The sequence below is a fragment of the Gossypium arboreum genome, chromosome 5, assembly GCF_025698485.1.
Source record: "Gossypium arboreum isolate Shixiya-1 chromosome 5, ASM2569848v2, whole genome shotgun sequence".
NCBI lineage: Eukaryota > Viridiplantae > Streptophyta > Magnoliopsida > Malvales > Malvaceae > Gossypium > Gossypium arboreum.
In genome coordinates this window covers 32,891,569-32,963,019 of record NC_069074.1, presented here as the reverse complement: position 1 = coordinate 32,963,019, position 71,451 = coordinate 32,891,569, and the positions used below count along the sequence as shown (strand labels likewise).

Genomic DNA, 71,451 nt, shown 5'->3' with positions numbered 1-71,451 from the left:
ATGTTCAAATCATTTTGTGAGACATGTTCAGTTAATAAAATGAAATAGATGGTTTATAGTATAGTCTACCATGCAATTTCAATTAACTTTTAACATGTTTTCACTAAGTGAATGTTTATGCAATCGATTTTCAAGATTATCAAAATTTAGAATATTTTAAAAATGAGGGGAGATTGTTGGAACATTTTCAAAATATTTATAATGTTCCAATAGTAATAATTGAAAAATTAGAAGTGATCCAAAAATTATGTCACTTGGTTATTAACCAAGAGTTGTCATTATTCATAGTGATGAGTTTTGTCTCATGTTATCCAAAGTTGTAACGTCCCAAATTTCTATAATTTCGGCTTTTGTGATAGTTGAGTATGGAGATATCAGAACTCTTGTTTTGTTTCTTTTTGGCATAAAATAAATGTTGGTTTAAGTGTTTATGTACTCTGGGGTGTGTTTGGGAAGTCCCAAGTCCAAGCTTTAACTTGGGCTAAATTTTGGTTTCATTTGAGTAGAATTTGACTTTAGGTCAGTGGGCTTTTAAGGAATTGTTGGTAAAAACTTAACAGAATGGGTTTGTTGGTCTAATGGTTAAGAAGAGTGTCAGGCTATTCAAGGTCCTGAGTTTGAATCCTTGTAGTGGCTTTGGAATTATTTTGCTGCAAGTTTTCGCTAAGAGTTGGGTTTTATCAGAATTCTGAGTTGGGGGTTTTTAGGGGAAATTAGGGCTTATTTCCTTCTTTTAACAAAAGCTTTTCTCGGCCGTCTTTTTTTTCCCTAAATCCCCCTTAATGCCAAAAATTCTCTTATCTTTTTCCCCCTCTCATTTGTTTTTCTTCTTTTTCGATAAGCTTAGGCGTATCGCTAGCGGTTCTATCGATTCGGTAAGTATCACTTTATTAAGTTGCGTGATTTTCTTTGGAGATCGTTTAAGAGGGTTTTTGTTTGCTGTTTAGGGGATATTCAATGTTCTGTGGGTTATTAATCGAGGTTCTAAACAGTGATGAATCACCAAATTCATTGAAGGTAAGTAGATCTCTCTTTCAGGATTTGGCAGTTCTTAAGGAAGGCGATTTAAGTGATTGATATTGGGCTCGGTATTGTCGATTTTAGGCTTTAAAGTGCTCGTGGTTGGATTAGCAGCGAAAATGAACTAGGTGTGTACTCTGATTACGCAGAAAATGAGTTTCGACGAAAGCCGAAAAGTGGCCTGTCGACGCCACACGGACGTGTAGTCTGCCCTTGTGGTAGCCTGCGTTGCGAGACACAGGCGTGTCACTGACGAGCCAGGCCATGCGCGCACCACACGGGCACGACGGACACGAGCGTGTGAGGCTAGTGAGACCATGTGCGAGGCATGGGCTCGACCTTTTGGGCCGTGTGGGTTACACGGGTGAACCACACTAGCGTGTGAAAGTTTGGGCCAGGCTTTGTGATCTACACGGTCAAGGCCAACCTGGACCGTGTGAGCCCAATTTGTTTGAAATGTTCTGTAAGGTTGCACAGGTCACCTAAGTCGACTGTGACTTGACAGTAAGGGCGGTAAGCGTTACTTAGACCCTATACTCTGTTTGATTACTACATTGTATGCGAAAGTATGATAATACCAGCATGTATATCTGCCTGATTTTGTATATCTGTTCTGACATGATGTATGACCTGATATCTGCATATAAGCATGCCATAATAATTGTGTTGCATTGCATTGGGCTGAGATTGTTGTGAAGAGAAGAAAGTCTGAGAGGCGATTAGCCTGTTATCTGGTAGCCATGCTGCGTATATTTGTTATGTATTGTTTTTATGGTACCAGTTGGTGTGTAGGGTTGGATGGGTCGATTATATCCCCATACTTGATGTGTAGGGCTGGTGTAACACCCCCTAACCCTAAATCGTCGCCGGAACGGGGTTACGAGGCATTACCTGATATATCAGATAACTTATGAATAATTCACAAATAAAATAATATTCAAGTATAATTTTAATTGTTAAGTCCCAATATTAGACGCTTGAAGCCAAAACGTAACTTAAAAGTGAAATAGAACTTGTTCGAAATCTCCAGAATTTTTTTTTAAAATTTCGACGACATTTCTGCTTATTTTTACATAAAACCCCTTGCAAACTTCAAACCCAAAACAATCCAATATCAATACTCCAACCAATAATTAAGTATACTCAAATACTTCCAATTTATATCGAAATAATAATTTAATACCTTAATTTAAATAATATAACATGTTAATATATATGTATAATTAATAACTTTTATTTCATTTTAATTATTTAATACCAAATTTACCATTTCATAACTTTATATCATATTCATAATCCAAAACATTATAATCATTTATATATAACCAATATCATTTAATTTAAATGTATATACATAATTCATATTCAACTACCTAGTACATGCCACTTAACAAAAGGAAGAAATACATCACCAAAATCTTCTTATTGGAGTCGGGTTTGTTTTGGATGCTAGACCGGATCCGAAACTCTAATGATCTGCGCACGAAAACAACCGTACGCTGAGTATTCCATACTCAGTGGTATTACTATAAATCAAAACTATTTGACATTAATAAATTACAAACATCAACCATAAACTTTATAATCATTTAAACTAATTATATATAATTATATTAGTTCTTAAATCTTAAATCTTAAATTCATATTTTATTTTTCACATACTAACTCAATTCATAATTTAACTCAGACATACTTCTTGTACTTTTCAATAATGCCGAAACAATTAATCTCATTTTCAAATTTTCGTTTCAATTATATACCCTATTAACAAGGCTCGGACTCTGACAGATACGCGGATTCCACCCAAACACACCAGAATGTCCAACCCAAACACACCAGAATATCCAACCCAAACACACCCGAAATATTATAAATCCTCCATAACACACCAGTATAATATAGACTTCCAAACACACTAATAAGGCATTAAATGCCTCTTCGGATAAACCGAAGTATATAATAACAGAAACATCTTCTCGGCCGAACCACAAATCTCCTCATTACATCACAAATCCAATGGCATGCCATTTGTATCAAATCTAGTTCGACAAATTAATAGGGTATTATTTTACTTTTCCAATTTCAATTTCATTTCCACAAAAATTTTCAATACTCAATCAATTCAAACATCTATTATCTTAATTCATATACAAATTAATTTTCACACATACTCATATTTAATTTTAAATATAATACTTACCTTATCTTAATTATTCCGTACCTATAAATTCAATATACATTTAATAAATAGTTTGAGTTATAGTGATACAAACCCGGAATACGAGTTTACTCCTCAACGATCTTTTCTTTTCCTTTGGATGCTGATGCCTCGTTTTCCTTGTTAGCTAAAAAATAATAATAACAATTTACATTATTAATTACAACATTAATTTAAATAATTAATTAAATTTCTACTCATTTTATGCCTAATGTTCGTTTGGTTGCAACTCCCAAACTTACTTCATACTTCATCCGGACTTACTACTTTATTGTTCTGGCTTCAACAAGAACTTCATATTTCATCCGGATATATTACTTTATTGCTCTAGTTTCAACAAGAACTTCATATTTCATCCGGATAACTTAGTTCTTTTCTTTTTTTTTCTTCCTGTGTGAAAAACCCAATAAACTCTTGCTAATTGAAAATTCATATATTTATTTCATACTTCAATTCTATTCATTTTTCTTCCATATTCATCCTAACTATCAAGTATTCATAATATAACCCTAATTTAAAATTTCTTTTAATCTAATCCTCTATTACAAAACTTATAACTTACCTTACAATTTAATCTTTTACTAATTCTAACTTAAAATTTATTCAATTCAATCCCTAATTCATCTTTTTCTTCAATATGAACTTTGTTTAAAAGCTTATAAACTTTCAAACTATCAAATTAATTTCATCAAAACCTTGTTTTAAGACTTCTAAACATCAAAATTAAGAGAAAGTGACTTAATTTAACTTACCAATTAAACTTCAAGCTTCAAATCTTTAGTTTTCCTTTTTTTTTCTTTCCTATTCTTTCTTCCCCTGTTCGAACGGCCTCTGTTCTTTCTCTTCTTTATTTCCTTTCTTTATTTCATATCTAGTTACTTTATTTTAATTTGTTTTCTATTTAATTAATTAATAATTATAAAATATCTATTTAATAGCAAATGTATATATTATAATTGTATCCTATATCCACCCTACATTTGTCTTGATCTAATCTATTTCATAATATAATATAATTAATTATTTTAATAATAATAAACATCTAATTGTAGCGACGTAAAAATTTTAGCTTTCAGTTGGTCGCTAATTGTGGCGATTTATTAAACATTTGAAAACCAACTTTCGATTTTATTAAAAAGGAGTCGCCACGATCCTTTTTATAGGTGTGATCGGACACCTAATAAAATTATTTTAAAATAAAAAGAAGGCGAATTTAGGTCTACGTAAAAGTCCGAGAAAAAATTGGGGTTCGGAGTCGATTCGCTGAGGAAGGTATTAGCACCTCGCGACGCCCAAAATTGGTATCTCGTAAAATGTGTTGTCTAGATTTTCAAAATACGAGTTCAATGTAACATTTAGTCGTGATCTGGTTAAAAGGACGAAATTTTTGTTTATTCCGATTTTTAGAAGGGTATACCGGTTTAACACGAGTCAATTGACGCCACCCAACATAGCGATGAACTCAATGACTTAATGTTAAATCGGGACATTGCCTTGATTACTGAAACTAATAAAACATAAAAAAATATTATTTGTAACAGAAATTTGTGTATAACGCTCACGATAATACAATTAACGATAAATATTAAAATACAATAAAAATAACAATAGTATTACCATATGTATGAACAATAATGAACTAATAATAATAATAATGACACAATAAGTCAAAATAAAATGATGACATGTTAATAAAGACAATAATAAGTAATAATAAATAATGTTAAATATTAATAATAAGACAATAAATAAATAAACACAAAAGGAGAACATATAATATAATAATAATAATATGAAAATAATGAAAATAATATTGTAAATAAATATTCATGTGTATATACGCTTATAATGAAAACATACACTAATATTAATGATAATAATAATACTAACAAGAAACAAAAAGTAAATATGATATAATAATAAAAATAAAACAAAATAATTAAAAATAATACTATGTATAAATATATATACAAACACATATATGTGTCATAAAATACATATACTAATATCAATAATAATAATGATAATAGTGACAATACAAAAAAGCAAACGTCATAAAATATTAAAATACAGTAAAAAACATCGTATGGAAATATATACATATTTATATATAGAACAAAAATACTCACTACTATATAATATAAATAACAATAGTAATAATACATAAATACACAAAGCAAACATAATAAAATACTAAAACAAAGTAATAAAACAATAGAATTGTATAAATATATATACATACTAAAAATATGCGTGATAATAATGGATACATACAAAGTACACTAATATTTAAACATGATAATAATACGCATAATATTAACATTAAATGAAATTAACATTATAAATTTAATTTAAGAACTAAAATGACAAAAGGACTAAATCAATTAAAAATAAAGTTTTGAGCAAATTTTAAAATAAAAGATAAATCAGAGGATCCCTTTGAATACGCTTGCAAACCATGAGGGTCAAAAGCAATTTTCCCAAGTTTTAAAGCGCCAAGGCTTAACTAAGGACTAAACCGAGAAGCGCGACAAAGTTCAGGCCAATTCGTGAATACCTGTAAACCTGATTCGAAATATCAAAAATGCGGAAGGGCCTATCGCGCAAATAGCCCATTGAGAAAAAAACACGCGGATCCCCTGGTGGATCGGGTCGGGTCTTCGAGTTTGGGCGTGAAACGACGCCGTTTAAGCGCCCAGGGACAACGGCCAAAACGGTGCCGTTTTAATTCACTATATAAACCAAATCTCTTTGAAAAATTTTCAATCGGCAGAAGAAAGGAAGAGAGAAAAAGAGGAGGAGAGAGAGAGAGGGAGAAGGAGAGGGAGCTCCGGTGGGACTCCGGCCAGGGGTCCGATCGCTGGACGGTCACCGGAGACCCGTCGGCGTAGGCGTCGTCGGCCGCATTACAATGGCCGGAGAGGTATTTTTCGATTTTTTCCTTTTTTTTTGCTTTTTATTTTGTTTATATTTTATGTACCTTAAATATTGTTTTATTTATTTAGATGTTTAGATATAATAGAAATAGGTTAGAAAATAAGACCTAAAATAAAAACCTAAAAAGGTTACTTAAGGCTTTGATTTTGGGATTTTGGCCACCGAATTTGTATTATTCTCGTATCTTTCTATGTATTTCAATCTGCCTAGGTATGTGTTAAAATCTAGTTCTTGTATTGATGTCTTTTGAACACTTGAATGAATCTTAAAATGAAAAAGAAAAAAAAAAAAACCAAAAACCCCCCATGTTACATTATTTTCTTCGGGTTTTTATAACCCTTCTACAAACATTAATTTAATATTTTTGTCCATCTTCTTTCTGGTCTTGCAGGGAATGGGCAAACGGCGGTGGCAGAGGCATGGGGTTGGTGCGCAAGTGGGAGTTCGGTGCAAGTGGACAAGTGGGGGGTAGGTGGCTAGGGTTAGTGGGATTAGGGTTTCTGAATGTTGAGTTTAGGTTATTGGGCTGGGGTAGTTGGGCTTCAGGTTTAGTTGTTTAGGCTTAGTTATTGGGTTTTGGGGGTGGCCCAAAATTGTAACTGGGGCAAATTTTGGGCTATAACAGCTGCCCCTCTTTACTTATTATCGTGAAACGAGAACAGAATTGTTGTCGTGTAACGAGAATAGAGTAAAGACTTTTAGGAAAGACCAATTTTGCCCAGCCTTGTCGAGCTTTGACCTCTTTAGCGCTTCTCTTCTTCAGGTAGTCTCTTTCCAATCCCTCGCATCTTGTAGCTTTAGTTCATTCCACTGTGACTTCAAAGAGATAGAAACTTGTATTTTCAATCTACTCGTATCTTCAGGGCTGTAAGATCCGTCGTGTTCTGCTCTTCTGCGAATTCAGAGAGATGAGATCTGATATCTTCAATATGTTCCACTACAACTTCAGGGGAGTGAGGTTTGTGGTCCTTTCTTCTGTAACTTTAGAAAGGTAAGATTTGATATCCTTGATCAACTTCATTGCAACTTCAGGGAGACAAGACTTGCAACTTTGACCTGTTCCACTGTAGCTTCAGGAGACAGAACCTGACGTCTTCAATCAGCTTCAGTCTTTGTTCTCTACCCGGCTTGTGATCCTCGATATGTGACCCGAGGTTCAACTCACCTCTCGCAATATGAGTTAATTTTTAAAACACAGAAATTAAAAGGCTCAACTCACCTCTCGCAATATGAGTTGGTTTTTGAAAAATAATTTAAAAATAGAAATTGAAAAGCAGAAATTGAAAATACCTCAGGGTGTGACCTGGGGCTCAACTCACCTTTTGCAATATGAGTTGATTTTTGAAAAATAGAAATTAAAAGCTCAACTCACCTCTCGCAATACGAGTTGACTTTTGAAAAACAGAAATTAAAGGCTCAACTCACCTCTCGCGATATGAGCTGATTTTGAAAATGTAGAAATTAAAAGGTTCAACCCACCTCTCGCAATATGAGTTGGTTCTTGAACAACATAAATTGAAAACAGAAATTGAAAATACCTCAGCGTGACCTGAGGCTCAACTCACATCTCGCGATATGAGCTGATTTTTTTTTTTTTTTACAAACATAAATTGAAATTACCTCAGCGTTTCCTGAGGCTCAACTCACCTCTCGCATTATGAGTTGATGTTTTTGAAAAGCAGAAATTGAAAATACCTCAGCGTGCCCTGAGGCTCAACTCACCTCTCGCAATATGAACTGATTTTTGAAAAACATAAATTGAAGAAATCAGAAATTGAAATTACCTCAGCATGTCCTGAGGCTCAACTCACCTCTCGCCATATGAGCTGATTTTTTTGACAAACATAAATTGAAATTACCTCAGTGTGTCGTGAGGCTCAACTCACCTCTCGCAATATGAGTTGATTTTTTTGAAAAGCAGAAATTGAAAAGCAGAAATTGAAAATACCTCAGCGTGCCCTGAGGCTCAACTCACCTCTCGCAATATGAGTTGATTTTTTTGAAAAACAGAAATTAAAAGGCTCAACTCACCTCTCGCAATATGAGTTGATTTTTTGAAAAATATAAATTGAAAGGCTCAACTCACCTCTCGCAATATGAGTTGATTCTTTCAAAAACATAATAATGAAAACAGAAATTGAAAATACCTCGGCATGACCTGAGGCTCAACTCACCTCTCGCAATATGAGTTGATTTTTGAAAAACATAAATTGAAAACAGGAATTGAAAAGCAGAAATCGACAATACCTCAGCGTGCCCTGAGGCTCAACTCACCTCTCGCAATATGAGTTGATTTTAGATTTAACAGGAATTGAAATTACCTCAACGTGTCTTGAGGCTCAACTCACCTCTCGCAATATGAGTTGATTTTCTAAAAACAAAAATGAAAATACCTCGGCATACGAGCCAAGGCTCAACTCACTTCTCGCAATATGAGTTGATTTCTGAAAGCAGAAGTAAAAACATCAAAATACCAAAACCTGTCATTTGGTAGAACTCAGGTGTCTTTTCCTTTGATTCAGTACAGCTATCATCACATCCTCTTGCTTTACTGGATTACCTACATATGTCATGCATGATGTTATCATGATATGCGCATGTTTGTCTTAAATGCCTTTATGCCTACATGATTATGCAGTACTCCTTAAGCATGTTTGTCGTATGTCTTTTTCGCCACGATTGTTGAAGATCTGCGTTCATTGCTTTGATTCTCGACTTTCTCTTCAGGTCTCGTACCCGTCTTCAAGCTTCACGAGTAATCGACGTTTCTTAGATATCACTCTTTTGCCCCTGGTTGAACTTTGTCCTTGCGTTGAACTTTGTCCTTGCCTTGAGGCTCTTGTATTTATCAAATTCTCATGCGGGTAATGCTCAACATTTCTTTTGTTTGGAGCATGTCATTTCAAAATACTCTAGATCTTCAACGCATGAACTCTTCCACGTTTCTTAATCAAGAATCTTTTTGAGTATGTCTTCTTGCGTATCAATTTTCGAGCTGCTGAAAATGCTTCAAATACTATAGTCTTGCTGCTTGACTCACTTCTTGAATCTTTTTACTTCTTGGGCCCAAACCTGCTTCATTAAGACGCCCTTTCGGGTTTTCATCCTAATTTTTGTTTATCAAGATGCCCTTTTCAGGTTTTCATCTCGATCTTCTTCTTCTTTTTGTTTTGAAAAACTTAAGGCGTCATTACTCATTGTCTCTCAGGGCCCTATCACTGACATAGTACCCTATCCTATTGCTCGGCTGGTATCTCGACTTACAATCCGAGGAAATAATCGCATTTTGCTTAACCAGCTTGCTCCACTGTAATTTAGGGGACACAAGGTTGGCACTATCTTTAAACCACTCCCCTGCAATTCCTGGCTATAGGATCTGTATCCTACTGTAACTCAAGAATGTATGATCTGTAACTTGTTCCCTCGACTGATATTTCTTGATAAAAATCTAAGGAAATAAACTCAATTTGAGCTCAAATATTTCCAACCTTACATTTGGTGAGCTTTTAAACAATCGACTGATTTCAGGATCCTGTACTATTTAGAAGCTTTCAGAGTAATACGCGAAACTCCTTTTATGAAAGTATGATTAGTCCATTAATAATTATTTCGATGCGAATGCTTGAAAAGGATCGAACTGATGGACAAGAAGAAAATCAGTTAAGAGCATAGCTCGAAACAAACAGGTTGAACAATGAGAGTAAATGCAAGTTTATTGAAGCTTATTTTGAAAAGAATAAGATAATCAAAGATAAATTCAGAAATGGGTAAAATGGAAAGCTAAGTGCCCCAAATATCGCCGCTTGAGCTTCTCTGTACAAACTCCTTTTGAGACAATTTTGAGTTCAACATGTGTTTAGGGGATTCAGAGTACTTTGTCAATGCCCCAAGACGTAGCATACTTCTTCACTGTCAATTCAAGTATAGCAAGACTACTATATGCCCCACCTTTGAACAACATTTGAGCTGCCTTTTTCAGGTTTTCAACTCAAAACCCCTTTGGTCTCAAGGTGCCCTTTGCGGGTTTTCACCTTGACCTCTCCATTTTCTTTTTCTTTTTTTTGTTTTTTGCTTTTGAATGAATAAAGGTCACAAGGTGCCCTTTGCGGGTTTTCACCTTGGCCACTCCTTTTCAAGTATTTCTGGACTGAATCCGAATTTAGGATTGGATCAGTGTTCTTTCGGGGAAAGCCTCCTTTACCTCATAAAGTTCTTAAGCATCCATTTCCCTTTGAAATCCTTTCGTATAGAAAGGATCTTCTGCAATACCAAGTTCCTACTATGAAATTCCTTTGGGTGAACCATTTTTGTCATAACTCAGCATCATACGCGTTTGACCTTCAAACCCTTTTCTGCAGTCAAGTTTAATGAAGACATTTTACTTCATCCAATTCTTGATTCAATCAAAGCTTGGAGAAAAAGAATCTTAATTTCCATGGACAGAACCACCTCTAATGCCCCAGTGAAGGTCCTGGTCGACTTTAATAAGCACAAAGAGTAAAAGGTAGCTTCTTATGCCAATATTTACAAGTCTAGGTCACCTTGTATAACTTTTCTTGATTTTTGTATTTTTCTTTTGGCAGCCTTTGTTGCATTGTGATATGACATTGTACAGTTACGCATTAAAACATGATTCTTTCTGGCATTTGATTTTTTTTTTTGTTTTTTTCTTGTCTTTTTTCTTTTTGTTTTTTTGTTTTTTTTTTCATGACTGTCGAATTTATAATATTGGCATATGAAGCTACATTCATCTTCTTAGTGAAGCAATTGACGGCCACGACGATGATGTCGACTGGAAGCTTTTGACGAGATCATCCCCAGAACATCTATGCCCCACGTATTGAAAAGTTTGTGAAGAGATGAAAGAAGCACGTGAGTCTTGACGTCATAACTGATGCTATTCCCTTCCCATGGTGGACCAACAACATCCGATCCTACTTGATTAGCTTGGCTATTGCAGAACCATTGTCATGTGTTCTCTAGACACCCTTATGGACCTCTTTTCAGATGTTCCTAAGTGTGTCTTAATATGATCGTGCAAAAACATCCTTAAATTCTTAGAAATAACTCAATAATCTTGCCTTATTTTTGCGGTGAGCTAGGTTTCGATCTTCATCACTTTCCCAAGCTCACAATGTCAGCTGACCCTTTGTAAGTTAGGGTCTGTTTTTCATCTCATTCTGTTATCCTTCACGAATCAGAAGATGGACACAGTCTCTGTCATCTTTGAAGTCCTGAGATTCCTCTAGACACACATCTTGCTCCAAAGGGAGTTAGTAACAGCGTCGCTCGTGACATTGATATCTGGGGACCTACTGTGGGTATGAAGGAAAATTCTAGAGAATAAATGATTCTAAGGATGATTATTTGTATAAAATGATCATGAATGTAAAATAAAAGAATGAAAGTCCAAATAAATAAAGAATCTATAAATAGAAGAAAATTTACTCAGAAAGATGCATTTCATTGAAATAAAAATCTTGGACCGAATCCTATTTCCCAAAAGAAGACTTATCACCTCTAGGTCTTAAGGCGATAAGTATGTTTTGAATATTACTCTAGATTAGCTTTAAAAGTACACGGATCTCTTCCACTGTCCTATTGTTCAAAACACTCCCAAGTATGTGAAATTCGGAGGTGGGTGACATCGAGGTCATGGTTGAGTTGGGTACGGATTAGAAGCATAGTGACTTCCTATTCCCACCACATGGGTTTCTGGCTCTTTTTTCTTCATGGGTGCTGCCCTTTTGAGCTCTCAGGGCATTCCATCCTTCCATTTTTTTATGGCATTCTCTATAAGTTCCCCGGATATCACAATGTTCGTAAAGTCTTTTGTAGCACTTCCTACCAACTTGTCATAGAATGGTGCTCTCAGAGTATTGATGAAAAGGACTGTTATCTCAGCCTTAGTCAATGGTGGTTCCACTTGAGCCGAGATATCTCTCCACCTTTGAGCATATTGCCTAAAGGTTTCTGCTGATTTCTTTTCCATCCTTTGTAGAGTTATTCGATGAGGCACCATGTCAGACACATGCTTGTACTGTTCACAAAATGCTGATGCTAAGTCTTTCCATGATCGGATCCTTTCTCTACTGAGTTGATTATACCATCGAAGAGCCGATCCGACCAAGCTGTCTTGGAAACAGTGTATTAGCAACTTATCTTTATTCACGTGACTCGTCATTTTTCGGCAAAACATGACAAGATGCATTCTTGGACACCTCGTTCCGTCGTATTTTTCAAAATCTGGTGCTTTAAACTTCGGAGGCAGAACCAGATCAGGCACTAGACTGAGCTCCTTGGCACTTAATGCAGAGAAGACTTCAGCGCCTTCGATTGCCTTGAGCCTTTCTTCAAAACTCCTATACTTGCCCCAAACATCATGATCGTCTAATTTCAACTTGGCTATCTCTACTGGGTCATCCCAATCTGGAATATTGGGATCAATAGGATTACCTCCGGGGTTTGATACAGATATACCTTGCCCTAAATGATTAGGTGGTACAGGTCGTTGCTCCAAGCCTACAGGCTCCTTTTGAGGACATCCTCTTTGCGTTACATGACCGTGAGACGGGGTGAATCTTGGGGGATAAAACGGATCCTGATCATGATTAACTCTTGACTGAGGTTCTATAACGTCAGGACTCTGCATAAGTCCATTCCCTTTAACAAAAGTTGACATCATCTCCATCATTTTGGCCATTTGATCCCTTTGCTTGAGTGATTTCTCTCGAGACCTTACCATCAGATCTCTCATTTCCTGCTGTGATTTAGCCAACTGTTCTTGCAATTCTCTTTGGGCCTTTTCCATTCTTTCAATTCTCTCATTGAATTCGGCCTCCATAGTTCTAGCTCTTAACCACGTCTTATATGAATGGCGTGATTCCAGACTCGTAGCATCACAACTGTAGATCATACGGTTTTAGCCTCAGTGAATGATTAAGGGACATGTACATGCAATGAATGGATGAATGAATAAATGAATGTCAGTCATGAATATGCAAAAATTTGGTGTTAATTTCAAGATAGCCCCTATTTAGGCATTTCCTTAATCAAAAGAGTCTATTACACAACATTTCGGTCATTCGTATAATTGACTCCTCCATCAGAAACCCGTTTTTGGCAACCAATCTCTAATCAACACCTTCCTAACAAGATGCCTTTGATGCGTGATGAAAAATAGAAATACAGACAAACAACCTTGGTTAGCATAACACATATGAACAGAGAAAAACTGTGGAAAATCTAACAAATTAAGCTCCGTGGTCCAATGGACTCGATTCCCTTGCATAGAAAGCGTAAATGTAAAAGAAACAGAAGGTAGGAGGTGTTTTTCCCGTGTACTTATTCCGGTGACTAGTAAACGGACAAAGGTTAGGCATGGCTCTAGTTAGGTGGCTCGTACAGTTTACTATATACGGTTTTAGCTCTAGATAGGTACTCGAATTGTTCATACTGTCATCTACTAAGATTAGTATAGAGCCTCAGTCATTGCCCATCATAGGCTCACGAGTTCAATTCGAGGGATTACATTTACTTATGCCTATGCGGAGGGACAAGTTAACTCACGAAAGCATAAGTCATATGTAACCCGAAAGTATTCACTAGCCTGTGCGGAGGGACGAGTTAACTCACGAAGGCGTAGCGTTTACTTTCACTTAAACGGACGGGGCCCGGGTAAAGAGCTCATGTTATGCGAAAATGCAAGTGCACGGTGTGTGGGGAAAAACTCATAAACCTTTACGTTTTACTTAAAGAAACCAAACCAAAATTAAAACCATAAAAATCGAAAACTAAAAAACAACCAAATAAGCAAGTTAGAAGAAACATTTACGACATGATACAAATGCATGAATTTTGAAAACGAGATTTTCGGATCACGACCAAATATTTACTTTGAACAAGGAAATTTTAAAATTTTGACAAAACGTGTTTAATTCCAGACACGACTCTCAAAAAGGTGTCCCCAGTGGAGTCGCCAACTGTAGCGACGTAAAAATTTTAGCTTTCGGTTGGTCGCTAATTGTGGCGATTTATTAAACATTTGAAAACCAACTTTCGATTTTATTAAAAAGGGAGTCGCCACCGATCCTTTTTTATAGGTGTGATCGGACACCTAATAAAATTATTTTAAAATAAAAAGAAGGCGAATTTAGGTCTACGTAAAAGTCCGAGAAAAATTGGGGTTCGAGTCGATTACGCGAGGAAGGTATTAGCACCCTCGCGACGCCCAAAATTGGTATCTCGTAAACATGTGTTGTCTAGATTTTCAAAAATACGAGTTCAATGTAACATTTAGTCGTGATCTGGTTAAAAGGACGAGAAATTTTTGTTTATTCCGATTTTTTAGAAGGGTATACCAGTTTAACACGAGTCAATTGACGCTCACCCAACATAGCGATGAACTCAATGACTTAATGTTAAATCGGGACATTGCCTTGATTACTGAAACTAATAAAACATAAAAAAAATATTATTTGTAACAGAAATTTGTGTATAACGCTCACGATAATACAATTAACGATAAATATTAAAATACAATAAAAAATAACAATAGTATTACCATATGTATGAACAATAATGAACTAATAATAATAATAATGACACAATAAGTCAAAATAAAATGATGACATGTTAATAAAGACAATAATAAGTAATAATAAATAATGTTAAATATTAATAATAAGACAATAAATAAATAAACACAAAAGGAGAACATATAATATAATAATAATAATATGAAAATAATGAAAATAATATTGTAAATAAATATTCATGTGTATATACGCTTATAATGAAAACATACACTAATATTAATGATAATAATAATACTAACAAGAAACAAAAAGTAAATATGATATAATAATAAAAATAAAACAAAATAATTAAAAATAATACTATGTATAAATATATATACAAACACATATATGTGTCATAAAATACATATACTAATATCAATAATAATAATGATAATAGTGACAATACAAAAAAGCAAACGTCATAAAATATTAAAATACAGTAAAAAACATCGTATGGAAATATATACATATTTATATATAGAACAAAAATACTCACTACTATATAATATAAATAACAATAGTAATAATACATAAATACACAAAGCAAACATAATAAAATACTAAAACAAAGTAATAAAACAATAGAATTGTATAAATATATATAAAAATATGCGTGATAATAATGGATACATACAAAGTACACTAATATTTAAACATGATAATAATACGCATAATATTAACATTAAATGAAATTAACATTATAAATTTAATTTAAGAACTAAAATGACAAAAAGGACTAAATCTGAATTAAAAATAAAGTTTTGAGCAAATTTTAAAATAAAAGATAAATCAGAGGATCCTTTTGAATACGCTTGCAAACCATGAGGGGTCAAAAAGCAATTTTCCCAAGCCTTTAAAGCGCTGCGCTTAACCAAGGACTAAACTGAGAAGCGCGACAAAGTTCAGGGCCAATTCGTGAATACCTGTAAACTTGATTCGAAATATCAAAAATGCGGAAGGGCCTATCGCGCAAATAGCCCATTGAGAAAAAAACACGCGAATCCCCTGGTGGATCGGGTCGGGTCTTCGAGTTTGGGCGTGAAACGACGCCGTTTAAGCGCCCAGGGACAACGGCCAAAACGGTGCCGTTTTAATTCACTATATAAACCAAATCTCTTTGAAAAATTTTCAATCGGCAGCAGAAGAAAGGAAGAGAGAAAAAGAGGAGGGGAGAGAAGAGAGAGGGGAGAAGGAGAGGGAGCTCCGGTGGGACTCCAGCCAAGGGTCCGGTCGCCGGACGGTCACCGGAGACCCGTCGGCGCCAGCGCCGGCCGCCGTGGAGAGGTATTTTTTCGATTTTTTTCCTTTTTTTTTTTGCTTTTTTATTTTGTTTATATTTTATGTACCTTAAATATTGTTTTTATTTATTTAGATGTTTAGATATAATAGAAATAGGTTAGAAAATAAGACCTAAAATAAAAACTGAAAAAGGTTACCTTAAGGCTTTGATTTTGGGATTTTGGCCACCGAATTTGTATTATTCTCGTATCTTTTCTATGTATTTCAATCTGCCTAGGTATGTGTTAAAATCTAGTTCTTGTATTGATGTCTTTTGAACACTTGAATGAATCTTAAAAATGAAAACAGAAAGAAAAAAAAAAACCAAAAACCCCCCATGTTACATTATTTTCTTCGGGTTTTTATAACCCTTCTACAAACATTAATTTAATATTTTTGTCCATCTTCTTTCTGGTCTTGCAGGGAATGGGCAAACGGCGGTGGCAGAGGCATGGGGTTGGTGCGCAAGTGGGAGTTCGGTGCAAGTGGGCAAGTGGGGGGTAGGTGGCTAGGGTTAGTGGGATTAGGGTTTCTGAATGTTGAGTTTAGGTTATTGGGCTGGGGTAGTTGGGCTTCAGGTTTAGTTGTTTAGGCTTAGTTATTGGGTTTTGGGGGTGGCCCAAAATTGTAACTGGGGCAAAATTTGGGCTATAACACTAATAAATATCGTTTACTAATTAATAATAAATATAAAATATCTTTTTACTTAAATATTAAGTAAATAACTAAATATATTACAAGTGTACCTATTTAATTATTATTTCAATACACTTGTATACTACATCACCTATACTTGTCACACAACTAGATTTATTTATTTATTTATTTATCTATAATTCATAGTATAATTTAAATAAAATAATAATTATATAATATAATAATTTAATAAAGTAAGAAAAATCTTACACTTATGCCGCTTCATTCTATAGTAAATGGCATATTTGTCATTTTGGCCCTTTTATTTTATTTTAATCTACAATTAAACTTTTACTCTTTATTAAATTTAGTCCTTTTATTATTTACACTAAATTGAGCTAAGTTCACTTAATTAAAGCCTAATTAATTCACTTAATTAAAGCCTAATTAAACACGTTATTAGGCTCACAATTATTCCTAATAATTATTTTCGAACTTATTTCACTAAGACGGAGGCCCTATAACTCACTTATCCGGTGCCCGTGAATTTTGGGTCATTACAACTGGGTAGGTCGATTTTATCCCCACTTGGTGTGATAGGTTGGACGTAGATGGTGTGCAGGGTTGGTGGGTATGATATTTCTGATATCTGATCTGTTATGCATGCGATATCTGTATGGCTAAGGCCGAATAACTGTATTCTGTTATCTATTTGTATGCATGCTGTTTGTGGGGATGTACATACTGAGTTTGCGAAAACTCACCCCTTGTTTATTTTGTTGTCAGGTAATCCTCAGCAGTAGATGGATCGGTGTGACGGAGGGCTCGATGGTGACCCCTGGTAGACATTTACGGATTTTTAAGTAACACTTTATTTTGTCTGCTTTATTTAAATATTTATTTTGGGATTAATATGTATTTGGACTCGAACTATTCTTGGGTTTATTTTGGGGATATTCAATTGTTAAATTATTGATTTATGAATTAATGATGTTTTAGCATCCGCGTTAATGAAATGTTTTCACTTAATATTTGGAATAGAGATTTCACGACTTAAGTAAAGATAAAAAATTGGACGGCTTTTAACTTGCTAAGGTTTTTATAAAAAGCATTCACATGTGACGCCGCCAGATTCGGCCATAGCGTCTAGGTCGGGGTTGGGGGTATTACAAAAGTTATGTCACTTAATTAATAACAAATTGTCATAATTATTCAAGTAGATATCTATTGAATAATTATACTTATTGCTAAAAGATGTGACTAACCATTTAGATAGTTATGTCTCTATGAAGAAATATGAGAACTCATATAAATAGGAGTTTTATTTGTTGGACACACCAAAAATATAAAAGCTTTTATTTCTTTTGATTCTTCTCCATATTCTATTATTTTTATATTGTTCTATAGAGAATTATTTTAGAATTTCTTTACAAAAATTAATATTCTTTCTGTGCTTCGCTCAATGCTTAGTAGACTATTTTCGTGAGTGTATAATGTAGACAGTCATTAGATTTAATTGTATCATCGATGTTCATTTGCTAGTAACTCTTTTGCACACCAAAATATAGGTAAAGACGAATAAGACATTAAAGAAAGTGACATTGATACACATCTTGAAACTTTCATTAATTTCTTTATAAGTTCTTTTTTTCTTTACAAACCAACATTTTTTAAATTTTACAAGCAAGACTAAAAATGTATATAATTTATTTATTTATTAAAATATATTAAAGACATGATAATTTTTTAACCCTGTTTATGAAATAATAAAAATCGCAATGTATAAATAATTATCCAAAAAAATACAATAATATTAACGACGTTATTCAAGTACCTAAAAAAGGTATCCACTTGATTAATAGAATTCAAATTTTGGCACCAGTTATGTCCAAATGCTTAGGTGCCAAGTATTCAGGGACTAAAGTGTGCATTCATCATCATTTGGGCAAAACAACAAACACCTCTAATGTAATATGTTTTCAGTGATAATTTTGAGTCACAAAAGGATCAGAAATAAGGTGCAGGTAAACCAATTGGAAATTCGCCTTGCTTACATTGGCGAGTCTTTTAGAAGTAGAAAAACACTTTGAAACAAGTAAAACCAAAGAGAATCTTCGATCATAATCCTACACGTCCACTGAAGCCCTCAAAGAGTCAGAAGATTGAGACAAACCTCTCTCTCTCTCTCTATAAATCATGGGCTGTTTAAAAGTATATATTATTTTTATTTAAAAAGCAAAAACATGTTATTACTAATTGGCTTTTTAAATTGCTTTTGGTTAAATTCGTTTTACTCGCTCTCGTCTCATTTAAAATCTAAAAATTCTAATAATTTAAAAATATATTTTTTTTCAAAATTTCTAGAAAAATCACAATATAAATTGGTTTTTTAATTATTTTTGCATAAAATTCTTTATTTGGTACATTGAAATTGAAATTTTAGACCCCACAAGTAGGGTTGAGGTTGATTAATGTTTGATAGAGATACTCTTTTAGGATGAGTATTTGATACATTGACAATATAAATTTTTTATTCTATTAGCAGCCTTTAAAAATAGACATGTGTCTATTTTTTTAAAATATTTTACTAACCTTATAAGACATTTGTCAACAGGGGCAAAGCTAGAAAATTTTTTTCGGGGGGCGGGATGAAATTTTAATTTTTTATAGTTTATATTTTTATAATTTGTAAAAGATTAAATTAAATTTTTATAATTTTAGGGGGGCCAAAGTGCAATTTTACCTTTAATAATTTAAAATTTTTAAAAAATTTCAAGGGCCTAAAATGAAAATTTTCATTTTAGGGGGGGCCGGGGCCCATGCCAGCCCCCCTAGCTACACCCCTGCTTGTCAACCCTTAATCCTACTTATAGAATCTAAAAACTCTACTCATAGTGTACCAAATAATTTCTCAAATTTTTATACCTTATTCAAAACCTAAATATAAAAATCAAAATTTTAAGTTAATAATTCATCCCACCACTACACTCATCTATCTAGTATTGGTGCGTACCGGTGCGTCCCGGTCATTAGCACATCGCTCCAACACTGTAACATCTCTTATCCTATTGAACATCCGATGCAGATAAATGATATCACAATAATGTTTATTTTATTATTATAATTTTTTTAATAAAATTTTTTATTGTGTTATCATTTTTCATAATACTTATGATTATTTAATATATTATAATTGAGTTTTTAAAGTTCATAAACCATATATCAAATAATTATCCAAGCAACACAATATTATTAGTAGTGTTGAATTTTGATAAGCATGGGAGGAAGCCAGGCAGCTTAAACAAGAGAAGGGTCAGCTGGCTTGAGGGTTGCCTTCATTGTTGGTTTAATATCAGTGTGTGAGTTGATTATAGCCTCTGCTGAGTATCCCAATTTGTTAGCACAGCTTTGGTTCCCAGAAAAGTCGAGTTGGAACTTAATTTTCACCAAATCAATGCCTTCTTTCATCTCAAGGATCTGAGTGTATACCTGCAATTCATACACTATATAATTAAACTATTATTTATTTCAAAGAGGGTTTTTCATAAATGATAAGATTTAGTTTTATTTTATTTTCAAATTTCAGACTATTTTTATCATTAATATGTATTTTTTTAGCAAAACAAAGATGTTTTCAATCTTTTTATGGTTTGAGTCTAATCTTGTTCTTGTTGAGGTGATATCTGAGTAAAATCCTCCAAACAATAATGATTTATATATTTGAACTCAATCCAAAATTCTAGAGAAGAAGTCCAAATTTGATTTTCATTTATTAAAAAATCATTTACTTAAAACTCTTTACTTAGTTAGTGCCACTCATTAATTGAGTTTCAACTCAGTTAGGAAATTATCAAAAATATTTTATTTGCAAAGTAAATCGTATAATTATTTGGATATTTTAAGTTTTTTTATATATTTTTATAAATTAATAAAATTTATCCATAATAAAATTTAAACAAAAACATCATGCATATAACTTTTTTTAACCATTTAAACTAAAGTAATTTTTAGTTTTATATGAAACTTTAATAAGTATATATGTCATATAAATTTGTTATATATTTGTATATCTATACTTATTTAAATTTATGACTGAGTCAGTGTCACCGATTAACTAAGTACCACTTTGATTAGGAAAATTACTGAAACGTCCTTTCATATTTAAAATAAGTTATATTATTTGAAGACACTTTAGTCTTATTATTAAAAACAATAAAAATGCAAATACACTACTATTTAAACTCCCGAGTGAGTTGGTATCATAAGTCAACAGGGTACCAACTTAGTTAAGGAAATTACTAAAATATTCTCGAGAGCACTTTAGTCTTTTTATTAAAAAACAATAAAAAATTTACAAATGGTAAAATTTGAACTCATGTCAATTTCATTAATTCGCTTTTGATTTGGTTAAAATTTAAATACAATTTGAATGTGTCATTTGCATTAATAAAATTATAAATATGATTTGAATATGTATTATCTATATTTATTCTCCTCTCGATTTGGTTAAGGAAATTATTAAAATCTCCTTTTGTATTTAAAATTAATATTTTATTTTGATTAAATTTTGCTATTTGTCACTGTACTTAAAAAAGTTGTGGATTTAATTTTGTACTTTTATTTGGTCATTTTAGTCCCTGTACTTTTCAAAATTTAAAATTTTAGTCTTCACCAAACAATATTTGTTAAATTCATTAAGTAAAGTTATGCTAATATATTTTTACTAACCAAAAAAAATAAAACTAACAAAATATATTAATTTAATTTTAATTATTTATATAATAGCTAATTTTATATTCCATATACAAAATTTTATAAGTAATACATTTATATAATCCCATATTATATAACATATTTATATTAATTATATATTATCCATGAACTATTATTATCAATTTATTGAATATATCAAAAATGAAAAAAAAAGAAGAAGAAAGAAAATTGAATAGTGTAGGGTATTAATTTAAAATATATCATTTTTTAGTATCGATAATTTAATAATGATTAATTTTTTTATTTTTATGATATTTGATTTATTAAAATAATTTGTATATTTTAATTATTTTAATTAATTATCATTTTAAATATTATTATTTTGCATGAATTACATGAAATACAACTATATTATTTAATAAATTAGAAAGCTTTAATATATAAAATCATGGGCAATTCATATTATATAAGCAGAAGTTTAATTAAGGAATCTTTTAAACTTACAATATTATATTATAATTATTAATTATTAGATTGAATAAATTTATTATTAAAATTTCAACATTAAAGACTATTTTATTAAAGTTGGATAGTTTATCTAGCAGTTCAAATTTTAGTTAAACTTTTACTTGTATTTCAATAATAAAAACTTATCAATACGTATTTTCATTCAATTAGTAGCTAAAAATCATTAAAAATGTTAGAATTTCGTATTTTCATTTATACTTTCATTTTGGAACATGAATTTAAGATTTAAGATTTTGATTTAGTTTATTATGTAAATATTATGTAAATATTAAGAGATAGGTGAATAACTACCACTATTAGTTAATTTCAAAAACCGTTATACCTAATTCTGTTTTGTTATTTCTTTTACACGTGTTTTCCTTCTTTAATGCATGTGGCTGTACCAAAAATAAAAACGACAAGCTATTGTTTTAATGAAACCATTAGTTTATCTAAAAATTAATCTAAACCTTTTCTATAAATCTCACCCATTTCTATTCAAATAACAAGATAATATTTTCGATTAAGCTTAGCTGCTACTATTATTATAACAATTAAATGTATAAAAATTAGGATTTTCTTTTATATTTAAAAATAAGCATGGTATAAAAATAAGACAACAATAAAAATAATTTTTTAAAAAATTATAATTTCATCTATACAATTATTTAAGTTCTGATTGAGTTAGTGTTACAAGTCAACGGACACTAATTCGATTAAGGAAATTACAAAATATTATTTCATATTAAAATAAATTATATGACTTGAATGTACCTTATTTTTATTTAAAAAATGTCAATAAAAATTTGCATATGATGATATTTGAATTTGTGTTATTTACATTAATAAAATATCATTTTACCCTTAAACCAAAAACTTTAGTTTAATTGTATCATGCATGCTTTATTACCTCCATCAAATATATATATATTGACAATGTTGTTGATTGAGTAGATGTGACAAGTCAACTCGACAGTAACCCCAGATTGATGACAATACCATGACAAAAAATTGTTGTGCATTTAATATTCTTGATATGATATACTTATAGGTTTAAATTTCATTTTACTGATAATTTAATCTAGTTTTTCATTTTAATATTGTACATTTTAATGTATTATTATTAATTAGTTTCAAATCATACGTTTCATTATTGATTAATTGTATGCTATTTTTGAACTAACCTTTATGTTTTAAATATATTATTTCCACATGTATATGCGTGTGATAGAATTTCTAGTTATATATAAAATAGCTAACTAAGTTGGTGTCACAAGTCAACTTAACACCAACTCAGTTGTGCAATTACTAAATGCTTACTTTAAAAGATAATTAGTATTAGGATAAGTGTATTTTTATCTTATCAAACTCTTAAATAATCTTCAAATAAAAAATTTAAAAAGTATTTGAGAATCAAACACAATACCAAAAATTCCTATAAAATCTCTTACCACTCCATCAATATTTTATAAATATATTTTCAATGTAAATTATTTTTCGTTCACCTGCATCATAGATGTGATAAAATCTAGTATATATAATAGATTAATATTTGGTACACTGATATTGTACTTTTTAACTCTATAATAGAGTTAAAAATTATCATGTCTCATTTCTTTTATATATTTATTTCTTTTATTTTTACCATATCCTATGTCTACTTATTATCACCTCAACTCTATTTGCGAAGTTTTTAAACTCCACCAATAATGTGCCAAAAAATTCTCATATATAAATTTATACACCTACACCATATTAAACACTTTATTTAGAAAATGACAAATAACTTTAACAATAAGTATAATAATTATATCTTTTACCGAGTGATATCATTTAATTTATTTGTTTAAACTTATTTATTTTTAAATTGAGTCTCAGTCTAATTGAGTTCAATTTATTAATATAAGAGGATGTGAGCTTGAACGCGTTGAAATGCATATATTTTCTATGAAGAGGAAAAGTTAATTTAATTCTAAAATACCAATTTAAAGTAAAATTATTAAACTATAAGAAATAACTAAGATATTGATTGAGAGTTAGTTCAAAGTGGTATTATTGTTGTTGCTTCAACAAGTGGGTAATATCTTCCAATTTGCAGGTGAGAGGGAGTTATAGGTAGTTTAACCATTTTATTCAAAAAATTAAAAAGAAAAGAAAAGAAGAAGAAGAAGAAATAACTAAGATGAATGTATAAAAGTAGATTAGCAGCACCTTGTCTGGTTTTCCAGGAATATTGCTCCAAGCAACGACCCACTTTAGCTTATGTTCCAGAATATATTCAACAACTCCGACCAAACCTTCGGAATCGGGGAAGTGCTTAAACTCACCGGTTTCTTTATCTTGAATAGTTTTCTGGGGATCTCCATGGCCATGAATATTGAAGGCCTTGTACAGTGTTAAACACTGTCCAGCTTGATTCTGAAACAGGCACTCTGTATACACAATTGGAATATCAGCATCAGTATGTGAGCAGTTCTGCTCACAACAGGCCATTTCTGGTTTATCTAAAACCTTAAATATGATATTAGGGTTTGCTTTTGCTTGGCATAATAACATATGCTTATATACTAGTTTTGGAACATAACACGCCAAAAAGTTGTTTGCTAAAATTAAAAATTTTATTTTCTCTATTTATGTTTCGTTTCCATTTTTATGTAATGGAACTTGGTCAAAGTTTTTTTAGCTTTCTTTTTCGTTTATATTCAGTTTCAATTAAATAAAAATAAAAAAAACTAACATGGTTTTGTAAGTCAAATACACGTAATATGCTTCTAACCATCAAGCTTTTGTCCTTTTCTATATATTTTATATTTTTATTGGATTTCAAAAAAAATATAAATGTAAATTGAGTCTTAGCTCAATTGGTATGAATATTATTGTCAATGCAGAATGACGTGAGTTTAAGTCTGTTGAAGTACATTACCATTTTATCTTCCATTATATAAAAAATATAAATTAAATAGTAAATTATTTAAAATGTAACATTTATAATAATTTCTCAAATTCATGATACTCCTTTTGTAATAAATTTGGAATTCTTAAAATATTTTGAGATTTAACAAATCTATATTTTTATCCTTTTCTTAACATATATTGTTTTGAGTCTCAACTAATTTGCTCATACAATATGCATTTTATTTTTTCCATTTTCTCTAATATATTGGATCCTCCCTTCTTGTACAAAAAGCGGTAGTGACAACCAATTTTGATTTAACTAACAATACTCTTTGAGTTTTCTCCTATGCAATAATTATTTTCTTGTTCTTTTTAGAAGAGTTTTCAACTCAATCTTCTCCGAGATTGTTGGTGGTAGTTCTTCACTATTTAATTTTTCAAGTTATCTAACTTAGAGGATCGATTAAAGCCATTAGTACAATTTATTGAAGCTTGTTTGTAACGCCTTAAAATCGACCTAGAAGTTTTGACCGAATTTCAGAGTTCATATTGATCACCAAAGTGATCATAGAAAAATTTTAGTTTAACAAACTGAAAAAACATTACAATATTTAAGTTACGTAAAATTCTCAGTTATAAAATCCCGATATTTCAAAAGAAAATACAGCCCGAATGACACTTACGTGCGTAAAACACAAAATTCCGTACTACAGTTTTCAAAACAATACTTACAATTCAAGGTGTTTAATTATAAACTCAAAAATTATTAAAATAATATTAAAGCCTATTTTTAACTGTGACTGTCCGAGACCTTCGCATACCGAGTCCAGCATTAGAACTCGAAAGTGTACCTGCAAGGGGAAACACTAAGGGGTGAACTACACGAGCTCAGTGTGAGTTCAAAACGTATCTAACAACGGAATTACAGATCAGAAACCAAACAGTAGTTCGATAACGAAAAGTACTTTCAGAGATACGCAGAAGTAGAAAGCAACCTCCGAACCAACGTCCCAAAAATATGTAACAGTCAGAGCACACCGAATCATACACAGAATATTCAACAAATAAACCCGTCAATGGGTCGACACAATAATACTTATCATCACAATCCAAAATGTCACTACGCTAACACCTCAATGCACAAAATCAGTCATAAATGTTATGACGAACAAACAATTACAAACAAGTAGCTCAGATCTAGATGCATATGAATGTAGTCAAGTATTAGAAACCTACCCATCTAGCCAAAACACCTTTCCGTCCCCCGATCACACCCCAAAAGAGCTATTTAAGCTTATCCAACCAAACACACCACATAGGACCTTGAAAGGCCCATCCAACCTTATGCAAGGCTAGCGTATATGTCGTACAGCACATTGCGGTAAACCGCTATACAGACATGTCATAGTTTAAACAGCTAGATCAGATAATAGTACGTAGCAAAGCTGACATACATGCGGTACAGTGCGGTAAACCGCTATACCGATAAGTTGTAGTTAAACTGCCATATCAGATTAGAATTAGTATTCATTTTCTTCACAACCAACCAAAAATTACTTTATGCAAGTGCATGTATGCTTACAACCTCACAGAAACAATAACACATCGACAGACAGTCAGACAGAAACAGACATGCACACACCAAGTTAACCGAATTCAGAATCAGATATCTCGCACAACAGTCACAAATAACACATAAGCCGAAGCCCAGATCAGAGTCTTAACTACCCTCACAAAAGCCTAGTCAAGGGTTGGAACACACAGACACATTTTCAGATAGAAAACATACAAATAACTAAAATTGGTGGCTTAAGGCCATACGGCCGTGTGCTTTGGCTGTGTGGAAAAGCCTTGGCCGTGTGGGGGTCAATACGCCTGTGTGGCTGAGGCACACACTCGTGTGAGCCAGGGACATAGCCGCATGAACAGGCCGTGTAACTCTATGTCCATTTGTGCTAAAATAGAGTATAGGGCAGACACGGCCGTGTGAGGGTCTCACATGCTCGTGTGCCCACTAGACACGACCATGTGTCCAAAACACACGCCCATGTGGTATTCCTAAATCCCCAAATTAGCCACATGGTCGTGTAGCACCAAATCACTAAATACTTAATTCCCAAACACACACGCCCGTGTGCTCAGGGGACACGGTCGTGTGAAAATCGACTAATTTCCCCAAGTCAGCCATATGGCTATGTGGAACCCAAATTAGCTCGAAAACCCTAAATTCCAATTGCACACCACCATGTGAACCGCCCGTGTGGGCATACGTCTGTGTGGTCACGAAATCGCATCGAAATAGGCTACCGACTTTGCCTTTGTTGTTGAAACATTCCCCAATCCTTAATAACTCATAAATAAATCAAAATCACACCCAGTTTCAAGCCATCCCATGATATTCAACCTTTCGAATAGTCAATTTCACAAGCACACAAACAATGTTGAATTTCACCGAAACAAATCAAAAATTTGATAACGAAGGGGAAGGGTTTTCGATCACACACGTAAATACAGATTGCCATCAAATTGAATCATCAATTCACAAACAAACTAAAAGAGTTTCGAAACCCACACCTTAATTCGCGATAAAACGCCCCAACAATCGGTGAACCACAATGCCTTCACTTGCTGCTTAATTGTGTCTCCCTCTACAACCTAAAACCAAATCAAGACGATGAAACCAAAATGACCAAAAAGAAAGAAATTTCATGATAAGAGAGGGAGAGGGGAAAAAGAGGAACGTGCAGATAAAAACGTGAAAACTTCTGTTACTTTTTCCCTTTTTTTTCTCAAAACCAAAAAAATAAAAGTAAAATAAGTAACACAAATAAAAATAACTATCTAACCTTTTAAAACCAAAACAAAGCTAAATCAAAATAGTTTCCTCAAAACATACTTGAGGACTTAAACCTAGGACCCCAGGCAAAACTAACACACAACCAACCACAAAACCAGTAGGCCCATTCTGACATAAAAATGCGAAACTAAACACAATAGCTCAACCTATTTACTAACCCTAACCATAAAAGCTCAAACTTCTAACCCCAAAAATCAAGGTGTTACACTATTCTTCAAAGGGTTCCATTAGATATCTTTCTTCTTTATCTCACCATCATCATTTTTTATCATCTTTCTATCCTTAATCTTTTTTTATTTATTATTATAATTCTTGAATTGTTCTTAACTTATTTATATTTTAATTTCAAATTCAATCCTATCTTTTTAGTGAACAATATTCTAATTTTCTTTTTAAAAAATTCATCACGCATTGGCTAAATCTATCTGATACGAGTAGCTTGGTCTGATTCAAAGGCCATAATAGAGATGAGATTAGTTTCCCTCAAGGCCTAATCACAAAATCCAAATCTAATAAACTAAATTCAAACCTCAACTTACTCGTTCAAGACTTTATCACAAAAATATTCAAGAAGAAGAGTTGAAGCTTCAAGACAATGAATTTTGGAGCGAGGATGAATTAAAAGGGATTAATTTTGTTTGTGGGCCTAAACTTTCAATCTATGATGACAATCCTATGTGGAGAATGTTAACAAGCTTAGGCGTTTCATTTCAATGACCCTAATCAATCCCATAAGCTTAGGCGTTTCATATTAGGTTCGGGTCCTAGGCTTAATTTTTATTATACATGAGCCCAATATTTTATTTATTATTCTGATTTTTTTAATAATTATTAGGTATTTTAAGTTATTTAGGAGTTTATGATAATAAGAAAGTTTTGTTTAAAACTACTTCTTATTTAATTAATTAGAGTTTTAGTATATTTTAGAGTTTTATTTGGATGTACTTAGCTAGCCTAAACAAAAGCTTCTTCATTGTTCATTAAGCAGACAATTGTTTTCATTAATAAAATTTTCAACTTTAGGAGTTTATTTTTTTGTGCAAGATTTCTTTCTTGTGGTTTTAGAAGTAGTTTTCTTCTCGATTTTCTTCAAGGAGTTGTAGGAATCCATTCTTCACCCTTTAATTTGCCAAGGATTATTTTTGGAAGGTTGATTAGAGCCATTAATTGAGTTTGTTTGTATTTATATCTCAAAGGTTCAATTGGATATTTATCCTTCTACCCATCACAACCATCGGTTTATTCAATCCATCTTCCACTTTTAAATTTCATCTATTTATTTATTTATTTATTTTTATATTATTATTATTATTATTATTATTATTATTATTATTTATTTGTTCTCAAATTTCTTTTTTATTGTTTTTGATTTCTTTATTACTAAATTTGTATGTTTCTTTTTTTTTTTTCAGATTATATTTAAATCTTTCCTTTTTCAAGTCGAACAACATGAATTTAATCATTTTTCCGCTTCCTCCACTTCATTACGTATCACTATCTCCTCTTGTTTCAATCTCTTTATTTTTAGTTAGCTCGATCAATCAACCAAAATAGCTAAGAGGGGGGTGAATTAGCCTTTTAAAAAATTGTGGAAGGAAGAATGAAAAAATGAGACAATGAGCACAAGAATTTAGAGTGGTTCAACCCCAATTGCCTACTCTACTACTTTAGCTTTCTACAACTAAGGATTTTTCCAAATTCACTAATTTGATCAACCTTTGAGGACAATGTTTAACTTTACAATTCCTTTAAGATTTCTCTCCATATCTTAAGACTTAAACCCTCTCAAAAGAGTAAACAAATGAGAAAATAAAGAAACAATCCTTACAAGATTAGGATGTTTGCCAACTAAGCACTCACACAATAAAAACACTTGAGTTGATAAAAATACAAAGAATTGCTCACAAGTGTTTGTAAGAAAAATATGAAGAATTGGAGCACAAATGGTTGATAAAAGAATTGTTGATCTTTCTTGATAGCTTTTGATCTTTTGTAATCTCTTTTGTTATTGTAGAAGCTTTGGAAACTGGTATTTATAGCTCCTAATTGATTTCCAACTATTTGGGTTGATGGGAAATTGAATTGAACCGTTGGAGGTCTAAAAATCAGAGTATTAACAACTCCTACAACAAAAGGTATTGATACATTTTAAGGGATATTGATACTTTAGATATTTAATGTCTCAATGTAGTGACCACTAAAGCCTATATTATTGATACAATAGAGGAAATATCGATACTTGCTAAAGTATCAATACTTGAGCAATTTTTCTTAAAATTTTCAAAACATCAAACCTTAAAACGGTATTGATACTAGGCAGGTATCAATAAATTTTGAAAGGTTTCGATACTTTGTTAAGGGTTTTGATATTTTTTATTTTTGCTCGATTTTTCTGAACTTCGAAGCTCAAATTGATATCGATTCTTGGTATAAGCATTGACACTTTGAGTTAGTATAAGCATTGATACTTTGAGTTAGGGAGCAATTTTCACTTGTTAAAAAAAGTTAGAAAACTTTGTTACTCAATTTAAACTTGTTCAAAATATTTTCTAAGGGTTTGATGAATAAATTTAAAATTTATTTCTTAAAAATATTTTGAAATAAATTGTAACTTGAAATTTATCAAATTTTATTCAAAAACATTTTCTTTATTATATCAAAATATTTATCAAATAAATTTTAATTTAACATTTTCAAATCTATTTTATTTTCCTTCTTTTTAATAGTTTGTTAAATTCAGATTCTAAACATTTTAGCGACTTGAAATCGCTGTTATCTATTCACAAACGAAGCAGAAATTTATATTTATGACTAAAGATATTATCATAAAACTTCTTTATAGGAACAAATACTTAAAAAACCCATAACCATCAAATATAAAAAGAATTCCAAATTGTATAAAAGCCTTTATATGCTAACTACTTATGAAAATTCATAGTCACCATATTTAAAAAATCCCAAATATTTTAATTTTAGTCGGGTTCCATAAAGACTAAAACTTATATAAAATAATTATAGCATAAACCAAAATAATCATTCCTATGTATGAATTGAATTTAATGGTGAATATAATTCATCATGAATAAAGACAAAAGACGATCCTTATGGGGTTCAATTTGAAAATTCTCATTATACTTTTTTTAATTTAATTAAACTTGCTTTACAAGTTTTGAAAAATTTCATTAATCTTATAAAATTTAATTAAATTCTTAAAATTTTTATTAAACTCCCCAAAACTTATTTCGAGTTTTTGTAGACCTGTCTATGGGCCTGGCCACCCAGCTTGACCCGAAGGCCCACTCGAAAAATAGAAGGGTTTGGGTAAAAAAATATAGGCTCGGAAAATGAGTTTTGACTAGAAAAAGACCCGTTTAGAAAATGATTCGGGCCTCGGGTAAGACTTTTTTTGGCCCGAGCCCGGCCCGAATATGCAAAAAAAAAACTGTTGTTTTTCCTTGCTATTTTTTATTGTTTCCTTTTTCTATTTTATTTTTATTTTTTCACTATTTTGCTACTATTTCACTATTATGTTGATACTATTTTATAGTTATTGTTTAGATATTATATAACTCTTGTTTTATTATTAATTTTGTTGCTATTTTAGAGATATTTGCTCGTTAAATTGCACCTATCTTAGTTTTATTTAAGTATAAATATATATTTATTTTCAATTTGTTGAGAAATATTTATGTTAATTTTTTAGTATTTTGATGTATTATATTTAAAAAATTATATAATAAATAATATAAAAAATTAATACATGTGAACTGGACCCGGGTTTTAGTATTTTTATCCGAACCGAACTTGAATAAAATCTCAAGTCCATTTTTCAAGTCATATCAGACCCGAGCCTAAAAAACGAGCCTAAAATTTGAATTGGATCTAGCACGAACCCGACTTGATTCCGCCCATAGACACCTCTAGGCTGTTGTTGTTTGCAAGTCAAAATACACGTACTATATTCTTCTAACTATCTAACTTTTGTCTTCTCTTGTATTTTTATATCATGACCAATTATATTTAAATTGTTATATTATATGTTTTAAAACTTTTGTTAGGGTTTTTACTTTTTCAATGTTCAATTATCATTTAAATATTTAATATAATTTATAAAAAATTTTAACATGAAAATCTAATTCAATTTAATTAAATAAAGGTCACCATAATTATATAAAATTCCATAAAATGATTATAAAATATACTAATATCCAACAACATAAAAAGGAGATGCAATTGACACAATCCATGCTTTGTTTTCTTACACATATGTTATCATCACAATACTAATGGAATTAATTATTAGTTCATCACATAATAATTTATTTGATTCTTTAATTTTATAAAAAATTTGATCTTTGATCACTTTTGTTTATATTTTTTAAATCATTTTAGTATTTTTAAAAATATTTTTATAAATTTTTGAATATTTAAAATTTAAAAATTAATTAAATATTGATATATTATTCACGTAACAATTTATGTCAATAAAGTTAAAAAATTAAATTTTGTCCATTTTAAAAGTGATTTGAAAGAAAATATAAATTAAAAGATAAAAAATTAAAAAATGAATGAGAAACTAAAATAGCATTTTATATAAAGTTTAAGGGTGAAATAAATCAATGTGATAACATAAAAAGCTTTAGATAATTAATTTTTTTAAATAAGATATTAAAAGATAGGGAAAGTCCATCGGTTACAATAAAACCATTCAAGGGGTTCTGTATCCGCCGTAAGAAAGGACAGTTTGCAAAATAAGGCAACAAAAATCTAGCATCATTCAAATACGCACTTATTTGGGATTTATATCCGCTGTCACCATCGACATCTTTTGAATCACTGTTCTGGAATCAACTTCAATTATTACATAGCGAAAACCCATATCTCTAGCAAACTGTATGGCCATGACATGGCCTCAGCTGAACATGGGTCTGATATATTTCTGTTGAAATGAGTGCAGGAACCCATAACCAGTCCTTGATGATTCCTAATTACAACCCCAGTTGTTGACTCCCGATTCTCTCTGGAAAATCCTGCATCAAAATTGACTTTGGTGAAAGGGGTTTGCGGCACACTCCACCGCTCAGCCAGAGGTTGCTGGTGAGAAATCGATCTTTCCATTAGCACAGCTAGTTCACGCACATAAGACTGTACAAAAGTGGACACCTCTTGCACTGATTGCTCCAACCCTTCATGAATCAACATATTTCTAGTAGCCAATCTACAGTGTATTTCACAACCATTCTTGAACAGTCGACGAAATTACTATCGGCAGGCGTTGCTAGCCACGAAATTCCCAAAGATGACCAAACAACACTCCCGAGCCAGCAATCTCTCCCAACATGAATAGAATCTTCACATCCCTGTCGACGCCGAGGGCACAAAACAGACGCGGCAATCCGTTTAATATGAAGGTTTTGTAAAGTAGGAATAAAATTTAAAGAGAACTTATATTCATTTATTTTGATATTTTCAGTGGCATTCGTTCTCCAAAGCTTGTTGTAGAACTCCTTAGGCTTAGTAGAATTAGCTTGTAACGCCCCATGTAAACCCCCCTCTGTAACAACTTATAACCACTGCGAACAGAGTAGACACCTGTGTTTTCATCATTCCAAACCAGGACATCCTCCGGTCGAGACTGAGAAAGAGGGATACAGAGAATCTGTTCAAGGTACAAACGAGTTCTTCATTCCAGGTTTTAGTAGGCTGATCAATATGTTGTGATACCCGTTGTATGTTAGTATTGAACCTTAGTTCTTGAATACGTCTGCATTCCTTACCAGCTAACAAGAAATCATCCCAAATAGTCATGACCTGACCCGATCCGACCTTCACCTCAAACCTGCTTCCAGAAGGCCTTTTGCACTCCATACCCTTCTCCAGGTGAGCGTAGGCCTAAATTTGACTTCATAAAATCTGTGCGTGGAAAATAACGAGCTTTCAAAACATTTGCCACAAGTAAATCTGGGTTTGAGAGGATTAGCCAACCTTGCTTAGCTAAAAGGGCAGTATTAAACTCTGCTAGATTGCGAAACCCTAAACCACCATTAAATTTTGATATGCATAAGTCAGACCATGCATACCAGTGAATAACTCTTCTTGAATCAGATTTTTGCCACAGAAAACGCTAATAATACTTTCCATCTCTCGACACTGATTGCGGAAGAAAAAAACATGACATCACCTATGTAAGGATACCTTGTAGAATAGACTTCATAAAACCGCCTTGGGCGAACCCAAAAGCAGCTCGAAAAGTGAGAAGATTTGAATAAAAATATAAGTTCGAAAATAAATTTGGATAGAAAAAATAAAGCCCATTTAAAAAATAAGCTGAGCATTGGATAAATCTTTTTGACCTAAGCCTTACTCGGTCCAGCTTGAATTTACAAAAAGAAAAAAAAAATTCATGTCATTTTCTCATTGTTTTGTTATTATTTCACTATTATGTTACTACTATTTTGTTGTTATTGTTTGGATATTGTATAACTCTTATTTTATTATTAATTTTGCTACTATTTTAGAATCATTTATTTGTTAAGTTGCACCTATGTTAGTGTTCTTTAAGTATAAATGTATTTTTAATTTATTTTCAATTTATTGGAAACATTTATTTTAATTTATTTACTGTTTTATATTCTTAAAAAATAATATAAAAAATAATATAAAAAATTAATACGGGTAGACTGGGTCAGACTCGAATTTTAGCATTTTATATTTGAATTGGACTTGGACTAATTTTTAGGCTCACTTTTACCATGAGATGAAGTGTGGCTAAGCTTAGTTTTGTGTAAGATCACGTTGATAGTGAGGTGGGTTAACTAAGGGTAATTTGAATTGAGTTAGAATCTTATAGTCATCGTTGAATTGTTAGGGATCAAATTGTAAAGAAAGAAAATTTTGGGTTGTATTGTTAAAGAATAATTTGAGGTCTTTGGAGTATAATTACGAAGTCAAATTTAGATTTGATCGGTAGATTGTAAAATACAAAAAATTGAATAATTGGGTTATAAGAGACTAAATTAAAAAGTATGTAAAATGTGTTTAAATTGAATATTTATATGTTTATAAATGAGGATTCAATATAATTTATATAGTCAGTTTATTGAATGAGGTTGAAAACAAGGTCAGAGCATCGAAGGACAACAGAAAAACAAAAATAAACAATGAATCTGATTTGTGTTAGTATAATTTACCCTCAAATACACATATTCATTGAGTAAATTACCTTACAAATATTTGGTGTCAAGTAACCGTCATGAATGTATCTTTAGTTATTAATTGAAAATTTGAATGGTAAATAATAATTGTGTATATATAAATATTGTAGTGAGAAATAGAAATGATTTATGTTTCTATGATTGATATATAGATACGAAGTGTATAATTATGCTTCTAATATTAATGACATTGTTAAAATGATCTATGTAAAAGTGTATGCTTGTAATATGAAATGGAAATGTGAATATAATTGAAAATTGGGTGTATGTGAGAATTCGTTTTATTAGCTCTAGAGCATTAGGTGTTTTTGAGAATGTAACATCTTCTACCTAACTCGACTGTTAGGTTTGAATATCGAATGCTACACTAACCCGAATAATATTTATGGTTCATGTATATCAACATGAAAATGTCATATGTTACACTATTGAAATTGAAATGGTAATGATATGGCAAACTATATCAAATTATGAAATTAGACACGTTAATGTAAAGCTTTAAGGCTTAACAAGACAATGGTGTACGAAAGTTACTCAAATACAAATTTTATAAGGAAGCATTAAGTAATGAATTAGAGACAATGATCCATTTTATACAATTTGTTATATTTATGAAGTTATGGCTAGTTTATATGCTTAAATTGATTTATGCATTGCTATTTATACAAAATGTTGTTGAGCATTCATCAAGCTAGTTATGGCAGACTGTTAAGTCAAGGTAGCTTGGCCTTCAAACATGTCTTCTAGCTTATTTAGAATCACTTTGGCAGTCTTATAGCTCTATGGTTGCTTATAAAGGTTGTTGGTCATACTTGCTAACATATAGCAATGAGTTGTCTCATCAAACTCTTCCTAGCATTTTCTAGCCTTAGCTTGAGTGATTGGAGGGCACTTATTATTAAGAACTGATTTATGTTTCTCATAGCTTAGGATAATTATCGGATTCCTTTTTCATTCATTATAGTTATTTTCGTTAAATTTGTTTTCAGTGAGTATCTTCAATAAAGGAGTTGGTGCCATTTCCAAATTGAAAATAAAACATTCATATATTAATATCTATGTATTAAGCAAATGTTTGAAATCATTTTGCAACATTACGATATGCATTAAGATAATGCATGCGTCTTACATTAAACCTTGAAAAGATTTGGAAGCCATTGCTACGATAATTTCTACACCCACTGAATCAAGTCACCTTGGGGTGATCATGATCAACTAGTGAGAACATATAATTTCATCCAATTAGACGAACTTAATTCCTTAGGCATTCGCACGTACTAATAATCGTGTAACATTTGACGATCTTTCTAACTTAAGCATAACTCTTTGGGAAGTTATTTAACTAAAAGATCTTGAGTGTATAACCATCAACTCAACACCTATCGTATCATGCACCACAAATGAGTTATATTGGAACAATCTCACCGAGTAACATGCCAATTAGACGAGCCTAATTCCTTAGGCATTCGCATGTACTAATAATTGTGTAACGTTTGACCATCTTTCTAACTTAAGCATAACTCCTTGGGGAGTTATTTAACTAAAAGATCTTGAGTGTATAACCATCAACTCAACACCTATTGTATCATGCACCACAAATGAGTTATATTGGAACAATCTCACCGAGTAAAATGCTGTGACTAGTTGTCCTCTTTGAAGAAAAAATTTCTTGATATATCGCATGATAATATCTACCATAGAGGCTGATCTAACTAATATACAATTATAAGAAAAATTTTCTTACTTTTAGGAAGTCTTCTTAGTGAAATCCACATGACAACATCTACCTTGTAGTAGGTCCATTTTATGCCATCATAAGGGACCATTGATAGAGGCCGTAGGTCTTGTTAATGGACCTTCTCCCACTCAATATTTAAAAAACATGCAAAGTTTTTAAATTTCAGTTTCAATCATGAATGGTCAATATATGCATGACAAGTACATGTGGAATTCTTCCTAATCTATATGGCATGCTTATCTTATATATGCATGAACAAACATTCACAGTCATATAATTATCATCATGTTTATCTCAAAAAATTAAAAGCATAAAATTAAATGAATCTTGTAACACCCCCTAACCTTAAATCGTCACTGGAACAGGGTTACGAGGCATTACCGGACAATCGAACAATTTACGATTAATATTCAAATAATTATCGAACATATTATAATATAATCATAAATTCATCTAAAACTTTTGCTAATTGACTCTTTTTAAAAAAAAAAAACTCAATATAACTCTTTTATAAATATCTAACCTTCCCTACAATTTCAAATCACAACCAAACCAATTCCAGTATTTCAACCAATGCAATTTCATGTTTAATCGTATTAAAATCATACTTATAACAATAATTTGATAATTTACTCTATGAACATTTATGTTACCATTAAAAATTAAATTAGAATTTCATTCATCCATTCTAAATTTAGCACCAATTATACCATGCATATCATGTAAATTTTCATACCATTTCATTAGTTTAAACACCAAAATACCAAATACCATTCTTTACAACAAAAATTATATAGCATTTTAAAGTGACCAAATTAACACCTATGTACATGCCACTTTTGCCAAAAGAAGAATACATTATCGAGTTTTGCACTGGAGTCGGGATAGCCTGGATGCTGAACCGAGACTCTGAAAACCTATTGATCTGCGCACGGAAACAACCATACGCTGAGTATTTTATACTCAATGGTATTACTATAATTCAAATTATAAATAACCAAATAAATTTTCACATAATCAATCATGTAATACATGAACACATACTACTTTAATTTATACACTACTTTCATTCTATATCAATAACAATTCAATTTAACCAAATAACAACCAAATATCATAAACAATTAGGTACTAATAACCTTTGAAACCTTTGATTTATCCATTTCATTCTAATTTCTCAATTTCATCACATATCACTTATATGCATCCATTTTTCATTTTCTATTCAGTTTTCCTTTTTCACATCGTTTATCCCTATTAACAAGATTCGGACCTTGGTGGATACACGGATCCAGCCAACACACCAGAATGGCACCTAGTGCCTCATCAGATAGTTCGAAGCAATAAAGTGACACCCAGTGTCTCATCGACTCGAGGTCGAAGTATCACTGAACACTTCCAATCCTATGGCATGCCAACTATATCCGACTTAGCTCGACTAGTTAATAGGGATTTTCAATTTGCAATTCCTGTCACTTTCAATTTCAATTTCACTTTCACCTTCAATTTTGATCACAAATCATTTAAATTCAATTCAAATATACTATTAATTCAATATCAGCTTTCATTCATCTCAATATTAACACTTACCTCATATTCACTTATTAAATATAAATATCAAAATAAACATTAAATAATGAATAACTTGAATTATAGTAATACAAACTCGAATTTTGCGATTACTCCTCGATAACTTTCTCCTTTCCTTTTTGTGCCAATGTCTCGGGTTCTTTGCTAGCTACGAAAATAATAATAATTTACACTATTAATTACAGCACTAATTAATAATAATAACTAAATTTCTATCCAATTTATACCCTAATTCCAATTTAATCCTAATTAACTCATTTACTTTTCTAACTCAATTCATACTTTATTTCTATTCAATTTCCTTCCATATTCTACTTAACTATCTAATGTTCATAATAAAACCCTAATTTAAAACTTCTTTCAATTTAATCCCTACAACACAAAACTTATAGCCTAATTTACAATTTATCCTTTAATCAATTCTAACTTAAAATTCATTTAATTAAATCCCTAATTCATTATTTTGTTCAACATGAACTATGTTCAAAAACCTAAAACTTCCAAAAACTCAATTTAATTTCAAAAAAACTTTGTTCTAAAGCTTCTAAAACATCAAAATTAAGAGAACATGACTTAATTAACTTACCTATTTAAACTTCAAGCTTTAAAATCCTAGTTTTTCCTTTTATTTTTCTTTCTTTCTTTCTTCCTGCTACTTTCGAAATGTTCTCTGCTTTCCTTCTTTATTCTGTTGCTTTGTTTCTTTTTATTATTTACTTTATATTCTTTTAAAATTTAACTAATATAGATTTTATTAATATAATAATTTAATATATAATATATAAATATCTTTACTTAAAATTTAAGAAAATATATCATTATAATACAAGTGTTTAAATACATATTTTACACATGTACTATTCCATCATCATACATTTGTCTAGGGGTGAGTATTCGATCGAGTCGAGTCAAATCGAGTCAAAAATTTTCGAGTTAGTCGAGTTGACAAATCCTATTTTAGCAACCGAACTCAATTTGAAATTTTTTCGAATCAAATCGAATCGAGCCAAAAAATTTCGAGTCAAATCGAGTCGAGTTAACGAATCCTATTATTTATACTTAATGTTCTGTTTAGATGGACCGATTATTTAACTAGTAGATGAAGTACAAGATTATTTAACTACATGAATAATATAATAATTTAGTCTTTTAACTTAATGAGTAAACATTTATAAAAACGACATAGTTTTACCTTTTAACTTAATTATTTTGAATTTTAACTTTTAATAAAGTAAACATTTATCAAAACTATGTAGTTTTGTCTTTTCTTATTCGGATTTTCGGATAACTCGAATTGTGTAATTCATATTCGAGTTAAACCGAAAAACTTAATTTTTTATTCGAGTTGATCCGAATAACTTGATTAATTCAAATAACTCGAACTATTTAATTCAAAATTTGAATTTTTTATCGAGTTTTTGAATCGAATCGGATTTTGCTCACCCTACATTTGTCATATTTTTATTTATTCATCCTATAAAATCTCATAATATAATTAATATAAATTATAATTTAATAAATTAATAATAATAATAATAATAATAATAATAATAATAATAATACGCTATAGTAAATATCTATTTAATCACAAGTATAAATACTACAATTGTACACATATATTTTTATACATTTGTACAATATCACCACCATCCATTTGACAAATTTTTAATTTATTTATCATACAAAAATCTTATAATATAGATATTTAATTAATAAATATCTTTTTACTTAAATAAAAAGTAATTAAGTATTTAATTTACAATTGTACAAATATGATTATTACACATGTATATTTTATTACCATACAATTGTCTTTATTTTATTTATTTCCTATAATATAATATCTTAACTTTAATTAATATAATTTATAATGTTTTAATTAAATAATATTTTTATAATATAAATCAAGAAAAATCTAAGATTTTTCTATGTATTGCCGCTTCATCTATTGGCTTATTTACCTATTTAGTCACTCTTATTTTCTTTTACTTTATAATTAAACTTTTACACCTTATTCTATTTAGTCATTTTTCCTAATTATTCTTAATTAGATTAAATTCACCTAATTAAATCTTAATTATTTATAACTCGGTTTACTAAGACGGGGGCCCTATAACTCACTTTTTGGGTGCCCATGAATTTTGGGTCATTACAAATCTAACCAGCCAAAGCTTCTATGATTCCATTCTAGAAAAATAAAATGTGCAAAATTACAAAATTCACTCCAAAGCATACTTTGGGTCTTCAATTTTGCCACCACGAACTTCTGTTGTGATACCGATTCACGTTTCTACCATTGTCATCTTTCCATCGCCATTTTTGTGTCATCGTTGTCGACTACCGCCACTACTGTCGAACCACCACCTGCAACTGTCAGACCACAGTTGGTCACTTCCTAGTTTGGTTGGGTTGGGTTCGTGTCGTCTCGATTAGTTTGGATGCATCTTGGTTTTTTGGGTTTTGCCCGAAAAAATTAGGTTACAAAATTTCTATGTCTATTTCAGACTCACATATTTTATTCGAAATAAATAATAAAATAAAACTTTGTGTGGAGATGATAATCTACGATCTAAAATATACATGTTCGAGATAATAATGAATTACATTTAAATTTTAGGAAGTACAACTTTGGCAAAAATTACTTTATCATCCATAATAGTAAAATAATAAAATAGCATTATAAATTCATTCACATACATTCCCCTAAACATACATATAATTACGAGAATGTCACATCTTATCAAATATAATCATACATGAAAAAGAGAGAATTTTAGTCTCGATTTACACTATAAACATAGCACAATCGTAGCTCTGATTCCAATTGTTGGAAAAATTTTGGTTCGAAAAAATTATTTTTTGCATAGCAGAAAATAAAAATTTTGAAAATTGACACGGTTTGTGATATTTTTAGCAATAAACCTAGGCCGAAATTGTACCTATGTTTTCGAATAGATGGATCTTTGTCATTCTCAGCTTTCAACCAAATAATCTTCTTTGCTATTCTCATACCACGAATTGCTTCGAGTGTGGGCTCGAACAAAACAAGTCAAACACAGAAACTTAGAAATAGTTTTCTGAAGAATATATTTAGACCTGCCCATGGGCCAAGCCACCCAATCTGACCTGAAGACCCACCCGAAAAGTGGGAGGATTTGGGTAAAAATATAGGCCCAAAAAATAGATTGGGCAAAAAAATAGGGCCCGTTTTAAAAATGAGTTGGGCCTTGAGTAAGACATTTTCTGCCCGAGCCCGAGCCGACATGAATTCATTAAATGACAAAAAAAATTGCTATTTTTGTTATTTTAATAATACTTTCTTGTTATTTTCTCCCTATTTTGCTACCATTTTACTATTTTGTTGTTATTATTTGGATATTGTATAAAACTTGTTTTATTGTTAATTTTATTATTATTTTAGAGACATTTTCTTGTTAAGTTGTATCTATCTTAGTATTATTTTTAAGTATACATATTTTTAAAATTTATTTTCAATTTATTCAAAATATTTATTTTAATATTTTTAGTATTTTGATGTATTATATATATATTTAAAAATTATGTAAAAATAATATAATATAAAAAATTAATATGGATGGGCCGAACCCCAGTTTTAGTATTTTTATTCGAGTTGGGCTTGAAAAAAATTTTAGGCCCATTTTTCGGGTCAGGCCGAGTCTAGGGTCTAGCAAACGGGTTTAAATTTTTGTTTGGGTCCGATATGAATCTGGTCCAATCCGGCTCATGATCACCTTTTAATAAATTTAACTCTTAGAGAATAAAAATATATTTATTTTGTGTAGAATAACGACATCTAAATTTTGTTTTGTAAATAGTTTTACCGGTGCCATCTATTTATAAGGAGAGAATGTAGAACCCTTATTGAATTAGAGAAATTTATTTTAACTAGAAAACGAAATCCTAGTTCAACTAGGATGTAGGGGTGACAACCCTAGTTAATTATTATTAGGGTTGGTCATCCCCCCTTATTACATAAGGGGTTCTTGGGCATTTTCCATATTAGATCCAATTATAAGTACTTTTTGATTTTTTAATCCAATACTTTATAATTTAATCTAACTCAATTTTTTTTCTATTTTCCAAAAATAAACTTCAATATATTTTTAATTAAATAATTCTCTTAACCCAATTCTAATTTTGTTAAAATCGCGACGACTTTACCATAAAAGAATCTATGAGAAAATATATTTAATATTTTTGCATTCAACGGTTCACTATGACTAAATGATTTATTTCCATTTTTGAACTTCATTTATTCGAAAAAAATAAATTCATTTTTCGTTTTCATTTTCATTTTCATTTTCATTTTGGAGAAAACCACAATTATTTTCAAATAATTTCATTTCTCCATTTTCATTTTTATTTTGGAGAAAAGCTTAATCATTTCCAAATGTTTCCTATTTCTTCATTTTATTTATTATGCGATTCATTTATGGTTTCAATGAGCTAGTGGAGGCATCAATTGGACATATGCAATTGAGACTCAAATGATTTCTAATTAAGTTCTATCTTTTCGCCTATTAATTAAAAACTCATTTAGTCATGAAGTTATTTCACTATAGTATCGTGACTGAGCTCTCCCTAACAACATACCATTACGAAAGCAACTCGATTAGTGCTCCGACGTCTTGACGTGACATATTAATTGACAATGTCATGATGTTGACCCTGTAGTTTTCAAATTTTACAATTGGGTCCATGTTCGATCCGAATTTGTTCGAGAAAGGTTTAAATTTGTTCTGATTGACATATTATGATAGATAATGATTTTCAATTTGATTTATCCATTAAAGGTCTATAACTATTCCTTTTTGTACTATATATAGGATTCTGTAGCTCAATATCAATGATCTGGATGGACTAAGGGTATTACAAAACTACAAACCCCAAATAAAACAACCCTCATTCCACTAGATTGACAAACTCCCACTTGATCCACATGCATTAACATCAATACCATTAGCAAAATCACATCACCTTCTTTCTTCTTACATTTTTGAATCCTTCAGCTTGGTATCGATAAGGAAAACCACTTGGGGATTGTTTTCTCCCAGCATATGAAGGAGACCTTTTTTGCTCGTGGGTTCCAAAACCCACGAACATTCCAAGTAATGAATTTAATTTTTATAATGCCTGGCTGATTTCCTTATCAAGGTTTGCCGATTTTTTACAATGCCTGGCTGACATCCTTATCAAGGTTTGCCGATCAAATACCGTCTGGGACTTGGACTTGCTCGAAAGAAATCGCTAACGAATCATGTTTACCTGAAACAGTAGAAGCTATAGGTCATTAATATCGGGTCGTTTGTTTCCATCAACAACAACCTATCCATTTCATAATATCAATTACTCACAATAAATAGTAGATACTCAAACTTGAATATACTGTAAATGGTAGACAAAACCAAAGTTAATTAATTAGTAAATTTAAGAGAAGAAATATTAATTAATTCATTATTATTATTATTTCAATCTAGATATTTTATTTTGTGTCTCTTAATTAACACAATAAATTGAATAAATGATATATAGAAAATTATTTAATACACTATTAATGCAGTTTTTGAATTAACAAAAAGAAATAGAAGATTGATAAGTGTCTTATGGTAAAATATTTAAAATAAAGAGATACTTTTATATATCAACAGAAATTTATGAAATTTCAAAACTTTATTAATTATTTTCAAATTTTGGTGGTTTATGGTTAAAATATAAAAATAAATGGAATATTAAAACAACATAAAAGTAAATGGACTACTAAAATTAAATTGCGTTGGCCTGCGGTTAACGACACCGTTTACATAAAAAGATACAAGCAGCCCTAATTGAAATGGAAGAAAAAATATCATAAGTGGCCCATGCAGGTCTCGAACCTGCGACCTTCGCGTTATTAGCACGACGCTCTAAACAACTGAGCTAATAGGCCCTTGTTTTCAATTTTTAAATTCTTCTTCTCTAAAGCAAAAACATCTCCGTTTTCCCAAAAGTAAAAGAATGAACTAATAATGGCCCATGCAGGTCTCGAACCTGCGACCTTCGCGTTATTAGCACGACGCTCTAACCAGCTGAGCTAATAGGCCATTGACTTCTTACTCAAAATTCTGTTTTAATAGATAATATAAAACGTTGCCGTTTTCCCAAAAAATTAGAGGAAGTTGCTTTTAGTGGCCTATGCAGGTCTCGAACCTGTGACCTTCGCGTTATTAGCACGACGCTCTAACCAGCTGAGCTAATAGGCCGTTGATTTCTGACTCTGAGTTCTGTTTTTATAAATAATATAAAACGTTGCCGTTTTCCCAAAAAATTAGAGGAAGTTGCTTTCATTGGCCCATGCAGGTCTCGAACCTGCGACCTTCGCGTTATTAGCACGACGCTCTAACCAGCTGAGCTAATAGGCCGTTGATTTCTTTCTCTGTGTTCTGATTTTATAAATAATATTAAACGTTGCCGTTTTCCCAAAAAATTAGAGGAAGTTGCTTTCACTGGCCCATGCAGGTCTCGAACCTGCGACCTTCGCGTTATTAGCACGACGCTCTAACCAGCTGAGCTAATAGGCCGTTGACTTCTTACTTTGAATTCTATATTAAATATACTATAAAACGTTGCCGTTTTCCCAAAAGACGGAAAAATGTGTTTAGCGGCCCATGCATTTCTCGAAGCTGCGACCTTCGCCTTATTAACATGACGCTGTAACTAATAGATCATTGCTTTAAGTAAAACGTACTTAACAGATCATCTAATTTTTGTTATCAAACTAATTTGTTTTAGCTTATTCTGTTTGCTAACATCCCGTTCTCAGTGAAAGGAATTCCAAGGGGATTTATCCTTACAGAAAATATCCATGAAAATCAATGAAAAGAAAAATTAACTTTTTGAAAACAATAAACTTGGCAATAGTAATTAATTTTCAAGTAACATCAAAATAGTCTGGCACTTGAAAATTAAATTTATGATTTATTAGGATGAACAATGGGAAATTTGTCAGCAAAATAACAGTTACCAAAAGTAATAAAAATGTTTTTCACCTCAACAAATTTTATATCAAGTGATATTATTGGATTCAAATTTATATAATTTGCAATAAGGAAACACCAATGAGTTGAAGTTAAATGGTACAACTGAGGTTGTGTACAAGTTGTTTGGGTTGGACAAAATTGATGAGGAAGGGCTCATCGTTACTGTTGGGATCATGAAATAGAGGTGGATTCATTAGCTATGTCGTAAGGCTAAGAATGCGATACCAGGAGATTTTGCATTTTATTGATATACTGGTACAATAAAGGGGAGATAAGAAAGAGGATATAGTGGTTGTCACGGAGGTTAGTTTATCCAATTGGGACGGAGAGTTGAAGGTTACAAAGAGTGGAGGAGAGGAGAGTATTAAGGTTGAGAGTAGGAACTAAGTTGGCAAAATATAGACGGTCTTTTTAGAGAGTTGATCATTTCTTCATCGTTCTTGGAGATACTTATAGGCAAAGGTCTCGTGTAGGATTATACTTACGTGTTGGACTTACCATCTAACCATTATTAAGAAATGTGTGGGATGGATGTCCTTGATGGGACGAAGTAGTTATGATGAGACAGATCCTGTCATTCGTTTTGACTTGACAGTATAGGACAGTTGAATTCACGTGGTATTTAGTGACCAATGACATCACGTCATTACCAGAGGCCTAAAGGTCTGAACATCGAAAGTTTTGTGCCTTTTCGAATGATTATGCCAAGAGGTGAAGCTCGTAGATGACTTTTCAATTGATTGCTGACGGATTTGCTACTTGAGCAATCTTCTGACTTGCCACATGTCCTTAATTGGATTTAGGGGTATAACAAGTAGATCAATTATTAATCCCCTTTTGCATCAAAGGGTCATGTGATCCTTGTTGCGAGACCAAAGACAAACTTATTGGTACTTCACCTTTAGCTAATAATGCCACTATATACATAACACCTATGGAACTATAACAGAAGGCATTGCTTCGAGAAACAAATAAATCTGCCAAAATGTCATTCAACACAAAATTCTTCTTTAAATAGGTCATTAGATAGTCCACATGTCTAACCTTTCCGTTGTAAATCTTTGTCTTTCCACACGATTAATTGTTTCCATATAAAAATTTTATTACATCCAAATCTAATAACTCATCCTTTCAATCGATTATTTATCATATATGACAACAACAAGTATTCATGAAATAAAAGTTAATAAAAAAATTGCAATTATCTGTATGATTTATTTATTTTCACAATTATTTTTAGGATTATGATAAAAAATTCTCTAATATTTTGATAAAATTATCAATGTGATATTTATACTTTTAATTTTTTATTTTAGTATCTGAATTTTTTTTCTGCTAACATATTGGAACTTGAGGTTGACAATATTAATGGATGACACATTAATAAAATAAATTTTATGTTTAGCTAGGTTTTCACCATTTTACTTGAATCAATGTTTTTTTTTTTTTAAATTTATAAGAATCCCTTTCCAAATCTTATCCTTTTCATGGTTTTTCTTCAATTGGATATTGAATCTTTTCCTTTTCATGGTTTTCTTCAAATGGGTACTGAATTCTCAAGGTGCTTCAGCCAATCATTATAAACGTAGTGGTAATGAATGTTGCAGTCCCCATTTCAATCACAAAAACAAAACTTTACATTCAAATCTCTTAGATTTTCAACTTTTTAGAAAATCTCAATTTTCTTTTATCGCCAATAAATTTTGTTCACCGTCAAACAACACCGTTTTGAGAATCTCTCATTACTTGGATACTAAGCTTCATGTTCCTAAGGAAGTTGAAGCCCTTTCTATATCCCTTAAATTTAACATTCCATGTAATAATCTGATTTTTAGTGATGTCAGAAATAGTGATTTTGAAATCTTATTTTCTAATTATCAGGTCCATAAATATTATTTATTAATATTTACGATTTAATTATGTTACTACATTAAATTTTGGTTTGACGAATTTGTTAATTGAATAGTTAGTTAGAGTATAAATGTTTTGCCCTTAAAGTCAGTGGAATCGTAAAATGAGATGTCAAGACCTTGTTTCCGTAAACTGAGCTCGTAAATGTTTTTATTAAATATTTATAAAGTTATTATATAGGTGAATTGAATTTTGATAGATAATTTCACCGAATTAATAACTAATTAAGGTATAATTACTAAATTATAAAAGTGATAAAAGAAAATTGTTATAAAATTTTAATTGTTAAAAGACTTATGTAACAATTAGACAAGAGTCTAATATGACAATTAATCCACTTTAAAATGTGGGTGGACGGTTTAATGATTAATTAATCTATAATATTAAATTTATATATAATATAATATAATATAATAAATGAATAAAACATAAAAATAAAGCGATCATCTTCACTTTCTTTCTTTCTTCACCATTTGGAGTTAAAAGAAACAAAGGGAAGTCATTGTTAGAAGTTCAAACCTTTTGCTATTTGCATGGTAAGTCTTTTGTAGCCGATTTTTCGTAATTTTTATATTTTGAGATCATTGTAACTTAATTTAGCTAATTCATGTATTAAATCGTAAAATTGTTAAAGTTTTAAAAGTTTTCATTGATAATTTTTGAGGTTTTTATGTTTAATGGTAGGATTTGAAGCTTAAGAATGTAATAGGACTAATTTGTAAAGTAAAATTATTAATTTTGAACTTAGGGACTAAAGTGTAAATATTTTAAAATTGATATAGAATTTCTGTAATTATTGATAGTATAGGTTTGTAGAAGGATGCAATTGAAACCAAATTGAAAAATGAAGCTTAAATTTGAAAGATATAGCTATTTTGGTTTTAGTGATTAAATTGAATAAAATGCAAAATTTTAGAGAACTTTCAAAAGTGAAATTTAACTGATTTATGTTTATATTAGGATGAAATGAAATAATTGGAATTGACAAATTGTAATGAATTATTATAGATCAGAGGTTAATCATGAAAAAGGAGAAATTACGAATTAGCCTCTGATGCTTTTTGGTTGTTGTTTTCCCAAGTAAGTTAATATGGAACTTAATGTCTTCACTTATTATGTTTAAATTGTGTTTGTACCTATTAATTTTATATATAAGTATAATTTCTATGATTTTCGCATCTAAAAGACTAAACCGTAAAATATGAATTATGTGGCAAATGCGAACTGATACGAGATATTAAATGGTAAAGAATTGATGAAATAGATTGTATGGTATATATAGATTATTGTGAAAAGATTGAAATGAAGCGGGAATGATAATAAAGCTCATATAAATGTAATAACCGATCTATACACGAATGGCATGCCATTAAGTTCAAAAGGAACCGAGTGTTGTGATCAAGGATTAATTCGATGGCTTGAGATCCAGAATTTGTTACGGATTCTCTAAAACTAGTGTTAGAAACATTGAACCAAGCTAGTGTTAGCAACCTAATCCGAAGCTAGTGTTAGCAGCCTGATAATGTCATTTAGTCAGTAAATGGGATCAAACCAATTTTAAGTATTTGAACTCAAATTGCTTTAGACCTTCAGGTGAAAATAGATATGAAAATGGTATTAACAGAAATGTTACTATTGGAAATGTATGAATATGAATTGAATTTATATGTTTATGAAATGAGTATGAATGGGACAATATATATTACACTTTGTTGAAATGTTGCATATGTATATGTGATTCATATTACAAGCATTTGATGCATAAACAAACTAACATGTTGGTTGTTTAGTTACAATGAAAATAAAAGTTGCGGATGCCAAAGAATGTCATGTTTTATGCCAAAGTGTTTCAATCGCCTCTCTCTTGACGGGAGAGAGATAAATCAATATTGGGATTAAAAACGAATACAAATATCGCGACTTTTCTGTAAGTGTGACAGACTAGTTGTGATATTTGTAGTGTTACAATGGAATACTAGAGTATTCCAAGGATCGAACCCAAGAGAATCAGGGATTAAATAATTTCTAAACAACGTGCGTGCGCAATAAATAGTCTAACCAACTAATCACAAAATTATATTATGACAAATCATAAAGTCAAAGAGAAATTAAACTAATCTATGATCTAGCTAATAAGGACTAAATTGTAAAATTTGCAAAGTTACGAAATTAAAAATTACTAACAAATTATGGTTGATTGATCTTGATGTGGTTCACTGATCTTGAAATTAGGGATCTAAATCACTTAAACTCCCAAAATGGATCCATTTTACCTCTCGGTCTCAATTTTACCAAGTTAGATAAATTAATTTGGATTATCGCTCGATCTCACCGGTTAACTTGAGACTAATGAATTGGTGCCCAAAAAGATTTCGTCTTGATCTCACTTTCCTAGATATTTCCTTAAGGTTGTCAATCTTAAGTTTTTAGGCTCATTCAAATTAGTCCAATTTATTACGATTTAGTTCATCATCCGATAATCAACTTACCACATCTCTATGAACCAACCCCTTTAATAAGTTTAGTTACTCATGCTAAAAATAAAGCTAATAAACATGGAAATGGAGAACATGGAAGCCATTAAAGAAAAGCTTAAGAGAAATGTAAAAGCTAGGGTTTTTATGCAAGAAAACTTAAAGGGCATGTAAAGAGAAGTATTCAACAAGAAAATATAAAGCAATAAACATAAAAGGAACAAACTTTAACAGGTTTAAAGCAAAAGAAGCTGAAATACATTAAACTAAAGCTAGAAATGTCATTGCAACCAAGGTATAATGGCTAAAAGTGTAAACAAACCTAAGCTACAGTGATAACTAACTTAACTAACTACAAGAACTCTAAGAACAAGAAGAAAGTGCAGTAAAATAATCTCTAAAACTAAGAAAGAAGAAGAGAAAATATAAATGTAATGACCCAAAATTCAAGGGCATCGGAAAAGTACATTAACAGGCCTCCGTCTTAGTAAATCGAGTTCGAAATAATTACTAGAAATATTTATGAGTTTAGCGATGTGTTTGATTAGGTTTAAATTAGGTGAATTTAGTTTAATTTAGAGTAATTAGTAAAAATGACTCAATTGAATAAGGAGTAAAAGTTTAATTATAAATTAGTAGGAAATAATAAGGACCAAATAGGGAATTAAGCCTATTTGGGAAGATGAGGCGGCAAAGGAGTAAAAAAATCTAAGATTTTTACTTAGTTATATAGTATAATTTTGACAAGTGGATGGAAAAAAAAAATAAATAATAAATAAATTATTATAATATATTATTAGCAACTAAAACAAATAAAAGAAAGAAAATAAAGTAAAGAACAAAGAAAAGAAACAGAATAGGCAAACGAAAAGCAGGGGAAGGAAAGAAAGAAAGAAGAAAGAAAAGAAAAAGGAGAATTAGGGTTTGAAGGTTTGAAAGTTTAATAGGTAAGTTAATTTAGCCCTTTTACTTAATTTTAATGTTTTAAAAGCTTTAGAACAAAGTTTTGATGAAATTAAATTAATATTTTGAAAGTTATTAGAATTCTAAATATTGTTCATGTTGAATAAAAAATGAAATAGGGGTTTAATTGAATGAAATTCAAGTTAAAATAGATATAAGGATTGAATTGCAAAGTAAGCTATAAGTTTTGTGTTTTAGGGACTAAATTGAGGAAAATTTCGGAATTAAGAAAATATGTTGAAAATTTAATAGTTAAATTTGAGTTTAAATGAAATTTGAATAGACATAAGGTGTGAATTGGTGTTATAAATTTGGTTATTAACATTTTACATCAAAACAGTTTTGGGAAGTAGCAATAGTCGACTTGAAAATTCACTAAAATTGTATAAATTGAAAAAATATGTAATTAAAACTTATTGAGTCTAGTTTCTTATAGTATAAATAGTGTAAGCAATGAATTGATGAATCAAGAGATATTTGAAATTTTGTAAGACTAGTTCGGGTGATTTCGAGATGCCCTGTTTTAACTTTGGAAAATCATTATAAATTGTACAAAATTATTATGGAGTGTAATTTATATTTATGAACTCCTTAATGAATCTAGTTTCAAAATAAGTAAACAAGAACCTTATTCGAGTTCTGTACAATGAGATAATTTATTTTTAGTAGAGAGAGGTCAGAAATGTCAAATGAAATAATAGGGAGTATTTAATGAATAAACTGTACTAATTGGCTAGACCAAAATTCTTAAAATCTTATGGTGAGAATATATATGAGTCTAGTTTCAGGGAAAATTAGTGGATCTTAATTTGGAGTTTCCTAGCTCAAGATATAAATAATTTAGTAACAATGACTCAAGTAGACAGCTTAATGGTGAAATTATATATATACATTAAAAATGGTTAAATTTGCATGTTTAGGCTCATGGATTAAATTGAATTGTGTTATATTGATGATTATAAATTATTATTATTTTCGTAGTTAACAAAGAACCCAAGACATCGGCGCACAAAGGAAAGGAGAAAGCTATCGAGGATTAAAACGAGAAATTCACGGTTTGTATTACTATAATTCAAATTACTTTTTATTAAATGTTTTATATCAATTCTATATTTAATAAGTGAATTATAATGTAAGTATTGATATTTGAGTTGAATGAGAATTGAATTGAATGGTGAATGTGTATGTATAATTGAATTGTAAATTGATTTGAATGTGAAAATTTTAATTGAAAAGTAATCTTGGAATGGAAATGAAAGTGAATTGAGAATTGAGAATTGAAATACCCTATTAACTAGTCGGGCTAAGTCGGATATAATTGGCATGTCATAGGATATGGAAGTGTACGGATTTGCGGCTTTATCGATCGAGCACTTTATGTGTCGTATCGCACCTCGTGTGTCGTATCGCACCTCGTGTGTCGTTTTAGGCACTTTATGTGTCGTATACTGATCAGGTACTATGTACCGTTTTAGGCACAATGTGCCGTACTGGTGTGTTTGGGTTGGAATCCGTGTATCCGTTAAAGTCCGAAATGTTAATAGGGTGAATAATTGAAATGAGAAGTTCAAATGAATTTGATCGACTGTACTAGTGAATATGAAAGAAATTAAAATTGTGGACTGAAAATTTAGATTGGAAATGAAATGCATGGATATAAAATGATTGTGGTGATTAAAACCTGGTAAATGTGATTTGTAACTAAAATTGAATAATAGCTAAAGATTGTTTATTTATTGTTATTTAATGATAACTTAAACCAAAAAAAAAAAAAAGAATTGTTATTTGATGCTGAGTTCTTATTTTATTTTTTTTAATTGCTATTGCAATTTGAATTATGGTAATACCACTGAGTATAAAATACTCAGCGTACGGTTGTTTTCGTGCGCAGTTAATAGAAGTCTAGTGTCCCGTCCAAAGATCCGAGTGATCCCGACTTCAAATGAAAAGATTTTGGGTGATGTTTTCTTTCTTAATTGAAAGTGGCATGTACTAGGTGTTGTATAAGTTATATAGATATACTTGTAAAGTTAATTATAAGAATGGTATACCATATTTTGTTATTAGTTTGATAAAATGGTAAATATTATATTATATAATTTGGTATAAGTTGGAATGAAAAAAAAAATGAATGAAGTTATTAGTTAATTTGGATTAATATTATGAATGTTTAGTTATTAAATAACTATGTTAATGAATTGGTTATGATTTAGATATATTTAGGTTTAAATTGTTTTTGATTGTGCCATTGGTTTTGGATTTTGTGGTTTTTGGTTCGAATTTGCAGGGGGTTTTATGTAAAAATTAAGAAGAAATGCTGTCGAAATTTTTGTAAAAAAAATATATATATATATTTCCCTGAATACTCGAACAAGTCCCGTTTCATTTCACTTTAATACTTGTGTTGGGCTTCGAAAGTCCATTATAGGGACATAATTCTTCAATTATACTATGAATGTTATAATAATTGTAAAATATCCATAAGTTGTCTGATATATCCGGTAATGCCTCGTAGCCCTGTTCCGGCGACGGTTTGGGGTTAGGGGGTGTTACATTTATTGGTATCAGAGCTATCAGGTTTACCTGATTCTCGGGCTATATCGAGCTCGAAATGGAGTCTAGAAGTACATGCCACTTTTGAGTTGAAATTGAGTCGGGATTTTTGGATGCTGATCTATTTATTTGTTTTGTTTTATAGATTAAAGATGTCGGATGAGAGAATAAATGATACTGATGAAGAAATGCATACTGGAGAAGAAGAATCTTACGGGTTAGATGAAACTGAATCGGTAACACCTAGTATTAACCTGATGAGAAACCAACCTCCTAGAGCAGAAAAAAGAAATGATAGAGATGATTTTGATACAAATAGAAAAATTGCTGATGCACTACAAAGAATAGTGGAAATTGTTCCTGCTATGACTTCAGTTCCAATTCAAAGATGGGCCCCGATAAAGGAATTGAGAAAGTATGGTGCCAATGAATTTATGGGTCTGAAAGGAGTCGATCCATCTGTAGCTGAAAATTGGATGGAGTCGACTAAAAGAATTTTACGACAATTAGATTGTACCCCCCGAGAGTGTTTGATTTGTGCTGTATCGTTGTTACAAGAAGAAGCTTACTTATGGTGGGAATCAGTGGTTCGACACTTACCAGAGAATCAGATAACTTGGGATCTATTTCAGAAGGAGTTTCAAAAGAAATATATCGGAGAAATGTACATCGAAGACAAGAAACAAGAGTTTTTGACGTTACAACAGGGTGACATGTTAGTAATAGACTATGAGAGAGAATTCTCGAGACTCAGTAAATATGCCTCAGAGTTTATTCCAACTGAAGCTGATAGTTGTAAGAGATTTTTACGGGGTCTACGAGATGAGATCAAATTACAGTTGGTATCTCAACGACATCGAAATGGTAGATTTGATTGAGCGAGCTAAAATGGTAGAACAAGTGTTGGGCTTTAATAAAAGACTCAAAGTGTTAGACCACCGGGAAGCGTCACGGAACTACCAGTTGGAACCCTCAGCCGAAAAGACCAAAAGAATCTCAAGGTGGTTGGAGATTCAGTTTTAGATCAGACAGAGGTGGAAGAAGCTAGGGAAAACAGACGACGGTATCTACTGGTAGTATACGAGGTCCACCTCGAGATGTTGACATTCCAGAATGTGGACATTGTGGAAAGAGACATTTGGGTGAATGTTGGAAAGTGACCGGAGGTTGTTTCCGTTGTGGGTCGACGGAGCATTTTGTTAAAGACTGTCCGAAGAATAAAAATGATACTCCTGTCACATCACAGAAATCAGTATCTACTACTCGAGGCAGAGGTCTAGGTAGAGGTAGTACGGTTGCCAGAGGAGGAGCCGGTAGAAGGAGCGATGATATTATTACTCGCCATGCGAAGCCGAATACCACTAGAGCTTATGTGGTCAAAACTCGTGAAGAAGGCGATGCCCACGATGTGGTAACAGTATATTTTATTGTATTCGAGCCTGCTTATGCGTTAATTGATCCCGGATCTTCACATTCTTACATTAATTCAATTTAGTTGAGTTGAGAAAATTAAAATCCGAAATGTCTAGAGTGTCTATTGAGGTGTCGAGTCCGTTGGGGCAAACAGTGTTAGTGAATCAGGTCTGTCTAAGATGCCCGTTGATTATACAGAATAAAACTTTTTGGTTGACTTGTTAATTATGCCATTTGGGGACTTTGATATAATTTTGGGCATGGATTGGTTATCCGAATATGGGGTGATTTTGGATTGTTACAAAAGAGGTTCAAGATTCGACGAGAGGATGGGGACAGAGTTGAAGTAAGTGGCATCCGTACCAGTGGTCCGACACGCATCATTTCGGTAATAAAAGCTAATAAATTGCTTCAACAGGGTTGTTCAGCATATTTGGCATATGTTATTAATTCTGATTCAGTTGGAAGTCGGTGTAGTCGATCGAGACCGTATGTGAGTTTTCGATGTATTTCAAGAATTGCCGGGCTTACCACCTAATGAGAGGTTGAATTTGCTATTGAAGTGTATCCGCACAAGACCAATCTCTATACCTCCGTATCGAATGTCGCCCATCGAGTTGAAAGAGTTGAAGGTGCAGCTATAGGATTTACTAGATCGTGGATTTATCGTACCAAGCATTTCACCACGGGAGCTCCAAGATTGTTTGTTAAAAGAAAGATGGTTCTATGCGGTTATGCATTGATTATCGACATTGAATAAAGTGACGATCAAGAATCGGATCCGTTGCCTCGTATAGATGATTTGTTTGATCAACTTAAGGGAGCTTCAGATTCTCAAAATTGATTTGAGATCTGGGTATTATCAGCTAAAGGTGAAGGAAAGTGATGTGCCTAAGACTGCCTTTCGTACTCGTTATGGTCATTATGAATTTTTGGTGATGCCGTTTGGGTTGACTAATGCCCCACCGCTTTCATGGATTTGATGAACCGCATTTTCAGCCGTATTTAGATCGGTTTGTGGTGATTTTATTGATGATATATTGGTATATTCAAGACGAAGCGAAACATGATCAAGATCTTCGAATAGTTCTCTGATTTTACGAGAGAAACAGTTGTATGGAAAGCTCAAGAAATGTGAATTCGGTTATCGAGGTTGTATTTCGGGACATGTAGTATCTGCAGACGAATTGGGTTGATCCAAAGAAAATTGAAGCGATTGTCCAATGGAAACCACCCAAGAATGTATCAGAGGTACGCAGTTTTCTCGGTCTAGCTGGGTATTACAGGAGGTTTGTAAATGGATTCTCAAAGATAGCACTACCAATGACTAAACTACTGCAAAAGAATGTTCCTTTTATTTGGGATGACCAGTGCCAGAAGAGTTTTGAGACTTTGAAGCAAATGTTGACAGAGGCACCGGTATTAACATTACCAGAGTCGGGAAAAGATTTTGTCGTGTATAGTGATGCTTCTCTAAGCGGTCTGGGCTGTGTATTGATGCAAGATGGGAAAGTCGTAGCTTATGCATCTCGACAATTAAAAACACATGAACGTAACTACCTGACGCACGACTTGGAGCTAGTCAGATAATTTTTGCTTTAAAGATTTGGAGGCATTACCTATATGGTGAAAAATGCTACATTTACACGGATCACAAAAGTCTTAAATATCTTCTGTCGCAGAAGGAGTTGAATTTAAGACAGAGATGGTGGATCGAACTTCTGAAAGATTATGATTGTATTATAGATTACCACCCGGGAAAGGCAAATGTGGTAGCTGATGCATTGAGTAGAAAAGCAGTGGGGGAATTAAGGGCAATATTTGCTCGACTTAGTATTAATGATGATGGAAGCTTGCTAGTTGAATTAAGGGTTAAGCGATGATGTTTGATCGATTAGAGCAAATTTCGGATGAAAGATGATAGATTATTGAAGAAAAGAGAAATGGTTCAAAATGGTACAACCAAGAGTTTTAGTATTGACGGGTATGATTGTTTGAGGTTTCAAAATCGAGTTTGTGTTCCAGCTAATTCTGAACTAAAAGAGTTAATTCTTCAAGAAGCACATGACAGTGCTTTTGCTTTGCACCCTGGTGGAACAAAGATGTATTGTGATTTACGAGAATTATATCGGTGGCCTGGAATGAAAAGGAACATAGTTGAATATGTCAGTAAATGTTTGACATGTCAGCGAGTAAAGGCAGAACATTAAGTTCCTACTGGATTACTTCAGCCTATTAGCATTCCTGAGTGGAAATGGGATCGTATTACAATGGATTTTGTTACAGGATTGCCATTGTCAGCAAGTAAAAAGAATGCTATTTGGGTAATTGTTGATCGGCTTACAAAATCAGCTCACTTTATAGCTGTTAGAACAGATTGGTCATTGCAGAAGCTTGCAGAAGTGTATATTCGAGAAATTGTTAGATTACACGGTATTCCAGTGTCAATAATCTCAGATCGAGATCCTCGGTTCACATCGAGATTTTGGAGACAGCTACATGAATCATTGGGTACTTGACTTAACTTTAGTATGGCTTTTCATCCGCAAACAGATGGACAGTCCGAACGGGTAATACAGATATTTGAAGATATGCTTCAGGCTTGTATCATTGATTTTGAATCAGGTTGGGAACGTTATTTGCCATTAGCTGAATTTGTCTATAACAATAGTTTCCAATCTAGTATTCAAATGGCTCCGTATGAAGCATTATATGGTCGAAGGTGTCGATCACCGGTATGTTGGACAGAATTGAATGAAAGAAAAATGATTGGGCCAGAATTGATTCAAGAAACAGAAGAAACAGTTAAGAAGATTAAAGATAGATTGAAAACAGCTTTTGATAGGCAGAAATCATATGCAGACTTAAAACGGCGAGACATTGAATATTCTGTTGGTGATAAAGTATTCCTCAAAGTATCACCTTGGAAGAAAGTTTTGAGATTTGGCGAAAGGGTAAGTTAAGTCCACGTTTTATTGGGCGTATGAGGTTGTGGAAAGAATTGGGCTGTTGCTCACCGACTAGCTTTACCTCCAGAATTACAGAAAATTCATGATGTTTTTCATGTTTCGATGCTCCGGAGATATAGATCGGATCCTTCCCACATTATTCCTACTGAAAATATTGAAATTCGGTCTGATTTGACTTATGAAGAAGAGCCGGTTCAGATATTAGCTCGAGAAGTAAAAGAGCTGAGAAATAAACGGGTCCCTCTAGTAAAAGTGTTATGGAGGAGTCATAGTATGGAAGAAGCGACTTGGGAACCGGAAGAAACGATGAGAGCACAATATCCTCATCTATTCTCAGGTAAATTTCGAGGACGAAATTTATTAAGGGGGGAGAAATGTAATGACCCAAAATTCACGGGCATCGGAAAAGTACATTAACAGCCTCCGCCTTAGTAAATCGAGTTCAAATAATTACTAGAAATATTTATGAGTTTAGCGATGTGTTTGATTAGGTTTAAATTAGGTGAATTTAGCTTAATTTAGAGTAATTAGTAAAATGACTCAATTGAATAAGGAGTAAAAGTTTAATTATAAATTAGTGGAAATAATAAGGACCAAATAGGAATTAAGCCTATTTGGGAAGATGAGGCAAAAGGAGTAAAAAATCTAAGATTTTTACTTAGTTATATAGTATAATTTTGACAAGTGGATGGAAAAAAAATAAATAATAAATAAATTATTATAATATATTATTAGCAACTAAAACAAATAAAAGAAAGAAAATAAAGTAAAGAACAAAGAAAAGAAACAGAATAGGCAAACGAAAAGCAGGGAAGGAAAGAAAGAAAGAAGAAAGAAAAGAAAAAGGAGAATTAGGGTTTGAAGGTTTGAAAGTTTAATAGGTAAGTTAATTTAGCCCTTTTACTTAATTTTAATGTTTTAAAAGCTTTAGAACAAAGTTTTGATGAAATTAAATTAATATTTTGAAAGTTATTAGAATTCTAAATATTGTTCATGTTGAATAAAAAATGAAATAGGGGTTTAATTGAATGAAATTCAAGTTAAAATAGATATAATGATTGAATTGCAAAGTAAGCTATAAGTTTTGTGTTTTAGGGACTAAATTGAGGAAAATTTCGGAATTAAGAAAATATGTTGAAAATTTAATAGTTAAATTTGAGTTTAAATGAAATTTGAATAGACATAAGGTGTGAATTGGTGTTATAAATTTGGTTATTAACATTTTACATCAAAACAGTTTTGGGAAGTAGCAATAGTCTGACTTTGAAAATTCACTAAAAATTGTATAAATTGAACTAGAGGATGAAAAAAATATGTAATTAAAACTTATTGAGTCTAGTTTCTTATAGTATAAATAGTGTAAGCAATGAATTGATGAATCAAGAGATATTTGAAATTTTGTAAGACTAGTTCGGGGTGATTTCGAGATGCCCTGTTTTAACTTTGGAAAATCATTATAAATTGTACAAAAATTATTATGGAGTGTAATTTATATTTTGAACTCCTTAATGAATCTAGTTTCAAAATAAGTAAACAAGAACCTTATTCGAGTTCTGTACAATGAGATAATTTATTTTTAGTAGAGAGAGGTCAGAAATGTCAAATGAAATAATAGGGGAGTATTTAATGAATAAACTGTACTAATTGGCTAGACCAAAAATTCTTAAAATCTTATGGTGAGAATATATATGAGTCTAGTTTCAGGGAAAATTAGTGGATCTTAATTTGGAGTTTCCTAGCACAAGATATAAATAATTTAGTAACAATGACTCAAGTAGACAGCTTAATGGTGAAATTATATATATACATTAAAAATGGTTAAATTTGCATGTTTAGGCTCATGGATTAAATTGAATTGTGTTATATTGATGATTATAAATTATTATTATTTTCGTAGTTAACAAAGAACCCAAGACATCGGCGCACAAAGGAAAGGAGAAAGCTATCGAGGATTAAAACGAGAAATTCACGGTTTGTATTACTATAATTCAAATTACTTTTTATTAAATGTTTTATATCAATTCTATATTTAATAAGTGAATTATAAGGTAAGTATTGATATTTGAGTTGAATGAGAATTGAATTGAATGGTGAATGTGTATGTATAATTGAATTGTAAATTGATTTGAATGTGAAAATTTTAATTGAAAAGTAATCTTGGAATGGAAATGAAAGTGAATTGAGAATTGAGAATTGAAATACCCTATTAACTAGTCGGGCTAAGTCGGATATAATTGGCATGTCATAGGATATGGAAGTGTACGGGATTTGCCGGCTTTATCGATCAGGCACTTTATGTGTCGTATCAGGCACCTCGTGTGTCGTATCGTGCACCTCGTGTGTCGCTTTTAGGCACTTTATGTGTCGATATCGATCAGTACTATGTACCGCTTTAGGCACAATGTGCCGTCTGGTGTGTTTGGGTTGGAATCCGTGTATCCGTTAAAGTCCGAAATGTTAATAGGGTGAATAATTGAAATGAGAAGTTCAAATGAATTTGATCGATTGTACTAGTGAATATGAAAGAAATTAAAATTGTGGACTGAAAATTTAGATTGGAAATGAAATGCATGGATATAAAATGATTGTGGTGATTAAAACACGTAAATGTGATTTGTAACTAAAATTGAATAATAGCTAAAGATTGTTTATTTATTGTTATTTAATGATAACTTAAACCAAAAAAAAAAAAAATTGTTATTTGATGCTGAGTTCTTATTTTATTTTTTTAATTGCTATTGCAATTTGAATTATGGTAATACCACTTGAGTATGAAATACTCAACATCTGTTGTTTCCGTCTTGCAGTTAATAGAAGTCTAGTGTCCTGGTCCAGCATCCGAGTGATCCCGACTTCAGCGAAAAGATTTTGGGTGATGTTTTCTTTCTTAATTGAAAGTGGCATGTACTAGGTGTTGTATAAGTTATATAGATATACTTGTAAAGTTAATTATAAGAATGGTATACCATATTTTGTTATTAGTTTGATAAAATGGTAAATATTATATTATATAATTTGGTATAAGTTGGAATGAAAAAAAATGAATGAAGTTATTAGTTAATTTGGATTAATATTATGAATGTTTAGTTATTAAATAACTATGTTAATGAATTGGTTATGATTTAGATATATTTAGGTTTAAATTGTTTTTGATTGTGCCATTGGTTTTGGATTTTGTGGTTTTGGTTCGAATTTGCAGGGGTTTTATGTAAAATTAAGAAGAAATCTTGTCGAAATTTTTGTAAAAAATATATATATATATTTCCTAATACTCGAACAAGTCCCGTTTCATTTCACTTTAATACTTGTGTTGGGCTTCAAAGTCCATTATAGGGACATAATTCTTCAATTATACTATGAATGTTATAATAATTGTAAAATATCCATAAGTTGTCCGATATATCCTAGAATGCCTCAGAGCCTGCTCCGCGACGGTTTGGGGTTAGGGGGTGTTACAATAAACCCCTAGAGAAAAAGCTGAAAACTAAAAGGAAAACTTAGAGAAAACTAAACCTAAACTAAGCTAATGTGGCCTCCTTTTCTCTCAACCAAAATTTGGTTGATATAAGCAATTATTTTGACCCTATTATTATGCCCAAGATACCCTCAAACGAGCCTTTATTGATTGGTGCTTCAGGTGGACAAAGACTGTTTGTTTTGTCAATTTTTGTTCTCTCGCGATATTTGTATCACGATACTAAAAATAGGATATAACGATACCTCAAACAGTTTTGAACTTGGGATGCTTCTTGACAGATAGATATCGCGATACCTAAAGTGGATATCGGAACACCACTGAAGGTTGGTCTCCAATCTTGGTTCTGTTAGAGGTATTGCGATTCCAAGGTTTGAATATTGCAATATTATATCCTTTGGTGTTGTTCTTGCTCAATTTAAGCCTCCAATGCATCCCTATATTACTCAAAACATATGTTAGGCCCCCAATGGCACTATTGGACAATTTGGATCTCAAAATAAGCAAAAACGAGGCATTTACACTTATTAAGTCAAAACCTAAAAACCACAAAAAATATCTACTTTGCTTGACAATAAGCTCCTTAAGTGCAATGAGAAAGCCTAAGTTGTCATATCAAATTACGACAGAGCATGTTTCAATAGTTTAAATTGTTGTAATGTTAAGGTAAGTTAGGTAAATTTCCTATGAACTTACTAAGCATTCGTAATGCTTACTCTGTTTTGTTTTCTATTTTCTATAGTTGGCATTTTTACAGAACGCATCTATCGGATTGACTCCAGAGCTTACACTATCCAACTTCAATCTCAGTAGACTATTAAATTATTCTAGACCCGGTTATGTGGCATGTATGTAGGTTTCAATATGGTTTAGTGTTGATTTTTGGTAAATGATGAAAAAGTCTATATATATATATAATTGTTTGTTTGAATGATGATTATTATGGTATACATATGTATATGGTGCTTGATCTTGTATGCTTATTGACATATATAATTTAGAATGATGGCAAGGTGGTATGACATATTTGAGGTTTGTTGGATGTCTTGAATTAAACTGATGAGAATGATTATATTGATTTGACATGAAAATGTAATGGAATGCATGATTGAATAGGTACAAAATGCTCAAGGAAGCATGGTGTTTGAATGTTAAATAAAGTATGTTGAATTGATTTTTAAGGTGTGTATAATGCTATCGGGATAAATTTATGTTGAAGTTTATAAATGGTATGGAATGTAGTAACATGCTTGAAAGATTTGAATTGATTCATATGATTGTGTTATGTGTTTGTGCCATTGTGGCATATTGGTTAGTTATTTAGAAAGTTCGTATATGCATGTTTTGGCTTCGTTTTGAGATGTTTTGAGCAGGTCACAAATTACTAAAATGTGTTTTTGAGGTTACCTTTGAAAAATGGTTTGAAACAATCAACAAATGACCTATTTTTGCACTGCATGAGCTAACACATGGCTATGTGTCACATACGGGCAAGTGACACGGTCATGTGCTCACTGGAAAATTAGGAAGTATTTTTACCATACGATTCTCGATTGTTACACAAGTTGGTCACACATCCATGTGAGTACTGTAGATTTGTTTACGTAGTTTTTCACACGGTCTCAGTTCGTTACACGACCCAACCACATAGCCGTGTGACTTTTGATGAAATTTTACATTTTGGTCCACACGAATTCATAGAGTTACACTGCCTGGACATACATTTGTGTGACCCCTATTTTGCATAATTATCTTGAACTTTTAAAATTGTTACAATTTGATCCTTGAATGTCATCAAGTCAACTTTAAAGCTCACGTAAGCTCATATAAGACTCGAAAATAGTTTTAGATGGTATTTAATGATTGAACTTATTAACGTATATGTATTTTTTTACTGTTAACTATTTATAATTATTTTTTTTGTGTTGTAGCACCTCGTAACTCGATTCCAGCGACGAGGTTAGGTGAAGGGTGTTACACACCATACCCAACCCGATCACTAGGTTTGAGTTACGGGATGCCATATCCGTTTTCAGAACAACTACAATTCAATTTACCTTTTTATATATGCTATTAACAATATTATTAAATCTCAATATGATTTTCCATCAATTTCGGGTCTTATACGATTTTATGAAAGCTTTTTTGCTACCTGAGGTCGAATTAGGACCAAATTGCAATGTTTTAAAATCTTATGTTGATGTCACAACTTTAGGGGTCCCTCGTCGCGATGCAACAAACTGACTTGATCTCATTGCGACGACAAGTGTTTGACGTCGTGACGTGACCGTTTGTTTACAAATGATTCAAATTGTACCAATTCAAAATGGCCTAACCAATTGGCCAAGTTCATTTTCAATCTACTAAAGACATAATTTTCCCTACCTTATATACTACCTTAAATGTTTCATCCCAACCAATTCATCAAATAAACTATTCAATTTGAGAATTAACCTTAACATACAAGTTCATTTCTATCATTTGAGTCATTTAACCAAATATGCTACATTCATATGCTCAATTCTTACCATTTATCAACATTTACACATATATTTCATTCAAAATGTGATTCAATACATTGTTACCTATGACAACTTCTACCTTCGTAACCATTTGACCAATTGACATCAATTATCTCATTTAACATAACATATCATATACCTATTAAGATCATTTCAATTTTCAACCATCACAAACATAGCATTTACAATACCAATTTACCATATCAAGTTAGCCATTCTAGCTTAAATATCAAATTAACAATATATGATAACATAACTGACTTAAAACTAAGTACATATCATATACCAAAACGAAAGAAACTATATAAACATTATTGAGTCGAGGGTCACTAGTTGGAGCTTAGAACTACTTCTATAAACCTCGAAATATACTCGTACTTACGCACAAAATAAACAAATCATACGTTGAGCGATAATGCTCTGTAGTACTTTCATTATTCAAGATAGCATGACATTAGCATAAGCAACTGATCATAATAAGTACAAACACAATATCTACCTAATTTATGTCCCTACTATGCTGAGCAAGGTCATGATCATATAAGAGTATACATATGGAAATTAGCAAATTAATCCATTCATCATTGCAATAAAATTTACCAATTCATTCTAGTTTTCAAATGCCCAACTTTATATCATTTAAACCTTTCATATCATTTATGAACCGACATATATACCTTTAACAGTAAGTCATCCAATTCTATAATAAACAAACATCATTTAACCATTTAGCTTCCATAGTCAAACATGAATTCAACATCTATACATACATGACATTTACATTAAACCATCCTACTAGGTTAGACATACTCACACATTATAAAAAGCATCACTTGATACTAAAGTAATTTCATGCCATATATCATGTTATAAGCATATACCATTTCATACTCAATATATTTTCAAACTTCTCCATTTCAATTATAATATATAAATATATATCGCCCGATAAAAATCTAGTAAAATAGACTAGGATACACGGGTGAACCAAGCTACTCACACAAGTTGAAATTACATCAAGTTACCTGTTTGGGCTAAACCTGTGTTACATATAACTCGAGAGTCTATGAAAAAAGCAAGATCTCGTTATAACATGTAATAATATCTAATCAAGCGTGTGTATAACCCTATTGACATTTCAATCGTATCTTAAGCTTTTACTAAGTTCACATGGGAATCAATTGCATATATTTCAATGTCATACCTGTAATCATCCTTACTCATCTGTCATACCCTGTGTTTGATCACATTTGCATTTCTATACCCTAAACATTGTTTTATCGCATGACAAACATTTATCTCATTTCATTCAATATAATCCAGTCCTTATATATATATATATAATTTTATATTCAATTTCATTTTTGCAATATAGTACATATATCATTTCTCTAACATATTTACAACCATAATCTAATTCATCATCAAATCAAATGTATTACATATCATACAACATTTTTCTATCCATTTTCTTTCTTCCTTTCATTTTTAGATATTCCACGTTTAGACTAATTGAATAGTGTATCCATTTCAATTAGCTATTTTAGATATTTCAATTACCTATTGAAATGGATAGAAATATGTTGTATGACATGGGTAGCTAATTGAATAGTGATGTGTCAACTTTAAATTGGACAAAAAAATTTAGACAACCAATGTTAGGGTTTGGGTTAAATGAATAATGTCACGGTAATTTAGATACCCAATTTGATAAAAGAATTTAATTACTTATTTGAGAAAATAGATATAATTTAAGGGTAATTTTGAATTAAGCCAAAATTTTAAAAATATACATTAATCTATTATTGATTTAACATAGTTAACTAGATTTTCATGTGATTTTATTTATGTGATAGAATAATAAAATTCATTTTACCATTTTAAGATTGAAATTAATGATATTATCAATATGGATCTACTAATAACATTATAAAAAAGCTAAGTGCTAAGGACTAAATTATGTCAAACTAAAGTAAAAAAAGGTTAAATTTTAAATGTATGCATAATAGAGGGACTAACATAAAAGTTATACCCTTTAAAAATCATTCTAATTTTTTCTTAAAGTTTGTCTATATAAAACTAAACTTGATCATGTGTTAGGCCATCTACTCAGGCTCGAAGGCTCTGCCCAAGCTCGAAGGCTCGTCCGAAAAATGGGAAGGTTTAAGAAAAAATATAGGACTAAAAAAATGCGCTTGGACAAAAAATAAGACTCATTTTCTAAACGGATTGGGCATCGAGTAAGATTTTTTGGTCTAATCTTGACTTGAAGCGAATTTGCCTCATTTTTTTCACTATTGTTTACTGTTGTTGCTGTTGTTTACTGCCATTTTATTATTATATTGCTACTATTTTATTGTTATTATTTGAATATTGTATAACTCTTATTTTATTATTAATTTTGTTACTATTTTTGTAAAATAAATAGAATGTCGGTAATGACAATATATTGCGAAGAAAAGAGAAATAAAAATAAAGAACACACAGATTTTTCGTGGAAACCCTTTCGGGAAAAAACCATAGGCAAAAGAGAAGAAAATTCATTATGTCGAATTTGAATGATTACAAGAGGAGTAGACTATGTCTATTTATAGACTTGTAAAACCATATTCTAATAGAAGTGTAGTAAGATTGAAACACCTTATTCTAATCAATATCAAATAGATGGAGTTTAATAAGGTTTAAAAACCTTATTATAAAATAAAATAAAATAAGTGTAGTTATATATGAATTTTACTTTTATTTTATTTTACCACTGTATTTTATTTAAATAAGGATTTGGGTCACTTAATTCTAACAATCTCTACCTTGACACGAATTCTCAATGAACAAGTTCTTCATCGCGAACTCTCAATGAACAAGTTCTCCACCTCTTCCATAAAACCCCTTAAGGGCTTAACTTTAACAATGAACACCAACCAAGTCTAAACAATGCTTAAACTTGGATATAGGAAGTGACTTAGTCATCATATCTGCAGGATTTTCATGAGTACTAATTTTGCTCACAATAATATCATCACAAGCAATAATATCACGAACAAAATGATACCTAACGTCAAGGTATTTTGTTCTCTCATGAAACATTTGATCTTTTGTAAGGAAGATTGTAACACCCCCAAACCCAGCCTAGACGTTATGGCCGAATCTGGTGGCGTCACATGTGAGTGCTTTTAAGAAAAACCTTAGCAAGTTGAAAATTTTTTCAGTTTGTTATCTTTACTTAAGTCGTGAAATCCCCATTCCAAGTATCACCTGAAAACATTTCATAAATGCGGAAGCTAAATCTTTATTAATTCTTAAATCAATAATTTATCAATTAAAATCCCAAAATAAACCCCAAAAAAAAGTTCGAGTTCGAATACATAATCAATCCCCAAAAACAACTTTTAAGGTAAAATAGGAAAAAATAAATGTTACTCATAAAATCATTAAATGTCTACCAGTGGTCACCATCGAGCCCTCCGTCACACCGATCCATCTATTGCTGAGGATTACCTGACAAACAAAATAAACAAAGAGGTGGGTTTTCGCAAACTCAGTATGTACATCCCCACAAACAGCATGCATACAAACAGATAAAAGAATACAATTATTCGGCCTTAGCCATACAGATATCGCATGCATAATAGATTAGATATCAGAAAACATACCCACCAACCCTACACACCATCTCCGTCTAACCCAACACACCATATGGGGATAAAATCGACCCACCCATCCCTGCACACCGTATATGAGGATATAATCGACCCATCCAATTCTACACACCATAAAGTACCGCATCGCAGCAGATATCATAAGTATGCAGCTTAGTTGCCAGATAACAGGCTAATCGCCTCTCAGACTTCCTTCTCTTCACAACAATCCCAACCCTATGCAATGCATCATAAATATCATGGCATGCCATTATACAGATAACAAATAGTATCAACATCATGTCAGAGCATATTTACAGAATCAGACATATACACATGCTTATATTAACATACTTCTCAGTAACCAATCAGAGTATGGGGACTAAGTAACGCTTATCGTCCCTACAGTCAGGTCACAGTCGACTTAGGCGACTCGTGCAACCTTACAGAATGAATCAACAAAATTGGGCTCACATGCCCGTATGCCCTACCCGTGTGGGCCCACACGCCCGCGTGGGTCACACGGCCTGGCCCAGATTCCCACACGCTCGTATGGGCCCATACGACCGTGTCGCCCACACGGCCTATTTGCCTGAGCCTGTGCCTCGCACACGGCCTATAAGCCACCACACGGCTGTGTCCATCACGCCCGTATGGCGCGCACACGGCCTGCTCATCAGTGACACGCCCGTGCCTCGCGACGTAGACTACCACACGGGCAGACCACACATCTGTGTGGCGTTAACAGACCACTTTTCGGCTTTCACCAAAACTCATTTTCTACGCGATCGGAGTACACACCTGATTCGTTTTCGTTGCTAATCCAACCACGAGCACTCTAAAGCCTAAGATTGACAATACCGAGCTTAAATCAATCACTTAAATTGACTTACATAAGAATGGACAAATCCCAAAATGCGAGATCTACTTACTTTCAACGAAGAACGATGTTTCCTCGCTGCTAAGAATTTGATTACTGATCTATCAAACCTTGATTAATCCCTAAACAGTAACCAAAATTCATTTAAATAATCTCTAATCGAAAACTCGTAACTTAGTTTAAAGCGATACTTACCGAATTAATAAAACCGCTAGCTATACATCTAAGCTTACTGAAAAAGAAAAAAAAAAAAGGAGAGGGGAAGGAGAAAGTTGATTTTCGGCAGCAAGGTTTTTAGGGAAACCAAAAGAAAAAAAGACAGAAAATAAAAAGAATGCCTTTATTCTAAAAAGAAGGGAATAAACCCTAATTTCCCTTAAAACCCCAACTCAGATTTCTGATAAGCTCAACTCTTAACTGTAACTTGTAGCAAAAATATTCCCATCGCCACTGCAAGGAATCAAACCCCTGACCCTAAGCGTATTCCCTTGCCTCTTAACCACTAGACCAACAGGCCCATTCTATTAAGTTTTTACATATAATTCATTATAAGCCCACTGACCTCAAGTCAGGCTTTATTCAATTATAATAAATAAAAACCAAAAATGACTCGGAACACAAGTTCAGACACTTCCAAGCCCAACACTTACAAAAGCCGAAACTACAGAGATTTAGGGCATTATAAAGATGGAATTCTGACTATCACAAAATAATATACTGATTTGAAGGTCTTTATTGAGTTCACTAAAGAGTCCTTTCAACCAAATAGCTTTTTTACAAGCTTCAGTAATCACCATGTACTCGGCTTTAGTGGTAGACAAAGCGACTGTAGTTGCAAAGTAGCTTTCCAATTGATTGCACAACCTCCAATTGTAAAGACATAACTTGTGAGAAATCTTCTTTTATCAAGGTCTCCAGCAAAATCAGCATCAACATACCTAATGACTCCATCTCTAGTTCTTCCAAACTATAATCAAACATCAGTAGTACCTCGTAAGTATCTTAAAGTCCACTAAACTACTTTCTAATATTTTTTACCGGGATTCGCCAGTATCTGCTAACTGCACTGACTGCATATGATAAATTTGGACGTGAACAAACTACAACATACATGAAAGATCCCACTGCACTAGAGTATGGAACATGTGACATGTATTCAATCTCATCAGCTGATTATGGAGACAAAGCCGATGAAAGTCTGAAATGGCCTGCTGAATGAATACTAATAGGTTTAGCACTCTGCATATTAAACCAATAAAGAACTTTCTCAATGCACCCTTTCTAACTTAGGTATAATTTACTTGCTTTTCTATCTCTAAGAATCTCCATACCAAGTATCTGCTTTGTTGGTCCCAAATCTTTCATCTCAAATTCTTCACTTAGTTGAGATTTGACCTTACTTATCTCTCCTTTATCTTTTACTGCTATCAATATGTCATCAACATAAAGGAGAAGATACACAAAAAAACTATCAGTGTTTTTCTTAAAGTAAACACAACTGTCAAAGCTACTTCTTTTGAAATCATGAGAAGTCATAAGAGAATCAAACCTCTTGTATCACTGTCTTGGTAACTGTTTCAAACTGTAAAGAGACTTATTCAGCAAGCAAACATAGTCCTCTTTTTTTAAGACTGTAAAACCCTCTGGTTGTTGTATGTAAATATCCTCCTAAAGTTCTCCATGCAAAAATGCAGTTTTTACATCTAACTACTCAAGCTCCAAATCATGTATGGCCATAATACCAAGCAAAGCTCGAATCAAACTATGCTTCACAACTGGGGAGAACACATTTGTGAAGTCCACTCCTGGAATTTGATTGTAACCCTTTGCAACAAGCCTTGCTTTATATTTGGGTTCTTCAACTCCTAGAGTCATTTCTTTCTTTTTAAACACCTATTTACAATGAATAACCTTTTTATCTTTAGGAAGTTTCGCAAGATCCCATTTTCTATTTTTGTGGAGTGATTCCATCTCCTATTGCATAGCAAACATCCACTTGTCTAAGTCTTCACAACTAACCGCCTCAGAATCATTAGATGGCTCTTGGTTTGCATCTATATCTTCAGCCACATTTAAAGCATAAGCAACTAGATCAGCCTCTGCATACTTCTTTGGAGGTTTAATTTCTCTTCTAGTTCTGTTTTTAGCGATAGCGTATTGTGGTGAAGAAGCAACTCTATTCTGAATTTTTGTACTAGCTTGAGGAGTCGACTCTGTTGTAGATTCTAGATTAATCTGATGCTCCACCTACTTTTGATTTTCTTTATTGGAAGAATCTTTGAGAGATAAGTTAGGTAGCATAGCAGTTTCATCAAAAACAACATCTCTGGTAATCACAACTTTTCTATTTTCAGGACATCATAACTTATACCATTTTACACCAGTTTTATAACTAAGAAATACACATTTAATGAATCTCGATTCCAACTTTTCATTATCAACATGAGCATACACAGGACACCTAAAGATCTTTAAATCAGAATAGTCAACAAGATTACCAAACCATACCTCTTGTGAAGTCTTTTTTTCAATGGCAACGGATAAAGATTGGTTGATCAAAAAACATTTGGCCCAAAACGAATTTGGTAAGTTGGCATTTGACAACATACATTGAACCTGTAACACCCTGAATTTGGGCCTAGAAGTTTTGGGCCTTGAGCATGGGAGCGGTTGAAGGCAGCTTCTAATATTCTGTTGTGCGTGAAAATTTCGTTAATGAAGGCTTGTTTTAGTGGTTAAGTGTGCTGAGAAGTGTTAGAGAAGTCCTGGGTTCAAACCTGGACTCTAGCAAAAATTTTGGTTTAAGGTGAATCAAACCCTGGGTGTAGTAGGTAGGCCTTAAGAATATTGTTGGAGAAATTGTAACACAAAAAGCCTCGTGACTTAGTGGCAAGTAGCGTGTGGAGCATTTAAGGGAAGGCATGGGTTCGAATCCCATGCCAAGCAAAGAGCATTTATTTTGCTAACAGGGGGCGGCAAGAGTTGGTATTGAATTTAAACTCTGATGATGGAGGGATCCCACATCGAGAAACTAACATAAGAGTGGATGCGAAGCTGGCTTTAAATAGAGAGAACCATGAGGAGAGTAAGGTACCTTTCTTGGCTGATCCCTTTCGCTTTATGGCGTGCTCGTTTGGGTTGGGCGTCGGCTAAAAGTGCTCGGAGCGTGGATTAACTCCGGTCTCCAATCAGGTGTGTATTTCTCATTACTCTAGCTATAAAGTGCCTACTTCGGGCCGCGATGGGCCGAAAGGGACCATGTGGGCCCAATGGGCCTACAGGTCCAATTGGATAAGTTGTTTGATTGTGTAGTAAATATTGGGCTAGACTAGGTGAATCTCATATCTGTGGCTAGATTTGGGCTAAAAGGGCCACACGAGCGTGTGGGCCTATTTGGGCCGAGAATAGGCTTTAGGGCCATTCGTATTGGTATCCCT

At 31.9% G+C, this 71,451-nt stretch overlaps 1 protein-coding gene and 5 non-coding genes across 6 annotated transcripts; all 6 read right to left on the bottom strand.

The window, feature by feature from the left end:
- Positions 1 to 19,810: 19,810 nt before the first annotated feature.
- On the bottom strand, positions 19,811 to 24,418 carry LOC128292762 (uncharacterized). The gene is made up of 2 exons (XM_053027689.1): positions 24,100 to 24,418; positions 19,811 to 20,157 (listed from the first exon to the last, which is right to left on the bottom strand). Exons 1-2 carry the CDS (start codon positions 24,379 to 24,381, stop codon positions 19,966 to 19,968), a joined length of 474 nt encoding a protein of 157 aa, XP_052883649.1. The 5' UTR covers positions 24,382 to 24,418; the 3' UTR covers positions 19,811 to 19,965.
- A 19,637-nt stretch (positions 24,419 to 44,055) lies between these two features.
- TRNAI-AAU (transfer RNA isoleucine (anticodon AAU)) lies at positions 44,056 to 44,129 on the bottom strand. Its single transcript has one exon. It is a non-coding gene; the product is annotated as a tRNA-Ile (tRNA).
- Positions 44,130 to 44,209: 80 nt separating this feature from the next.
- On the bottom strand, positions 44,210 to 44,283 carry TRNAI-AAU (transfer RNA isoleucine (anticodon AAU)). Its single transcript has one exon. It is a non-coding gene; the product is annotated as a tRNA-Ile (tRNA).
- Positions 44,284 to 44,368: 85 nt separating this feature from the next.
- Positions 44,369 to 44,442, bottom strand: TRNAI-AAU (transfer RNA isoleucine (anticodon AAU)). The gene has a single exon. It is a non-coding gene; the product is annotated as a tRNA-Ile (tRNA).
- Positions 44,443 to 44,527: 85 nt separating this feature from the next.
- On the bottom strand, positions 44,528 to 44,601 carry TRNAI-AAU (transfer RNA isoleucine (anticodon AAU)). Its single transcript has one exon. It is a non-coding gene; the product is annotated as a tRNA-Ile (tRNA).
- An 85-nt stretch (positions 44,602 to 44,686) lies between these two features.
- Positions 44,687 to 44,760, bottom strand: TRNAI-AAU (transfer RNA isoleucine (anticodon AAU)). Its single transcript has one exon. It is a non-coding gene; the product is annotated as a tRNA-Ile (tRNA).
- Positions 44,761 to 71,451: the final 26,691 nt, after the last annotated feature.

What these genes read in the sequence shown, in the direction of transcription:
- LOC128292762 (XM_053027689.1), bottom strand. Translation starts at nt 24,381, where the DNA reads ATGGCCTGTTGTGAGCAGAACTGCTCACATACTGATGCTGATATTCCA. An exon ending in TTCCTGGAAAACCAGACAAG is followed by an intron (nt 20,158 to 24,099) that starts GTGCTGCTAATC and finishes TATGAATTGCAG; the next exon opens with GTATACACTCAGATCCTTGA.